This window comes from Notothenia coriiceps, unplaced genomic scaffold (assembly GCF_000735185.1).
Source record: "Notothenia coriiceps isolate Sejong01 unplaced genomic scaffold, NC01 NC01_scaffold00029541, whole genome shotgun sequence".
Taxonomy (NCBI): domain Eukaryota; kingdom Metazoa; phylum Chordata; class Actinopteri; order Perciformes; family Nototheniidae; genus Notothenia; species Notothenia coriiceps.
This window is the reverse complement of record NW_011362242.1, coordinates 177,563-235,478: the sequence shown is the minus strand read 5'-3', so window position 1 is coordinate 235,478 and position 57,916 is coordinate 177,563. Positions and strand designations below refer to the sequence as shown.

General features: G+C 39.0%; 6 protein-coding genes across 6 annotated transcripts in view; 1 reads left to right on the top strand and 5 right to left on the bottom strand.

Annotated features, from left to right (window-relative positions):
- Positions 1-14,616: 14,616 nt before the first annotated feature.
- tescb (tescalcin b) lies at positions 14,617-18,636 on the top strand. The gene is made up of 8 exons (XM_010786745.1): positions 14,617-14,867; positions 15,570-15,639; positions 15,853-15,933; positions 16,043-16,179; positions 16,271-16,332; positions 16,691-16,798; positions 16,874-16,921; positions 17,122-18,636. The coding sequence occupies exons 1-8, from the start codon at positions 14,804-14,806 to the stop codon at positions 17,197-17,199; spliced, it is 648 nt and encodes a 215-aa protein (XP_010785047.1). The 5' UTR covers positions 14,617-14,803; the 3' UTR covers positions 17,200-18,636.
- A 1,518-nt stretch (positions 18,637-20,154) lies between these two features.
- Positions 20,155-21,666, bottom strand: m17 (IL-6 subfamily cytokine M17). Its single transcript, XM_010786744.1, has 3 exons — positions 21,580-21,666; positions 21,017-21,165; positions 20,155-20,880 (listed from the first exon to the last, which is right to left on the bottom strand). The coding sequence occupies exons 1-3, from the start codon at positions 21,632-21,634 to the stop codon at positions 20,386-20,388; spliced, it is 699 nt and encodes a 232-aa protein (XP_010785046.1). The 5' UTR covers positions 21,635-21,666; the 3' UTR covers positions 20,155-20,385.
- Positions 21,667-24,305: 2,639 nt separating this feature from the next.
- taok3b (TAO kinase 3b) lies at positions 24,306-31,058 on the bottom strand. The gene is given in 9 exon segments (XM_010786765.1): positions 24,306-26,159; positions 27,312-27,494; positions 27,628-27,840; positions 28,112-28,351; positions 28,730-28,933; positions 29,072-29,200; positions 29,318-29,554; positions 30,347-30,634; positions 31,044-31,058. Coding segments are annotated over 9 exon segments (1,671 nt in total). The 3' UTR covers positions 24,306-25,997.
- A 2,278-nt stretch (positions 31,059-33,336) lies between these two features.
- LOC104958911 (heat shock protein beta-1-like) lies at positions 33,337-35,140 on the bottom strand. Its single transcript, XM_010786743.1, has 3 exons — positions 34,499-35,140; positions 34,285-34,348; positions 33,337-34,177 (listed from the first exon to the last, which is right to left on the bottom strand). Exons 1-3 carry the CDS (start codon positions 34,887-34,889, stop codon positions 34,018-34,020), a joined length of 615 nt encoding a protein of 204 aa, XP_010785045.1. The 5' UTR covers positions 34,890-35,140; the 3' UTR covers positions 33,337-34,017.
- Positions 35,141-39,203: 4,063 nt separating this feature from the next.
- Positions 39,204-46,062, bottom strand: LOC104958929 (sushi domain-containing protein 2). The gene is made up of 14 exons (XM_010786764.1): positions 46,056-46,062; positions 45,614-45,812; positions 45,227-45,378; positions 44,948-45,115; positions 44,693-44,864; positions 44,396-44,597; positions 43,558-43,643; positions 42,155-42,423; positions 41,935-42,069; positions 41,622-41,777; positions 41,258-41,506; positions 39,988-40,171; positions 39,595-39,689; positions 39,204-39,514 (listed from the first exon to the last, which is right to left on the bottom strand). Exons 1-14 carry the CDS (start codon positions 46,060-46,062, stop codon positions 39,318-39,320), a joined length of 2,271 nt encoding a protein of 756 aa, XP_010785066.1. The 3' UTR covers positions 39,204-39,317.
- Positions 46,063-55,151: 9,089 nt separating this feature from the next.
- The window catches only part of LOC104958910 (proline dehydrogenase 1, mitochondrial-like), a 92,952-nt gene continuing 90,187 nt past the window's right edge, over positions 55,152-57,916 (bottom strand). Inside the window, exons 9-13 of the mRNA XM_010786742.1 lie at positions 57,346-57,438; positions 57,036-57,182; positions 56,433-56,608; positions 56,263-56,361; positions 55,152-55,198 (exon numbers count right to left, since the gene is read on the bottom strand). Of these exons, the coding sequence (XP_010785044.1) occupies positions 55,186-55,198; positions 56,263-56,361; positions 56,433-56,608; positions 57,036-57,182; positions 57,346-57,438 (528 nt within the window). The 3' untranslated portion in view covers positions 55,152-55,185. The remainder of the gene's footprint in view (positions 55,199-56,262; positions 56,362-56,432; positions 56,609-57,035; positions 57,183-57,345; positions 57,439-57,916) is intronic.

The window sequence follows — 57,916 nt, the reverse complement described above, 5'->3', positions numbered from 1 at the left end:
AATATATATATATATATATATATATATATTTTAAATTGTATTTATCTCCCTGGGCCATGCTTTTGCAGGCTAATCTTTATTTAAAAGAATTCCCTACCTTGAAATAAATGACAAATGACTCATGACGGGACATTAATTATGCCACAAATAGACCTATTTTATTCAGCGGGGGTGTTAATCCAGTTTGAAACCCGACGTATATATAAACAACCTGCTGTGACTCATTCTGCACACAGAGATTTTTCTAGACGCACACTTGAAGGGACTTTCTGTGGGGTTTTCTTGGAAATCTAATAACAGAAACGGGTAGGAGAACATGCATGTCGCTACGGAGGAACTCCTTCTGTGTCACCTGTCTGACTGAGCAGCAAATACAGCAGAACAACATGTCTACTCATTAACCCGCCAGCCCTGATTTCCTTTTATTAACTTCCTTTTGATGTGACAGAGTATCACTTTGAAGCTGTTGCTCACAGATAACAGATATTAGGTTGCGGGATGCATCGAGCAGTTGTGTGATCTTTTGCAGCGAAATGTCATATAAATCGCTTGTGTGTTTTTTGAGGGCTTTATAGTGAAGAATATCAGAAACTACTCAGGTCATTACTCTCATATGGCAGCCATACCATTAAACATTACATTTTAGTAGACCAAAATTTAATTTGATTTCAGATAAGCTGGTACAAATATCTTACAATTCTGAATGGTAGAACATTTAATTACGTACAGTATCACTGCTATAATCCACAATATAATGAAATCAAACGAGCTAAAAGCTTCTTAAAGTGCAAAAGAAACTCCTCTTCGAGCATTTTATTAGCACATGAGTGCCCTCATGTAAATCACATTATATCTCCTCCCAACTTGAACCTGGGCAGAGGTCTAATCACACAGAATTATTGAAGAAACCGGTGTGAGTGTGTGGGAATGAAATGTGAGCAGGTTAAATCATGGTCTGGGTTTTAAATCCTTTAAGATTAAAAGCACATTTTGCGAGGACAAGACAGTCGAAACAATGTATAATTCAGTGATTTTTAATATATGCAGCCTCAAGATACATTTAAATGTGTATTTAAACCTTGGCTTTGGTCATTGGGGTACACACAGGCGAAAATAGAAAGAAAACAAGTACACACATCTATGGCAAACACTCCATGTTTCAGACCTTTTTGGAAAGTCTTTTTGGAAAGACAGTTCATAATAATTGCTCTGGAACCTCTGAACGTCCCTGCTGCCCAAATCTGATTGGCCATATGTAATAATTTATAAAAGAGGTCTGATTTGGAAACCACTTCAAGCTTGGAAATAATATGAATAAGCTTCCAGGCAGAGCTGCATATGTGGCTGACGTGGTTTGGATATTAGATGCCACATGTCAAGTGTTACTGCCCGACACTGTGATTGATTAGCCTACTGCTATCCTATTATGGATCTCCTGCTGGTGTCACAGACTGTGACTGAATAATAATGACCCTGATAAACAATTAAGGTCTGTATTTGCTGCAAAATAACAACAGATGTCCGACCGCAATGACAGCGAAGGTGAGCCTGGGTCCATCAACACAGGTGAACCTCTCAATACATTTCACCTGCTTAAACATGTTTTGCATTAACAGCTTGTATGTACATGTTGAGCTAAAGACAGATGGGCCCCATTGATATGTTGTAACATACACATTGCGTATTCAACTCAGACATCCTCCGGTAACAGATCTCTTCAAGCTTATGTGGCGAAGCCCAATAATGGCACACAGCCCTGACAGGAAGACTTATTGGATCTGATCATCCCTGTTGCAGCACACACTTCCTGTCAAGCATAATTGACAGGAGAGAATCAGTTTCACTGGAAGTACCACGAAATCTACATCCATCTTACCCTGTAGTTCAAAAGGGTTGTGGGTGAAATAACAGCCACAAGCCGGTTTGTGTTTAAAAAAACATTTAACAGCTCCTCACATCACACAAGTCTCAAAAGATGCCTTTAAATTGGTCTACATGCGTCACAATCCACTAACCTTGACTGCAAAGCAGCAGGTAAACATTAGAGCCTCGGCACAGCATGACACGGGCCGGTATCTCGACACAACAGGTCTTTTCTGAGTTCTAAGCGGGGACCCAGGGAGAGGCTGAGCCTCAGATAACATAATATAGCTTCTTGAGAGTCCATCGTTCCTGCTGAAGCACGCACACCAAGCCTTTAACACAGTGCAGGAGCAGAGTGAATAGAAGGATAAAGGAGACACAAAGAATATCCTACTGATACAGAGGGAACGCAGCGCAGAGCAGGAGGGATGAGGGATTCTTCTCAACTTTCAAATAACAGGGTCACCAATTCCCCGACTTAACCAATTCCAAGAGTTTGTTAAAGGCGAGCGGCATACAAAACAGCATTTGTGTCATACAGTACCTGCAAATAGATGGGCACAGATCCTGGATGGCACCAGGAAATAACAATTGTTGTGTCTTTCACTTGTAAGCATTGCCCTTTCACAAAGCATCTGAAATTCTACAGGTGTTACTATTTCAATGTGTCTAAACCCATTCATAAGTTAGTATATTACACACAGAAATGTCTGTTTTGAATATTAACCATTGCCAAACTACAAAGATGCTGTCCCTGTGGAATGCTCCCTGTCCTCAGTGCAACACAAAAGAAAAAAGGAAAAGCAAAAGGAAGACAGGAATGAATCCGCTTTAAATTCCCTAGATGGCCAACACTCTTTTGAAGCTCCTCCTGAATGCCTTCAGGAAGATGCAACAAAGGAAATGTTTAGCAGGAGAAATTCAGATTCATTGTGTCAAATCCGTCTAAACCAATACTTAACTAATACAGGGATGAATCATCAGTAGCATGTTTTTTTAATAATGTTATAAAGCATGGTTAAGGTTCGCCCAGTTACAAATGGTGTAGTTTTTGGTTAACAAGATCAGCCAATTAAAATAATAACCAAATTGCTCGGCATTGGTTTACAATAACCTTTTTTATTGTCTTCCAGAGGTCAGAAAACACATTTTCAATTGTGCTGCCTGCCTGTAGAAACACAGGGTAGTAGTGTATATGTACTGGCAGCTACTGCTGAGGCACAGTGCGTTTACCTACACAGCACTGACCTTGGTTCATGACGATGCATTTTTATGTAAGCTTCCAGAAGTGTGTTGTTTACTTGCAGAGGTCAAATACAAGAAAGTGCTGAGTGCTCGGATCATGAGGAACAAAAGTTCTTTTTTTTTTTTTTAAAGAAGCTCCTTAAAATGGGATACAATGCTTACAAAGACACATCCTTAACCTTCAGCAAATTTGTTGAATGAGAAGTTAGGTTTTAAGATGTGCCTTTTTTGTGTTTTAACTGTGTTCCCAGCTAGAAATGTTTGGTTCTAAAAACATTCTGAGAATGTTACAGTCATTGTTCTAGGAAGGTTTTCAGCGGGAAGTTTTTGTTTGGTTCCCAGAACGTTCTTCTGAAAGGTAGGATAACGTTCTCTAAAAACATTCTTAAAATGTTTGGTACACGGTGTAGAGCATACCAGCAGGCAGAGAGAGAGACACACAGTAGAAAGAAACACATACAAACACTAACAGGGGTTTCAGGGACGGGCAGTGATAGTCGGTCCGTTCTTCTATATGTCTGTCTTTGGTTTTCTAAGTGTTATTCGATCCATATGACAATAGAGATACGTATGTGCATAAACAACAAAAACACTTGGGGTATAATGTTCGAACAATGTTATCACCAAACATTTTAAGAATGTTTTTAGAGAACGTTATCCTACCTTTCAGAAGTACATTCTAGGAACCAAAATAAAACTTCTCGATGAAACCATTCCTAGAACAATGAATGGTAACATTCTCAGAATGTTTTTAGAACCAACAATGTCTAGCTGGGAACTCAGACATGCCTACGCAAACATGCAATATCATGAATTACGTGCTTGTTTTTTTCTAAAAAGGAAAATGTGGTGACATCAGATTTCTTTTAAACATCCTTTTCAAACAAATGCAACAACTTTGTTTTTTAAAGCGCACTACAAATAAATCTGACGTTGACCATGACCCTGTTAATAATTCGCATCACAGGAACATTTTATAAAAAAATAATAACCTCCTGAAAACATTATCCAAATGTTGCTTCCAAAATGTTCTTCTTTGGTTATCATGTAACATTGAGGGAATGTTTTATAAAGAATCTCTTTAATGTGTTACCCCAACAACGTCCAAAACACACCCTTAGAATGTTGGAGGCAAAACGTTTCACCTTTGTTAACATATCACATTAAAGGAACATTTTATAAAACACTTTGTCATCTTAGGCCTCAATAACATCCTGAAAACATTTTCAGAATGTTGCTTGGAGAATGTTCTTTATTTGTTATCATGTAACATTGAGGGAACGTTTTATAAAGAACATCTTTAATGTGTTACCCAACAACGTCCAAAACACATCCTTAGAATGTTGCAGGCAAAACGTTCCACCTTTGTTAACATATCACATTAAAGGAACATTTTATAAAACACTTTCTGTCATCTCAGGCCTCAATAACATTCTGAAAACAATTTCAGAATGTTGCTTTGAAAATGTTCTTCATTTGTTATCATGTAACATTGAGGGAACGTTTTATAAAGAACATCTTTAATGTGATACCCAACAACGTCCAAAACACATCCTTAGAATGTTGCAGGCAAAACGTTCCACCTTTGTTAACATATCACATTAAAGGAACGTTTTATAAAAAAACGTTCTTTCATCTCAGGCCTCAATAACATCCTCAAAACATCCTCTGAATGTTGCAGTTAAAACGTTATGTCTTAGTTAACCTTAAACCTTATAGGAACATTATTTGAAATAATAAACATCCTAAAAAGGTTATTTGAACATCAGATGAAAACATTTCTTTAAAACCTTATTAGAACCTATAGGTAACGTTAGCCAAAGTTGTGAGAACGTTCCCCGCTAGCTGGGTTAGCAGGACAATGATTATCTAAATTAAGGTAATGACCCTATGACACACTTTACCAACACCAAACCATTCTGTAATTATACACAGTACAATATTGGATTCTGTATTATAGTAAAAGAAAGGATAATGAAATGTAAGTCCTACAGTATATGAGTTCACTGCAAGAAAATGCTTTGTACTTTGAAAATCAGATTTAATAGCATGGCCAATGATTTGATAAGACAGCTTGGATAGAAAGGGAATTCAAACAGGTGCAACAGAGAGGTCAGGGGTCTCATCAACATCATTAGATCTGATCTGCTGGGGACCGCCAGCATATGTCACGGAAACGTTTTGCTAATGACCAAGCCCGAGAAAGAGTGGAATGGTAAAGGGATTTTAGTAAAACAACAATCATTTATCAGGTTTATCACTTTGGCATAAGAGCTTAAAGTGTTCAGACATGATCCCACAAGCCCAGAGCCCCTATTTGTTTTCAGTCCAGCCCTGGCTTAGAGGATGCCCAAGGTAAGATCTGAATAATGTAGGAGGGACTTAAGACTGACATTTTCAGTAAGTTAATTAACGATTCAGAGGTGCTTTAATGTTATGTTAATGTATGTTCAAGTTAAGTCAAATCTGAAGTCCTCAAGGACAAAAGTCATCATACTGTAGATACATTGCAAATCAATTGCAAGTCCTTCTGATCTCTGAAGTGCTGACAACTCGAATGACACAGCAATCAAATATTCCAAACTTCATATTGTACATTTCACACAACTTCATGAAACAACTCAAACAAAGCATTCTTTACATTAAAGCAAGGGAAACATGACCCAAACCACTTGAGAATGTGTATGTGCGTGAGGACAGGGGTTTTACATTTTCTGAAATCTGTTTTTCTATGGCTCCATAAAAAGAGCAGAAACAGAGATTTTGGATTCAATGGAAAAGATGAGAACTCTTGAAAAAAATACTAAAATGAAAGGAGAAGCACCAGAGTGACCTTGGGATAGTCAAGACCTTTAGTGAGTAGGCAGGAGTTTGAGCAAGCTCCAATGGTACCATTTATTTACAATCATTTACACTGTCACCATGGCATCGAACACTTTGCTGCAAGGCCTGCTGCTAAACCACACCGCACTGGCACAAATAGCAGCATTATATAGACCCCAACCTTACTGTAGGTGCTACTAAAAACAGGGGTGCTATGGTCATACCTGTTTATGTACAAAACTGAGTCAAACAATAATAAACATGACTTCAAAATACTTAACAAGCCTAATTACCTTAATTACCATGATTAATACATGAAAAACGTACAACAAAGCCATTAAACATAAATTACATACATTCACTCCCCCCTACTCGGTGTATACCCGGAACGATAACGCAGGGTTGTTTCCCCGGGGAATCTTCTAATTGCGCACCCTGGGAGTTGGCTGGCTTTGGAGACAGTTGTGCACAGGTTAATATGATAAGCTGTTAAATATATCTGTAACTTTACATTAACGGTAACAAACTGCATTTAGGACACTAGTGTGAGTTTACATATGTAGATTGAGCGACTGAAAAGATCGCTCCGAGCTCCGCCAATCAAACTACTTAATTCACTTTAATTAGTTACAGGTGGTGTGGCCAATTCAACAACAGGGCATGAAAAAAAAAAATTCCCTGCAACACTTGTTTGTTTCATTATTCTAAAAATGTGCATAGTGTTACAATAGTTAACTGTGGTGGACAACCTATGGTCATTCTCGCTGTTGGGTGCCGTTTTAGTGTCCTGTACATCGTCAAGTTGCTGTTAACTGAGCAATAATTTAACATTGTCAACATTGTTTGTCATATTAGTCTTAAGTTTTCTGTATTTATTAAAATGCCTTACTTGGCGCTTTAGACACTTTTTCTTGATTTTTTCCTGTTTAGTATAATAGGAAGTATGCTTTTTTACTAAAGATAGTACAAAGAACTGCTTCGCCAAAATTGAAGCTCTTTACCAAAATAATGGAGACCCCAGTTACAGACACAAACAAGAGTTTAGTTTGGGTTATGCATCTGATCAGGCAAATAGTTTGTTACAATGTTCACAAGGGTGGATTAGGTAAGGGCATCTTTTACTGGTTTACTGCATGACAAGTGGTTCAGAATATTTAATTAAATGCAAATGTGCTACTGATAAGATACCATTTGGAGCTCTGTGACCAAAATCTGTTGATCCTCTGACTTTTCATCTAGTATCCTTCACAGATCAAAGTTCTAAGTTATTCAGTTAAACATCTTAATATTGATTGATTGGCACAAACCTTTGAACCAACATTCATGGTTCCTGGATGATTCATATTAATGACTTTGGTCTTGCCCTTGGTAGCGCCATAATGAAGTAAGTATTTGTTGTGTGTAGTGAAATGTATTGACAACTGTTGGATGGATGGACCCTCTTTTTGGTACAGACATATTGACCAATTTGTTTTATCTAGCTTACAAATTGGCCTGGGGAGGTCACAACAGATCAGAATACATGATTATATTGAACATTTCTATATAAGATAAAAAACGTTGGTTTAATTTAAAATTAGCCATCAAATCACAGCAGAGCGAGGCCTGATGTGTCAATGTGATTCATAATTACAGGTTACTGTCCGCCGTCCAATCATCACAGATCTGCATCTGCTCAATATTCCTCCCCCTAAGGTGGTAACAGATGTTCTTGCTTTGTTAGCAAATCATATGCATGTCACATACTGTATAATTAGTTTTTTAGCTGTACCTTCAAATTGAAAATTGTGACATGTCTTTTTGCATACTTTCATGTAGTTAAGTGCTACATATTTTGCATTTAAGCTCTAAATACTTGCATAAAGTTAATGTTTTGAATTTCTAATAATGAATAAAGGGTCAGTTAAAGGTTAAAGCATAACTTATTCCTAAATGAACATCTAACCTGATAATATGTTGGCCTTTAGTTCCTGGAGTTCATAAACACTTCTCTAATAGACTTTCATTACGTGTAAGGTCAGAGATATGTTATACTGAATCATTGAGATCGACAACAGTATGGTTCTAAATGTAACAATATGAATACTGTTATCTCAACATTTGACCTTTGCACATTATTTATTCACCATGAAATCACTGCAAACACTCAAACGTATTCCACTCAATCAACATTATAGGGCAAAAGACATTAAGAAATGACTGAGTGGTATAGGTCAGGGCTGAGCATAACTTTTCAACACTGGCGATGAGCTTTAACAACAAGGCCAACATGCCCTTCTCCAACATTTATTTGAGATGAGGTCCATCTTGAGGGTATGCTTTAAGCAGTATGCCACAGTTGACCAGCACACTCATTCTTCTGGACGATTACCCAAGAGCTGCTTATACCACTCACAGCAGAAGAAGCCTAGCTAAGTTTTCTCTCTGGTCTACTGGAACCTCATGTGAACGCTGTAACAACATGATAGATACACTCGTACCTTAGCAACGTCAAGCAGGCATGGCAGGTCGGTTACGCTTAAAATGTTTTGGTGTGCATGGAGATGATGTGTGAGTGATTGCATTTAAAAAGAGAGGCTGGTGGTGTCTTTGTTCAGCCTGCCCCAAACCAAAAACTCCAAAAAGGAAGTGTAAGGAATAATTCAACAGTGTTTATCCGCTATAATGAATGATACTAACCTAATCATGCCTTGCAAATTAGACTCAGTAAAAACCAAGAATTACAACCAAGACCAAGAAGCCAATCTTTCACTGACCAGGGGGATTTAGTTTGTGATGTTACAAATAAAGCAGTCTTCTTCACCAACACATCCACCATGAAGTAAATTAAACCTTAAAGAATTGGTCCCAACTTGTGTTAAAGTTGGCTAAATGTTTGAAAAATGCATTCCCGCAAGCTAGTTTTCTGTTGCCAACTTTTCAATGGAATATAGATAAAGATGGCTTTGAAAAGTAACTAGATGTCGCTAGATGACCCTTATGCAATACGTTTGGTATCTTTGATGTTATAATATGTGTGTATAACTTTTTCTTAAACATGTAGACATGGGGAGAAACATGTTTGATTGAATCGGTGCACCTGATACTTGAGAACAATGGTATTGAATGGAAATGTGGGACACTTGACATTTAGTGACACTGGGAGATGTTATGCTTTTTTGCAGATACTGCTCTCCTTACAGCTTCAAATGTGACCTTCAATGTCAATTTGAGGGGTTTGAAGCTGAATGTGTTTCAGAAAAAAGCTGGATTGCTCAATTTAGAACAGGAGGGAGCAGCTGCCACGAGTAGAGGAGTTCAGGTGATATATTGTATTATTATGGTTCTTGAGATTGATCATCATGTAGGGGAATCTGCTGCAGGTGATGTGAGAGCTGAGCCATGAAGTAAAACTCTTAATTTAGCAGTAAGTCCTCATTCAAATCCTCACGAGCTCTGAAGCACGACAGAAAGATGAGATTGCAGATACAATGAGGTTTCTCTGCTGGTTTCTCTGTGATTCTGGAAAGCCTCCACATTGAACAAATGCTCCTTTTGCGTTGTAAGCAGCCAGCTCTAAGTGGTTCAGGCATCTCATGAAAGTGCCCGGCTCTGTTTGGAGTGTTCTCAGGCATGACCAACTGAGAAGACACCCCCGAACAAAACCAGGACACACCTGAGGGATTACATCTCCTATCTCGCCTGAGAGAGATTCCCCTGAGAGGAAACGACCATTTCTTCCATCACTTGAAACTAGATAGTAGATTTTTTTTTATAAATCCTTATTTAGTCCTTCTGATAATGCAATAATAACTTTTCCATTTCTAAAACTTCCCTGACCTCTCTGCATTCTAACTGTCTTTCACTGTAACTCAGTTTTGTCTTTGGCTATCTCTAAATTGCTTGTACTCTGAAATTGATTTATTTCTGTCTGGAGATCAGAGCATGCCCTGTCCCCACCTCGGCAATCCCTTTTTTATATTGACAAACCAAGGGCAAAAAGTGAGAAGGAGACACATTTCTGTTCATTTATGTGCCATCAGTTCAAAAGCAAACTGAAAGCTGTAAAACACACTTTCATGATTTATTGCAGAGGTATGAGATGTATTATGATTAGATTTAGTATAAGTATTGTCATACCTACTCATAGTTTGACACAGAATCTTGTGAAGTAGCCACAGAGACTGGATGTTTTTTACACTCAGTATTCTTCTAACGAGGTACGGTAATTATTTTTCACTCTCAATTTTCCCCGTCTGGATGTTTTAATTTTAGAACTGGGTCACCCCTAAAGTGTTGAAAGTAATTAATACCACCCAAACAAAAGTTGGCTCCTGAATCCTATTCCAGATACATGGCATTCCTGTAATTATGGGATGCCCATTCATTAATGTGTAATGCACCCTTTTGTGATAACTATTTTTTAAATAATGTTAAATATATTATATAGGGAGAAAATAACACTTCTGAGGCAACCTTTCTATAAGAACATGTTTTATTGCTTATTAATGTTTAGTATTTGTAAGCAATCAAAACTTCTCCAATCTGGAATATAATACTTTTTTCTGTTTAAATTAGGGACTTTTTGCCCAAAAATCTTTATTTAATGAGCGGTTGTCTTTGAAAGATAAAGGTTTAATCAATCTAATATTATCTGAGCTGTCACATCAAACAATCTTGCTGTTATTGTGAGATATACATGTAAAGGCATCTCTCTCAAAAAGATGTGGTGACAATTGAAATACAAATAGCAGTGTGTTGTTCTCCAGTTGTGGATAAAAACACTCGGAAGAAATTGGTTTTTCGTTCTGCATGTGGAAACTGATCAAAAGCTATCGCACAAACCTCATAAATAACCAAATTACACAAATGCAAATATTAAAATTGAATTCAATACAAAGGCTTCGCTCATTGAAATGTCTTTCATCAGTGGCTCAGAAGAGGAAGAATATTTCATTTTCATTAAACTACTGATAATTACTCTTCCTAAACATTGCTTAGCAGAACAAACAACAGATTCCATCAGAAAGTCAGCTTTACCATTTGAGTGTTTTTGTTTGAGCCTGCCAATTTCTTATGAATCTCATGCACTGATGTGTGTGTGTGTGTGTGTGTGTGTGTGTGTGTGTGTGTGTGTGTGTGTGTGTGTGTGTGTGTGTGTGTGTGTGTGTGTGTGTGTGTGTGTGTGTATGTGTGTGTGTGTTTGTGTGTGTGTGTGTGTGTGTGTCATTGATATCAAGATGTGTGTGAATGGGAAGAATGCATTGTGTAGCGTACGTCTGTTCAGTGAAAGGAGGAAGCAGACAGGTGAAAAGAGGGATGGAGAAAGAGCGAGACGTATCGCAGCACCCTCAGGACGTCTCCTCTTCCTGAGCAGCTGTTGTCTGAGAGCTGGAGGCAGCACTGCGGCTTCCTGTCAACTCCTTTTCCCACAGAAGCCCCCGTGCATGCAAAACAGGCTCAGGCTGCCATCTCTCCTTGGCCACGCTTTCCCGCCCCCTTTTTGTCTCCGTATAGCAGACACCTCCTTATTGTCTCCCCCTCTCTCCGGAGCGGAGTCTGTATTCAAATCAATTTCAAGCCAGCAGACGTTGGTCGCTCAGAAATAGTTACAACACGCTGCAAGTGAGACACTTCCATAGAAAAGAGCGCTTCAAGGACAGAGGCTGATAAAGAAGAGAACATGTATTGTTGCTCTCTTCCATCAGGGTTGATGATTGTGTTCAAGGTGATGCATCAATCCCCCTCCACAGAGAAAATACTTGAATGTGTTCTGATTTGTTTTACCTCTTCTGACCCTGAATATATACTTTAACTCTGCCTTGTCAGAGGCCAATGGCTTACAGATATGTAAAGCAACTGTTTTCAAGCTTATTTTTATTAATGGGTTGCTCATATTCCAAGTGACATAGTGTGAACAGAGCAACACTGAGAATATCATATATGCCATAGAGGCTGTAATCGTAGCATTCCTGTGTTTTTTAACTACTAAATCATGGTTATACTAAAACATTTAGTCAAACCCATTAATACTTTATTTATTGTGCAAAGCAAGGCTGGAATAACCAGTTGGACAAAAAATGCACGTTTCCTAGGGTCCAAGACTCTTAAAGGTTCCCAAACCATTCAACGTTAATCTTCTAAATGTCATATACATGTAGGAATTTGCACCTCAAAAGTACAATATCAACTTGCTTAGTAGTATCTTGAGTCTCTGTCTTCTACGGCTCTGTGTCCAAATGTAGCACTTTATTTGACTTGATATTGTGCTGCATACTACACTATACAGTAATCAGTTTGCTGAATCGCCCCTGGAAAACTAGCCAAAAAGTGTTGCAGCATAAAAGTAATGTTTGGTCTCTGGGTATGACGATGGACAATAGTGGCACATGAACAAATAATCACCATCCTGTCTAGTTAAAACGCAATATAGTGCGAGGACAAATGCTATGACACCATTTTTTTTTTATCACAGTTTCACAATATTGAGACTGGGATAATAAAGTATGCTCACCAGCAGATGGTCTTATATTGACAGTTTACTGATTTATCCGGTTGTATCTGTTAAAAGAATAGTTGATTAGAGTCATAACAAGGCTTTCAGATTCTCCGTAGACTGTTTATAAGGAGACCGCAAGGTGACACAACCTGTTAACAGCTGTAGCGCTGACAGCTCATTGTTCATGACTGGAGGATGCAACAGTTACTGACTCTGAAACCTGCCAGATTTGGAAACAGCTGTGAAGTAGGACAGGTTGTGATGGGCTTGTTACAATTTAATAATGATTATACACAATCATGGTGAAAGGGGATTGATGGTGTATCATTTGTTGATCCTGAATATTGAAAAAACCTGGGATTTAACATTATATTTAACACAACTTATTTTCATTGTGTAAACACACACACACACACACACACACACACAGTCCTGCTCTGATGCAAACTGAACTGACATCAGGGATAACAAACCTTTTCTCTAGTACTTTTTGTGCAGTTAATTGTATTTTTAGGGACATTTCATATCCATAAAAAGAAATGGGCTGACTCAAGCTATATAATTAGCACTATTAAAAACTAAAAATGTATTTTTCTTTCCTTTTTTCCCTTTTTCTTTATTTACTGTATGTAATGTCTTGTTGATTTGTATGTCTGCTACTTTGTTGTATGTAAAATGTATGATGTGCATGTATGATATTGAATCACTCGTGTTACATTACACATGATAAAATGCTGCCACCATGTGGTGAACTTTGGTAACACATTGATTTAATCAACATTATATTTAGCATATCACTTGTTACACTTTTAGATGCATGGAATACATTACATTACATTACATTTGTTAGACGCTTTTATCCAAAGCGACTTACATACATTCAGTACTGTGGACAATCACCACAGGAGGAATTTGGGGTGAAGTGTCTTGCCCAGGGACACAACGACATGCTGACTGCAGTGGGACCCGGACATGCTACCCCCTGATTCCAAGTCCAGTACACTAACCACTGAGCCACAGCCTCCCTAAAATGAAGATTTTCAAGCTCGGTGTGAATTTTTTACATTACATGTTACTTTTTAGACGCTTTTATTAAGCGACTTACATACTCAATACTGTGGGCAATCCCCACAGGAGCAATTTGGGGTGAAGTATCTTGCCGAGGGACACGACGACGTGCTGACTGCAGTGGGGTTTGAACCTGTGACCCCCTGATCCGAACACCAACGGACAACCCACTGCACCACACGCCTCCTATACAGTTGTATGAGCACGTTTGTTTCAAATGTGAAAATGTACTCACTTCTTCAAGCATTGTAATTCATGCAAACGTCCAAAGAGGACATAGCATTTCTGCACAAAATGACATACAAAATTCAACAAGATTAGTCCGTAGAATACATTTTGGATACACTTGTGTGATATTTTTTGTGACAGTAAGCGCTAAAGAGTAAGGTCTGAAATAATTACTACAAACTAATTTTGTATTTTGAAGGCCATCTATTATGCAGACTCAGTTGCATTGCTCTACCGAATGACTCTTAATTTTGTTTTGTTCCAGCAATGGTACGTTTTTTAAATGAATAATTGTTTTTTTACATGCAACATCTGTTAACTGTTCAGCTTTTAATCATGTTTCAAACAGCTGATTTTATTGAGTTATTTATGTGTATGACTGTGTATTTAATTGTGTTGTGTACTGTGAATAACATGTCAAAAGGCCTATAATTTGTTGTCTGTTTGAATTAATTTGGTAGCACACAAATTCCCCATCTGATGATATCTATCTCAGTTCTTGTTTATGGCTACACATCTAGGAATAGTCATTTACTGTAGCTTGAATGACATAATTTGCTTTAAAAGTGCAGAATCTAAAAAAGAAATGTTTGTGTGTTCAGTCTGTGTATTGATCACAGTTTTTTCAGCAAAATAAGAGTTAAAACAGGTTGGTGCACCTGTGGAACTGGCTAGGTTAAATACTGTAATGTAATACTTCAGAATATCAAAACACTTCCGTTTGAAACGTTATACTTCACATTTCAGACTTAAGCTTATATTATGATATCTAACCAACTGTGTACCGGTACAGTACCAACAAACACAGTCGCAACCGCTGTATAAATAAACAAGTGTGCATAGATTATTCAAAGTGCAGCCTGTTGTCCTCAATATGTCGTCATGAGGACTGTGGGTGCGGAAGTAGCATGCACCGTGTGCAGAGGATGCAACCTGCTGGTGACCGCGCGCACAGGGAAGTGAGATGCATGAAATTGAGACATGACACTCTGAGATCCGTTTAAATCCCAACAGTTTTGTTTATTTGCGACTTGCCTCCGGTGCATAGACTGTATCTGGTCCCGTTACTCCGGACTGAAGGAAAATATTCACCGAGGGATGGGTGCGTTTCAGTCCTCACCTAGTCAACCAGAGTACGTTGATCTGAAGGAAAAGACGGGCTGTGAGTATGAGCTGATCATCATTCTTGTTTTTGCATTTGCGGCTAAGCTGTTTTAATTGTAAGACCTTACACAGACACGTAGGATGTGTGGAAACATGAGTTCACTGCACCGGAAATGAGACCTAATGACATAATTTTCTTGGTTTAAATCGGTCTTATTTTGAAAGGGGAATTCATCGTCCAAGAAAAGCACGATCAATATGTGCCTTTATTGCGTAACTACATTCTTCCAGCAGCCTCTATGTGGCGCAGCATTACTAAATAATTTACTGCAAGTTAATGGAAGTGTAACTTTACCCAGGTAAGAAGAGGTGCTGTAAATAATAGATGAACCACTGTATTGAACGCTTTTACAAAACAAGGTTAAATTAATCAATTGCCTTTTTGTTAAATGCAACAAAAGCTATCGTATTTAACCTGTAGCCTTATTTGAAATTGGTGCGTGTGTTAGATACAGGTGGCTGATCACAGAAAATCAGTGTTTTGCATACAATATGAATATCCAAATCTGTGGCCTTGAAAGCATCCATTGATACGTGATGGAATGTAGAGCATATTCAGAGCTGTACTTATTTAAATGTCAAAAAGATGACTATCTAACCGGTTTGAATAACATGTCTGTTTTTCGCCATTGTTTTTAGAGGCATTTTACCTATACGTTATGCATACACAAGAACTAACTTCTCCTTTTCTATGTTTTAGTTTCAATTTCGCAGATCGGAGTCCTACATACAAGGTTTAAGCTGCTGGGCCACAATGGGGAAACTTTGAAGTAAGTGTTTTTTAGAACCTTTACTGACTATTGTGAATTCTTATGAGATAATTTCAGGTTGTGAAAAACAAATTGCCCTGGCAGTTGATCAGCTTTCTTTGAAGTGGAAACCTGCCTAACAAGCCTTTTGTCTGTGTAAACATTGTGCAACCTGTGTCCATGATTAAATATTACTGTATGCTGCCACTCCTTAAAATCCTTGTCCAATCTCAGGAGGGATCATTTCAATAGCATCCCAGATCTGGCATGCAATCCCATCCGCTCGCAGATAATAGAGGCCTTCTTCGACAGAAGGTACAGTGATGATGATTTGAATGTTGCCTGAACTTATGATGTGAGATAAGATTCAATAACATTACGTGGGAACTGCACAATCTGCGGGCTGATCTCTATATTCCTCTAGAAACTTTCGGCGGAATGGCGAGGGCCCTGTGGATGAGATCCACTTTGAGGAGTTTCTGATGGTCATGTCCCATTTCAAGGCCCCATCGCCACGCATGATAGAGGAGCGTGAGAGCGTCAGGAGGGAGAAACTGAGATGTGTGTCTTCAATCACATTACCACATGGTTGACATTATCGGTGGCTGACATGCAGCAGTTGAACCAATACCTGTGTTTTTTTTCTCTGCAGTTATATTCAACATGCATGACACAGACGACGATGGGACGATAACCCTCGAGGAGTACAGACATGTAAGCTTCCGGTCACTGCTACTCATGCACTTTAGCTGTCACATAACCAGGGAAAATCACAACAATCCTTACTCATATTCTGAGGAGATTATCATGACATGTCAGTTTAATGTTGTTAGGGTATCTTTTGAACAGTTTTGGATAATTTATGGTCAAGAGACGTAGTCTGACACAGACTTGATGATTTGAGTGTCTCCAGTCTAACACTAGTCAGCGGCCTTTCCTGCAACAATTGCTAGTTAATTAAGGCAAAAGGGAGGAATTTCCTTTCCTTAAACCTTTTCAGATGACGTGTTTGATACCTGTAGCCATTGTAGTAATATTATTTGATTTCAACTTGTTGCTCACATCTGTCCAGGTGATCGACGAGCTACTATCTCTCACTGAGGACCTGGGGAAGGACACAGCCAAAGGCATTGCTGATGCTGCCATGAGGGAAGTTGCCAGTACTTCAATGGCTCACATGGTATGTGAGATTCAGTTTAGATTCAATTAAACTTTGATTCATTGTTTGTCTGTAACCTTTCTTTCTCACACGCAGGAACCTGATGAATTCTTCGAGGGAATCACATTTGAGCATTTTCTTAAGGTTGGTACACGGATCACACACTATTATAATACATATGTTTGCTAAATCTACCTTCATAGTAAATTAGCATACTTTAAATGTGCGTTTCAATATGTGATTATTATAAAATATATTGCAAAATCAAATAAAAAGTCAGCCACTTTTAAGGAAAGTAAGAAATAACGTAATATTAAACAACATAAAACTCTTTCTTTTTCTAGCTGCTGAAAGGCTTTGAGATTGAGTTAAAAATGAATGTTCACTTTTCAATGATGGACACCCCAACGTTTTGTAAGTGAGGTTGGTACACTGCACTATGCAGAGACTTCGGGAACACTCTGGAAGCTCTTTATAATGATTTCACTATTTGTTACTAGTTTTTAGTTTATTGCTTGCATGGAAAAAAATGCCTTAATTATGTTTGAATAATTATGTAGATTCAATTAATATAACGATATAGTAGAAATAGTCAATTTGATTGTAAGCAATAATATGAGATAATAAGTCTACTAACTCTGCATGAAAGTAGTTGGACTAAGCAATAATCGAATATCAATGTCCGACTCTATGCATGCAAATATTGATGCTCAAAAGACTTGAAAGAGTTAATGCCATAAATTAATAATATTAATAATCAGGGATATAGAAATGTACGTATATGTAAAATATATTTATATTTGTCTTATAATAGCAATACAACATTGAAATGCCTTTCACAAGTATGGTCCTCAGTGCATGCTCTGCACACTACATTTGCACAATAAAAACCCCATGAACCGTATTCCAGTTCATGGTGCGCCTTCCGGGTAAAAAGGAAATGGGAGTGTTGGCATGCGAGATAAAGTGCCTGCTGGCAGTATCTGATCGAAGAATGAACAAGGATTTCATGATTCACCTCAAAAAGATCATTTTCACTTTTTAAGACCACACATATGATGAAAAGTCATAGAGATATTTTAATATCAGGAGTTTGAATAACTTTATATGAGAATTTAACATTTCAAGCCAAACTTAAGCGCACAATGCTTGATTCAACAGCTACCACCAGTTACCTTTAACTCCATTGCTTTGGGGTGATTGTTATACACAAAGTCATCTCATTCACAACTTTTTGAGAATAATAAATATGAAAGCATTGTAATAACCCTAAAAGGGCATTATAAATGGGAAGCTGGTTTTGAGAGTGTAAACGTTACGCAATGACCACAACAACCCCAGTGTGTGATTCTGGCTGCAGTCAAGCTCAAACTGTGACTATCAATAAAATAAGCTTTCACTTGTACCTGTTTTATATGTTGTGGTTAATAGGTATTGAGTCTTGTCGTGTGCTTGTTGTTTACTAATACTGCATGTTTGAACATGTTTTCATATTTCTGGTGAATGCTAAATTATTGACCGTCTTGAATGTTCAAAGATAGCCATCAGCACTTCTGATGCTCAATGTATTCAGTCGCGGCTGTATACTGCCCCCCACAGGTCAAAACATGTAAAGCATGTTAAAGAATGAACCTGCACCTGATTCAATACATGTTTGTGTAATTTCTCCAGTAGGTACATTACCTCATGAATAATGTTTATGTGGAGCTTTCATCGGATACATGTTTATTCATTGTTTTGACGATGATTATCATTTGAATTATTAGCTGTAATTTCCAGTCCTTGTCACTGATTCCTTTACTTTGTAAACCATCCATATTTTTGCAATAAAATACAACACATGTGTTTCAGAATTCTAACTTTCTACTTGTATCTTTTTTTCTGTAGAGTCGCATTGTATTCCAATCTGTACGGCCATTTCTCTTTGGTTCTGTGCAGAATTTATTGCTAGATATGTTACAGGATATATCATAAAACAACAGGTTTAAAACTAAACGGAGCTCTAATTTCTGTTATTGAAGTTAAATCTAAACGGCTAAGACAATGGATAGTTGAGATTAAAATGAAGCAAGTGCATAGCAGCATTTTCTTCTTTTCACAACTTTTAAAATGGATAACAATGTTGGTCTTCCCAGAGGATAAAACACTTTAATTGTCCTTTAATTCTAATGCCTCAAATGGTTCAAAGTGTTCACTTAATCAATGAATTTGCTTTATGGATTGGCATACACATATGTGCAGTCATTCACAGTTAAGAGGTGATGTCTCCCAGTGATTTTTGTAATCCAAAGACCATTTCTCTAGCGCCAGCATGAGGTTGAAGTTTATTATATGTACTGTATTTCTCATCAAATATGGATAGCCATAAAATTGAGTAAAGACATAGCATTTTTTTCTGGACCTTGGAAACAGTATAGTTTGATTAAATGTCGTTTTGCAGTTCTTCAAAAGTCAACACATTTCCATAGTGATGTGCTGATGACAGGTGGATCGATGGTTACAGGAACTACAACAGGTCCTGGTTAAGTTATGTTATGCGTTGCATGTGCTCCCTCTTGGTGGTGTTGAAGTTGTGCGGGTTATTTGGGGTTTCTTCAAGTCAAGTGCATTAGAGAGTGTTTTACAGGAGATCTTGTGACTACTCCAAGGCCTTTCCACCAAAACTGTATCTGCTGGAGTATACTTCAGCTCTCTCCAGTCTTGTACAGCATTACGTGGGTGGTGAAAATGAATGAATAATGTAGACTGAAGAAACACTTGTCCTAAGGTACCCTCTCTGTTTGGGCTTTAAATAAAGCAGAGTTATTACAGGGAACTTGATTCATGACCTAGAGTGAATCCCCATCTACTTCCAGCTTCCTCATAGCTTGTGATGAGAGGAAAGTTTAGTTAAGCATTACTTAATTTCAACAAAAATACTTGGTATGTTATTTATATATGCAATATATTTTTGACATTGTCTGATTTGTATCTATTTATATAAAAGGGTTTTTTAGCAGGTTATCAACTTCTCCTGTTTTCCCCTTCTCACACTTGGGTCTCCATCTATATAAGGATACAAGTACGCACACACACCGACACCTTGTGACTGGCCAGACAGCCCGCCAGTTTCATGAAATCTTTCCGATCAAATACTGCCTTGTGTTAAACCCATGCGTCATTCTTGATATCACACAGTCAGCGTCTCAGCTGCTTCCTGATTTAGTTTTAACTCCCTTGATACACTTGATGTCCGATTATATTGTTCCTCAGATTGAGTCCAGCAAACAGAAGACCTATGTTGTGAATGAAAATCTGTTTTTCAAGACACCATGTTGCTGAAATGGTATATTGTTTATACAACCACACTGAGAAAACATAGAAAAGTTCAGCAGCAAAGCATCATTTAATAATTCTGTATACAGCAAAACAGCAAAGTAGAACCTAACATAACATATTAGACAACTTAAATATACATATATTGCAGAGACATAACTTTACTCTATTTTAACAGCATGTATCTCATCAGAAACAAACAAATAAATAATAAATACCATAAATAGGCTTCATTACATTGATGCAGCCACCTTCATCCTCCCTTTTAAAGTCTTTTTTTTAACCCAGTGTTGTTAAACGGACTTTCTAAGGCCAGCCTTAGGCCATCCTCGGAAGAGTGTGTTGGTGTGTGTCCTCGTTCTGCACACTTGGCTTTTTAGACTCCTCAGTTCTCTGGAAACATTTGACAGGAGCTCCTTGAAGGTCTTCAGCACCACGCAGCCGTAGACCTTCTGCTGGAAGACGTTCTGAGGTGGTGGTAGTGTTGTGGGCCCCCCCTCTGGTAAAGGCACGTTTGGGAAGAGGCTCTGATAGAAGTTGTTTATGAGATATGCCAGGTTCCTGCTGCCAGCTGTGAATCGACTCAGGTCGCTCAGCAGTGGGCTCGTGGGTAACTGTAAGTCTGTCTGCTGCTCGTACACCCATTTAAAATGTGGGAAGAACTCTTGGAGATGCGTGTAGATGCTCGCTATCTTCTCTGAGGGCTCAAGGCCGGAGATGTTGGGGTCGGGGACGTTGTTTACAGACACCTTGCAGAAAAGCTCTGACATTTCTCCTTGAGAGGCTTTCTGCAAAAAAAGAAATATATAATCAAGCCACACATCTTTAAAGAGGAACATGAACATCTATGTTTTCTAAGAAGGGTGTGGTACAAGCAGATGAGGATTTAAGACATAAAAAAAGCACTTATATGCGTGCACTCACATATGTTTTGATTAGGTCGACAGATTCCTTCTGTAAGAGTCTGCTCAGCTTCAAACTCTTCTGCACAGAATCCCCACACTGCTGGTTTCTGCTTGCTGCCACAGTTCTTGATGAATCAAAAGCCATAACCAGCAGGAGAGAGAGTAAAGCTGTGGAGAAAGGAACTGGTCAGTTAAGGTTAACCTACATCCCAGCGGTGAGGGGAACTTTGTTTTAAAGCCACAAGTGAAGGAGGGAGTGATACAACTAAACTGTTGCTATTAAGTCTGCTATATTATCAGTTCAGGCCTTTACTATAGCAACATACACTGTTGTTATAGTAAAGCATGTTTAAATGTCAACAATTGTCAGTCTCCTTAAGTATTGTCCAGATTCTCCAGACAGTTTAAAAAGTAACATTTTAAACTGTCTGTGTTTAAAGAAACTGGGAAGCAGTCAAATTGAATCTAAATATTTCACTCAGTTTCACAACATCTGTAAGAATATAACCATAATAGTGTGCCAAGTGGAAGTATAAAATGCTTTTTCTGTTTAAATTTGAATAAGAAAGTAGTACAACTTACTTGTTACTGCTTCCATAAACCGTTGAAAATGCATACTCTTTACATGACCATTCATTCTCCTCCCAGTATCACAGGCACATTGTAAGGACTTGGAATGATCACACTCCTTTAAAACTTTTTTTAAAAGACAGAAAACCACACATTTGTCACAGGAGGAAATGACGTGCACTTTGTGAGGCAACCAAATGTCTCGGAATCTCCTCCTTTTTCTTAGATGTGCATTTTCTTTTCTCCTTTATCTCACTAACAAGTGGACAATGCCCCAACATCAGATCAGAACACCTTTATTAGTCCCACAGAGGGGTAAACATGCCTGGGCATGTTTACCCAGCAGGGACCGTGTCTAATTATTTTTGAGTGACCATGGGTAAAACAGGTGATTTATCATATCACTACTTTTTTTTAAATTATAAAATATTCTTAAAAATCTACAAAGTACCTGCTGACAATAAAACCTTATAAGGCATGCATGAAATTGATTTAAGGATTGAGGTCAGCCAACCCTTTGACACAGTTCATAGATATACATTTTCCCAGTGGTTATGTTTTCTAATGCACTTCTTAAATTATAAGAGCAAATGTACTTCAAGGAACTTTTTAAGTTCCTTAAATTGAGTGAAAGCAAACACTGTGCCCATTTAAGGGATTTATGAGTTTCTCTTCATGGATTTACTGGCTTAAAAATATGACAAAATAATAAATCAATGGAAACACTTGTGCTGACAAACAAGTGCATTTTAAGTTATTTTTAAATAATTGGTCTAAAGTGAATTAGGTGTCATACCAACAATCTGTGGTAAAATAGTCTGGGACTTTCCATATTAGCATTTTTGCAGAATTTCATCATTATAGCTGCTAACAACTGCACTTCAGATTATGTGTAATTTCATGCGTGCTTTTTCAGAGGAAGCTGGCAGTCAGAGGAAGTGCATTTCTCAATCAGAAACTTTTACAAGTGCGTAAAGGGGAGGGTCTGCTCAGCTCAAGTAGGTAATATGTCAGACTCATAACTCCGCAAGCTTCTGCTCATGTTATACGTATGTGACTGGGAGGAAAATATGAAAATATAGCGTGTTTTCACGTCTTGTCTAATCTTATCTTCGTCACTTCACTTCCTGTTTGGAGACACCCGATGATGTGTTAAACTCGCTGCGTGTATCACAGGGTTAATGAGAGGTCAGGCCACGAAACAGATCACTGAGAGCTGATCTACATATTGTTGTAGGCATCCACACTAGGTGCTGCATTGCCGTCAAACCACTGACTACTGGAGAAAAGACAGGGGAACTCGACGCACCACAACACCGTCAGCACTACTGCAGGTAAAGGCTAACCACTCTGCTGCCATCCTCGGGGCTTTCCATTTGCCCCGGGGGATAAAAGAGGGGTTTGTGGTGTGGCGGGCAAGGGCTGCAGAGAATTCAAGAAAACTACAGTTGAATTCCTGCCAGCATATACAGTACAGCCATGCCCAAAAAAGCCCCAGATCGACACCCTAAATCAAGTATGTTTACCCTGAAACGTAAGGAAGTGTCACGATCTTGGTGTTATGTCACGGTTTTAGTTTTGTGTGTCTGGTAATGGGTTTTGTTTTGCTGTTCTTTTCTGCCTGTTTCATTGTTAGTCTCTCCTGTCGCCCTCCATGTTGGTCACGGTCAGTTTTGTGTGTTTGTGCTACCTGTGTTTTCCATGCCATGTTTTTATGTTTATCAGCTTTTAAAATAAAGCTCGCCTTTTTGTTTCTAGACCTTTTACCTTTTTTTTTTTTTGTAGTCTGCATTTGGGTCCTACCTTTTTCCACGATTCTTAACAGGAAGCTTAGAAGAAACTGGACGCTCCTGCAGTGTAACTTCCCTCTCACCTCCTGTTCAAGGTTCTTGTTTTCATAATTTATCTTTGGCCTGCATGTGTGTTTGTAGTTTCACATCTTATTAAAATATACAGCATTTGATATGTGAAGTAGGTCACAGCATTCACATCACACCAAAGAAAAGTAAGAAGTCCTAGACCACATAAGTAAGCACTTCAAGGAAATAAAACCAAACGATAAAAGCATTGTCATAAGATGCAGGATGTCGATTGAGACTCCTTTGTTTCAACAGAATCTCTTTTATTTTATCTTTGAACTGCACAGGAAATGGTGAATACGGTTGTTTAGGAAAGTCCCCTTTATTCTAACTAAATACATCTCTCTAGTAACTCATAATTCACACAAATTGTAAGGTTCATAACCGTTCTGAAGCTCTCAAGCAAAGCTTATTCAAGCACCCCAATAGCACTTTTTGTTATGGAACCATTTGTCCGCAAGGCTCCAGTTATGTGACCAGACAAAAGGCCTTACTGCATATGAGAAACTTTTTCATCAAATTTCAGAAAGTTTGTGAAAATGTAAAAGGCTGAAAAATCTAGAGGAGCCATTCAACTTCAGAACACACTCTGGTCAAACATAACAAATTCAGATTTTTAGGTTTCAACGTGTAAAACAAGAGCATTTACGTCATATTGCCATCAGAAATTGACTGTCATTATGTTCCTCTTTTTAAAATACTTTGTTACTTCAGGGGACATCTTCCACCTTTCAGCCCTGTGAGGAACATGACCGAACATTAATACATGTTGTGGCTCTGAAATGAAAAGAGAAAATAACAGGTGAAGAAATACCTGCCAAACATAACAGGGTTGCATTCAAGACCACCACATTAAACAATGTTTCAAAAACTGACCCGTGATAAAATAGTATTTATTTTCTCATACATATACTTCATTTTTAGAGGGTTTCACTGCATGGGGTACTCTTAATATGTCATGAGTGTTTGAAAAACTTAGTAGTGTTTTGACTCAGAGGGGTTTTCAAAATGCTTTACATTTTGTAAAAATCAATCGTCTCTCCAAGACAAAAAACTACAAGGCTAAAGGTGGTATTAGAAATTAAGCACCAAACAATTATCTTTCCATTCAGTACAAATGGAAACATTGTGCAACCTGTTCAATGACCATAGTGAACATGGCAAAAAATATGTAAATCTGATCATTAGACACTATTTACTCAAATGCAATCTGGACCCACATGTTGTGTTTGCTTTTGTAGAACCGTCGCTCCATGAAAGATTGTGGTGCTGATATTATAAGAAGTCTGTGGTTCCATCCACCAGCATTTATACAATCTGAGAGTCTAGTGATTTGACAATATATTGAGCTATTGTATGACCATATCTCTATATTATAAAACAAAAACGAAGCAAAAGTCTTTATCGTTAAGCTCTGTTATCAGTAATAGACCAGTATCTCTGTATGTTCTAGCTATATTCTCATGTACAAATATTCATATCAAAAGTTATACAGCACAATTCTCACCATTTTCCTTTACAAGAACTCTGATTAGTGAACATTAAATGATTCACATATTTAGATGAAACCAAAACAAAATGGTGCCGGCCTCAGTAAATAAAATATAGATATAACAAACACGGAAACTAAAATCTGCTTCAGGCACAACTTAAATAAAGGCATTTGTGAAATTATCATATCAAATATGGCGCTTATGTTCAGTATCCATAGGCTTAAAACAAAAACAAAAAAATGCTTTTATTTACAAACAGCTAAAATCTCTGACAGATTCATGCTTCACTTCACAACCTGAATTTGTCCTTAAAGTGCATGCAATAATAAGCAGTTTTACCAAGTGGGATCTTGTATTGTGATAAGGGTTGATCAAGCTGATGCCAATTGATTCTACATATCAAATAAATGAAAAAAAGATAAGAGCTGTTGCCTAGTAAAGTGAGAGACCACAGTATACTGTATGCATAAGCACAATATGGAAGTATGAACAAAAACATTTACAAATGAATAAACTCTGACTTTATCCAGTGACCCCATACAGTAATATTCACATTCAGAGCATAAAATAAAAAAAGAAACAAAATATAATAAAATCAATAAAAAAAGAAAAAGCAGCTTAACACCACGGGGGAGTCCGCAGCTCACATTCCACAATGTCCCTCCACGTAGCACACATTAAGCATCATACGAACATGATGGGTTTCTGGTTTCTACTTAAACATATCAAAGTGCCAATTTTACTAAAATTTCCTGAATTATTCAATTCATACCAAAAAAGAAGGAAATGGCATGGAGGAAAGAGTCTGTTATTTTTAACACATACGTTTTTGAGATACATTGACTAGGTTTGCTTTTTATTGACATGTTGTTGTAGATTATTTTTGTTTTATTTCCCCCTTCAAGTTTCACAAAAGAAGTTCTCATTGCACGTAACACCTCCGTTCAAAGATGCAATATCTAAGAGAGAAGAAAAGCAATAGAGAAAGTTATCCAGCTTTGCCACTGTGGACGTGACAAACGGTCAAGTGGATGCGAAAAGGGCACGGATATGTTGTCCTCTAAAGATAAATCCACTTTCATCTGGAGTCTTCTTTGGGGAAGTCCAGAGATCCCAGGCTTCCAAAGCCGAGACATCTACTTTCTGTGTCAAAAGTGTGATTTTCTCTGTCCTGACGCTCAAACAAGTGCTTGATCCTTTCAGTGCGCTCCTTCTGAAGCGCGACCAGTTCCTCTTCAATCTGTCATCAAAAAACATGACTAGAGTTATTTCAATATATAATCTCCAACTTTAATCTTGTCTGCCCTGGTAGAGACGGGGCTTTGGTTACTCCATGATTTGTTTACAGTGAAACATCACTAAAGTTGGATTGACAGATACATTTTAGTGTTGATATTCCTAAAAGATTAGTGGTGGCTCTGATAACTGATATGTCATTCAGCATGGACATTTAAACTATTGCAACAATTTCAATTGTTTTTCAAGCAAACCCTTTGCCAGCCATTACCTGGTCCAGCTTCACAAATGTGAGGAATTGATGCTTATCTTTTCAATAGAGTATGAGATAGTACACAAGATTTCTCTTTTGCCCTATTTTTAAAACAAAACGGGACATTTGAAGACGATTTCTTGGGATTTAGGTCGCAGGCATTTTTTAAAAACATTTTCAGAAATGTTTTAAACTGATAAATCAATGAATTAAGAAAATGTGTCACATTTAATATTGATAAAGATAAGTTCTAAGTAGAAGTCCCTTCATCATGAAATGTTCTCCAATGAGCCGATATTAAATGTGAGAGTACTGTACTGTACTGTAATGTACTGTTGGGCCATGCTCTCTTAGTTGATGAACCCTTTTCCTTGCTTTTCTCTACGATCCCTTTCAAACATCAGCTTTGCACACAAGATATTTATTGTGCCTATCAATTTGAATATACTGATGCTAAGCAGGTTCAATGTTTATCATTATAGTTTAGCTTGGTGACATGCTAACATTAGCTCTAAACACAAAGTTCAGATAAGGCAAAGTATTGGACAAACCAAAGTGTGACCTGATAATGACCCCCTCCTTTATCCTAAGGGAGACTACACGTCATAAAATCCTTCCAATAGTTGATAAAGAGATTTATATTTTTTAAAGACCAGATGGCTAGCATTTGACAAGCATTTGACTTGATATCATATGTATACAGCACCTAAGTCAATTGGCCTCCTAACAATGAGAAAGTGATGCCAATGTCAACTAAACAAGTATTTTGAAAAGAAGCCTTTAACCTTTTAGATGACCCCATTGATGTTCCTCAGGCACCACCTCCATGTATCTATGTCCTCTTACATTGAGGAGGCTGCATTCATTTAAAGTATTTAGGGATGGCTTGGATCTTAAACCTACCTTCTGTTCAAGGTGCGCTCTGCGTATGGAGACCTTCTGCTCAAGTTTCTGCTGCTCTCGCTCATGTTGGGTCTCCATCTGTGACTTGGTTTTCCTCTGGTAGGCGTCCAGGAGCTCCATCTCTTGCTTCAGCTGCTGCTTCAGAGCTTGGCACTCCGCTTCCTGCTCCGCGTCTAATCGCATCTAGAGACCCAGCGAGACAGAGGTAGTTACAAAGACATTAACAACAAGCATAGGTAGAGCCTCATTTATCAAACTACAGGCCAAGTTGGGATGAAGATGTAAGAGGTCAATGCAGGTAACGCTGTAATCGTACCGCGTGTGACGCCATCATCTCGTTGATGCTCTGCTCGTACTGCTCAGCCAGGATGGCCAGCTTGCGTGTCTGCTCCTCTTTCAGGCTCTTCAGGATGCTCTTGTGGTCGCCTTTGGGGGAGACCTCCAGCTGATGGTTCCTAAGAGCTTTGTACTGCTTGTTCTGCACCTTGCACGTATCCTGAAACTGTCTCTTGATCTGCATCTCCAGCATCTGCACAGGTAAGAAAGAGGAATTCATGTATTTGTCTTTCTGTTACATACAGACTGTAAAATGCAATCAAAAGTTATCTAATTATGACACAACAGAAGCCAGTTCGACTTCAACAAGGATGCAAAATAGATGATTTACACATCAAAAGTGTCATCATTCTTTACTGTCAAGACCCTTGTATAAAAGCACACTTTTAAACCCCTTGAAATGTACTTCCTGGAAACCAACTGGCTAAATAAGCTCATATTAGCTAAGAGAGAGTTGCAGGCACCTTGAGGTTTCTGGGCTGCTGCCGCTGCTCCAGAGTGTGTTTCCTGTGTAGTTCTCTCTGCCGCCGGCCGTTGTACTCCTCCTGGTTCTCCAGCTCGGTCTGGTGCTGCAGCCTCATGAGTTCAGTGCGTAACTTCTGCAGCATCTGCAGCTGCCGCCGCTCCATGTCCTGCGTGGACTCGTCCTGCCGGATCATCAGGGCATGCTCCATGTCCTTCTGGGTCCCCTTCTTGTTCAGCTCCTGGGGACAACAAGTGTGGTTTTTAACCTGTATGCAAATTCAGCTTTCCATACATTCTGTAACCTGGTTGGTTTATTTAAGGATATTAAAACAAAAAAAAGGAATGAGAAATGTAGTTTTGCAGTAAAAAATAAATGTCTGAAATTAAAAAGCTCTTGATTTTTTTTAAAGCTGGTCAGAGTAGCAGTTTGAAGAGGTCATTCAAGGTTTATTAGTTATTCATTGATTTATCAAACAAAAATTATTAAATTAACTGCAGCAATATTTCTTAAGTATATTGAAAGTCATTATAAGAAACCTTTTTTTCTTTGGGATCTGGTTTGGTGATCACTGGCACTGAATACCTGCACATAATGTGATGTCAGGAGGTAACATTACCTCTCTCAGTTGCTCCTGTTCAAATTCGTGCTTCCTGACCAGACTCCGGCGTTTGAGGGCCCTGCAGCTGCGTTCGTAGACCAGCCTCTGCTGGTCCAGCAGGAGAGACTCCTCCTCAGCCTGAGAGCGCTGTATTGTTTCTTTGTGCCTGGACAGACGCTCATACTTCTCATCCTTGGGTGTACAAGGGTCTTCGCTCATCTCCTATAAATATGGAGACAAAATGTCAAACAGAAAAGTTGTGTTAATGATCTGAAGATAACTCATAGAGTGCATTTCATAATGAACAGATAAACAAAATGAGATCTTAAACTTTGCGTTGTGTTTGTTGGTGATATTTACTTCTTTGATCTTGTCTTTGCAAAACCTGTACTCTTTCTTCTGATTCTCTAAGAAATTAGCCAGCTCTTTCTTTTGCTGAGCAACAATCTGTTGCTGGATCCTCCTCTCTTCTGCTGCAACAGACTTAATCTGTGAAGAGATAATCAAATAAACACCCTTTATTGACTTTACAGGCACAAGTTTGCCATGAAGTGACATCACTGAGTAGTTTCCACCTCATTCATACACCAGCTGTCAGGGCTGTACCTCTTTGTCTGTTTGAGCAGCATGTCGTTTGGCCAGTCTTTCCAGCTCAATGTAAGTGTTGTTCGCATGTGTCTCTAATTCTTTCTGCAGCCGGAGCCTATGCTCATCCATCTCGGCCTTTAGCCTATTCTCCAGGGCGATCAGCTGCTTCTGGTGCTGCCGCCGTGTGCGCTTATACCCAGACATCTGCTCCCGCAGCTCAAAGTCCTGCTCATGCTCCTGGATCTACCTGATGACCTGGACAGAGGAACACAGGAAGCAGGAAGTAAAAGAAAACGGAGCAGGCAGAGCGAAACAACTGCCAAGGTGGAGACAGAAGGAGGGAGGGAGGGGGGGGGAAGACAGACAGCTGGTAAGTCAAAGGGTTACGGCCTAAAACAGAACAGTGCAAACAACAAGTCTGCAAACAAAAAAAAGTAATCTGTTTGCAGATTACGTCCACAGTAACCCAAGAACTTAAAAAGGGTTGAATCAGAAGTCTGACAATCCTTTAGGGTTGATGGTGTCAATGCCTTTCAGCATCAGATTTAAACAAAACAAGCGGTGAACTGCTTTTTGATCCAATTCATACTCTTGATAAGAATCAACTTGCAATACTAGAAAGCAACATCAATTAATCCATCAGTCACTTAAGCAGCATTGATGGCAATGATGTCATTGTTATGCTGAAGACCAATCTGTACAATTACTGTTTAAGATATGACACAAGATGTGGAGATGCAACATTTACAATGTGACACAATCTCATTGGTAAGAGACATCATAGAATACATATACATGCAATGCACACGCATCAAAGCAGAAGCAGAGAGAGGGGAAGCTGAGAATGGAAAAAATGACATCCATTAACAGGATCTGGTTGCCATGACTACAGATGTACAGCTGAGAACACAGACACCCCCCCTTCCCTCCCCTCCCCACCCCCCGTCGCCTGCACGCACACATGCACTAACACACACACACGCGCATTTTTGTATGCAAACGGAGAGAGGGAGAGAGGGAGGGAGGGAGAGAGAGAGAGCTGCGTACCAAAGATGCTGATTTGATGGTGGCAATGTGTTCACAGATCTTGCAGTCGAGAGACCGGCTCTTGTGAGAAGTAGGCCGCAGCTCTGGCCTGGTGTCCCTGTGCACAGCCTCATCCCTCACGCAAGCATGGTCCTGCAGGGGGGGAGGAAAAGGAGGAGATAGTGGGGCTGGGTGCTTCCCAGGCCCTCCGCACTCGCTGTTTCTGCTAGAGCTGCTATTATTGCCGAATCTCCCTGAATGCAGCACACATCCAGCTTTAAATGCATCCTTCCCCTGCTTGTTCCCCCGCTACTGTCTGCAAGTTCTTCCTACGAGAGAGAAGGGCATAGCCAAACAATTGCAGGCACCACCGAGGAGGCAGCTACTGGATGTAGTCGGTTTTTTTCTGGCGTCCCCCTCTTCTCAGAGAGGAGGAACCAAATGGCTCCGGTGGATAAGGGTGAATTATGCAATGCCTACCATTGATAATCGGAGAAAGATAGCACAGGGATGTATGTTACTGCCACTCTTCTTATCCGTTTCAAAATGCAAGAAATGTTTGGAAGGAAAAATAGTTTTCCTGTGTTCCAATGATCGCATGTGGTGCCATGTCTAAAAATATTTGATTCAGATAAGGCACATCCAAACATGGTTTTCCCTCGAATATGTCGCTTGATGATCCGTTTGTATTCCACTCGAATTTCTGTCCTACATTTACAGCGCACTTGGTCATGGTAGGTGGTTCTGGTGCCTTCTATTCATCTCTTCCCTCTGTCCCTCTGCTACACTCCCCCTTCCTTTAAAGAGACACCGCAATACTACAGGCACCTCTCAACCAGCCTCAAGTTTTTTCACGTCAGGCTCTAACACCGGATTATTTTTGAGAAATTCAAATGGTTAGAACAAAACCCACATATATTGAAAGCATACATTTTGTCAGTACTTGAAAAAAACGGAATTATATTATTTATTTTTGCAATATTGTTTATTTTCTCTAAAATTCACTGCTTTTCTTCATATTTTCAAAAAACTACAGATTTATAATACCTGTAATTATTTTAGATTTGTTTCCCCTTTCTCTTTAATTAGTGAAACATTTAAAAATCAGACCCATCACTTTGCTCTAAAATATTGACATCATCACTGGCAAAATAAATAATGGGATCTCTGTATAAACTGATACTGTCATATCCCCCTACTTATTATTACATTTACCATTCCAGATTTATTCCGGCAACGTTTGCACACTGCACCATTGCACCACTGTATTACTGTGAACACGTTGTGTTGTTCTTCTACATATGTATTTATATTTATACATCCTAGTTAAATGTTGATGTCATCCTTTGTCTTTGCTTAAGCTGTATGACTATTTATGTGAATGAACATTGATGAGAGCAACGAATAACAGGGGTCAGATTCTCTGGCCTGGATAATGAAGCTAATATTGAATCTGATATCGACAACAAAAATGTTGGCTTTAGACTAATAACATTTTGTTTGGAGACATTATAAAGCAAAGACACTTACTTATAGTTTTACACTTTCGACAATATTATTAGCTCTGTCGTTACTTTTTGTGGCCGCTAGAGGACACCAACATTTAAATGCAGTATGTCGCTCTCCATGGTGCTGAATGTGTGGTCATACATCAACTGTCACTGATGCTGCCACAACTAGCATTAACATTACTGCTTCTATGCTAAAACAGAGTGCACCTTAGGAAACATGCAGTACTTCCGGTAACCACCTCACATTCCCACCAATCTCCTAGAAACAGCCTGGAGCTCTTTAGCAACAAGCTAACAACCACCACCTGCAGAACCCCCCAGCAACCACATAGAAGCTGGACCTGGAAAAACCTCGAAGCCCTGCCAGACTATAAAATCCTTACAGAAAGAGTGAATATTGGGGTAGTTAAACACTGAACTCACCCAGCTGAATGGGTTAATGTTCAACCCTAATTTACAGTAATGTTGACTTAATGCTTTTGTAATTTTAACTCATATAAGTTATTTACTTTGTTGTTTAGTAAAATATGGTAAAAGTAACAATGAAAATAACATTTGTAAAACAATTTTTATTATATTTAGTCATGACTTTTATGTGTTTACATGTATATTAAACCGACCAATGATTGGATAATAAACCCACAGGCCAAGAAAGCATTTGTGTATGCGATTCAAATTTAATCATTTCTAATTTTATTATATAATTTGTTTTCCAACAATTATTTGCCAAAATTGCGTTATTCCACTAAATGGTGCCTCGTTGTACCTCTACAAAAACTCTTACTTTAACGTGTCATACCAAGTTCCACCAGTAGATCTCGCTATCTATTATTAATTGGCCTTCTTTAGATCAGCTGAGCACCTGACTCTTGACCCTTTTATTGCACTATAAGAAATGAAGCTGATGTTATGTTCATTTCGTTGCAAACCTTTCATCCAGCTCAAAGTCTGCAGTAAAGTTTCGTGTTAGATTGTATGTGACCACAGCAAATTTAAAATGTTTTTGGTGCAATATATTTCAGAAAGCTAATTTAAAAGAAAAACGATCTTTCAAGATTCAAAGGCTTTATTTTTCATATGCACAGAAGCTACAGTGTAGTTATGGCAACGAACATCTCATGTCCCGAGCTACTCCAACAATGCAATATAGTATATATAGAATAAGACAATAAAATGAAGTAGAACAATTTCAATTTAGAGTAGAATAAAATAGAGCAAATGTAGTTTGGTGTTATAAACCTAAACCAGCTTATTAGGAAGTTTAACATGAATAAATACAATGATCTTGAATGCCATAACAAAACTGTCGCTCAAAGAGGAGCTAGACAGTGTCCAAATAGTGCACTCAACAGGACTTTAGGGCCCTCTTGTGGACTACTTACAATTATTTCAGGAAAGCCTTGAGAAAGTGAAATGGGCAATAATCAATACAGATTAAACCTGTTTCTATTAATCATGTAATGTGATGAAAAATACATCAGTAATGAAGGACACTGAAGGAGGAATGTACATATGTTTTTATTTATATGGCAGAAGCTGTTTAATACATTTGTGGAAGATAATATATCAGCTTCATTATGCTGGTATTCATTACATCAATGTACAACATAAAGGACAAACACATAATGAATATATAGTACAGCTTTTACATGGTTGCTCTTTGCCAAAGCAAAACGAATAACTACATGTATTATTGATTATATTGTCATGTTACACAGAACTATACACACACGCTGCTGAGATATAAATACTCAATTTCTACTGTCCATTATTGGCCAGTATTTTCAGCCATAATCTCAACAGTTGCTTACATCATAAAACTACAGCTGGTAATATTTGTAATCAATTAAGATATTAGAAGTGCATAACAAATGATGCTATGTTGTTAGGAAGAAAAGGTCATACTAATCATTTTTATAAGCATTGACAAGCATATACAGTATAACTCCTTACATTTCAGAGTCGATTCTGTGTTATATTGATGAGTCTGCATTACATTTTTGAAAGTAATTGTAATGGTGACAATGCAATACAGTATCAGACTCCTATAGCAATAAAACAAGCTTGTTATTAAATAATGGACACATTTGGTGTTGTGTATGCCTGTGCACAGTGCACCTAAAGTGTCTACACACAACAGTTCCTGCTACATCTCATGGTGGTTTCAAATTCCAGCTTACTTCACTTTTCACCATCCTGCGTGTGTTTGATCTGAACAGGTATGACAATCTCATTGGCTGGATTGCTGACGGATGTCCCGGGGGCCGGGGCCTCTACGGACAGGACTCCATCACCTGACAGAGAAGAAGTGATGTGCTGCAAGTCCACCCCCTGTGGCAACCTTTTAAGAAACAAAGAGTGAGTGTATGTTTAACACTTTTCACAAATTGTTTGCATTACCAAGACTGTTAATACAATAGGCCTACACAGCACACCTATACAACGTACTTGTATTTCCGGGTGAAGCACCTTGAAACAGATCCATGATCATCCTGCTTTTCTTCATGGTTTCCTTGTAATGACAAATAATTGATTATAGGAAACAATTGAATCCAGGTCCATGTATGTAGTGGATGAAAAACCTTCTTTTGATGCTTTCACTTAAGTTTAAACACATCATATAAATAGCCTGTGGGAAGTCATAGAATCATGAGCAAAGTACCTGATATTTGCAAATATCCCTCCTTGGTTGTGATTGTAATCTCCTCTGGTGAGAAGTGATTGACGTCCAGGTTAATCTTCCAGCTGTCCTGCCCTGTCCGGATCTCTGTCACCCCACTTGTCAGCTGTTGTGGAGCCTTTGGGTTCAACGCTGCAGGGTGCTGACCACTGAATGGAGGCAGAAGGGGATTTTGTGCATACCCCGGCCAGGAGAAAGAAGCTAGTCTCTTCTTTGACCAGTCGATCCAGTCTATATCGCTGGGGTCCAGGAAAGGTGGGAGGCCAAAATCCTGCGCAAAGATTCGGCTCGGCTGCGTCCAGTTTGGGAAGGGTTCCCAATTTACATCTCTGCGGAAAATGGGACGGGTTAATGCTTTAGCTGGTTCCCCCATGTCCAAGAAATAAGCTCAGAATGAAGGGAAAGGATGTTGAAAGTGCAAAAATCTGTAGTTCTACCCTAACAAACAAGTCCAGATTGATGACCTGGGCACTATACAATAGGCTGCTGTGTTTTCATTCTCAACAGAAAGTGAGGAGCAGGACTGAAGGAAAGGCTGCTCTAGCATCTGTAATGCTCTACTCACACACATTTATACCCGACTGATTCATTCTAGCACTTGTCCAGCATTAAGTGTGATCTAATTTATGAGAATGACTTGGTATGTCATGGGCCGGGGCGTTACTCTGCCGTTGCCCCGTGACCAGGAACGGATAATGCTAACTATTTTGTATTTATATCTCTGGAGAGTCAGTGTCAAGTTGTTGGAGAATGACTGTGGAAGCAGTGAGCAGCCAGTTTATTCAGCGGTGGAATCTGCAGTCTTGTCACATACTGGTGCTCTTTGTCCAAAGAAATCACGGCCTTGTGTTATGTGAGCACGAACATTCAGAGTCACACGGTAAACAACTTCCAGCTAGACAACACAAGATTGGAGAAAAACACACAGTGTCATGTGGTGAGCATTTAGGGCAAATTACAATGTTGAAGAATTGTTTACATACAGGACAAAGTGATGGACTGAGGCAGTGACGCAGTCGAGTGCTGGTGAGGAATCTAACAAGTAGAGCTATGGCTTCATGGGTCAAATAAATAAAGCCTTTTGCCAACAGAGTGGATCCACATTTAATAATGAGGCAATTTCTGGAGCCTTTCCATCTTCACCATTAAAAGCATTAGTCCAACTATATATTAAGCAAACATGGTAGAAATACAATGTCACCGAGTAGCTCTAGTAACTAAACTCATAGTGATTGGAGTGACACTATGATGACGAAACTATTGTTAGCAACACCATCTTGGATTGTGTCATTTATTTAAATTGCCAACACGTAAATTAGCTACAACATACCTAGATACAACACATAAGTACATTTGCTCAAGTACCATAAGGACTATTTTGATTTAATTTACTTGAGTTTTTCAATTTTATTGATTTGATTTATCCACTTCACTTCGGATGCAAATATGTTTTTTTACATGTATATAACAGTCATTGTTACTAGCTGCTTTTTATATATAAAAAAACACATATATGCTAATATTATATAAGGCAGTACTTTACCATCTATTGTATTTTAAAGTATTTCAAATCTCTTAAACTGTCTCCACATTGACAAACCACAAAATTAAAATGCTGGTACGCATGATAGAAACAGGATAATACAGTATTCTTTCATAATAACATGCTTTTATTCTGCATACTGGTTACTTTTAGCTGATTATACTTCTGCTCTCTACTTTTTGATACTGATAGTTTTTAAAATTCTGGATTCAGGTTGTTGACTTGTGATGGAGTACTTCTCTTTTACTTAGGTAGAGTGTGAGGGAAACTTCTGTAGCAATTGGAAACAGGACTCAGAGAGACACGAGGAGAGCTGGAGCTTTGATGGCAAACACTTACGGTTTATTTGGAGCTTTGGCCGGAGAATTCACAAGACATGTCACGGGCCACGAGTTGACCACGCGGTTGAGATGCCACAATCAATTCTGAAGAACTCTACCCCAGACCTGTGTATTTAGCTAGTTCAGAGAGAATAATCAACATTGTGCATAACAAGATAACACCTCGATCAGCTGACGCCAACAGGCAGGAACAGGGAGACAGAACACTGAGAGCACAGCAGCCAAGGTTACAGTGCATGTGCTCAGTCAGGACAGTATGAACTGATAAACTGGGTCAAAGTTATGGGCCTTGGAAAATATTTCCCCGACATAGAGGATCTGAGTACTTTATCCATCTCTGGTTAATGATGCAATCTCATCTTGGTTTATTAGCAGTGGGCAATATATTTGTATTTTTACTTAGAGACAAATATGAGTTGTGGTTTACTGCAGTGACAACACGCTTGTAAACGCACGTAAAATACTGTATGTGTTACCTTTACAAGTACTTTTGCCAAGAAATGTCACGCCACAGATTGTGTAAAACCTGTGTTTAAAGATGAAGTTACTAAATGCGATTTAAATGGTTATATTTCACACAATTTAGAAAGAAATTCCTAAATAAAACATATAGTGCTAGATGAAGATACACATTACATTGTGTTGGAAATACGTTATTATCCCTGAATTTGTACATAGCAAACTGTATAACAATATTCATCGGCATTCAATAACAGTACACAAACATTAAGTGCACAGCGAGGAGTTTGGCAGTAAATATAAATGTGATCCAAAAGATGAACAAATCTTTTTTTCAGAAGTCAAAACACTCAACGCTTTTTGACATCAACAATAATGGAGTGTTTGGAGAGTAGCAGGTTTGTTTGACCTTTGACGAGAGTTAAATCAACTATATTTAGCTCTATGAACATTAGTGCAGTAGGTCATTGATCATCCAACCTGACGACTGACTGTGAAATACATGAACCCACTAACCTTCAATAACAAATGTGTTCACATTACAAAAAACGAAAGGCATAGTTTTAAAACCCAGCATGCTTTGTGGTTATGGTGGGTGTGTGGTCAAAGGTGAAGGCAGGTTAAGATATAGTAGAAGATAAAGTATGTAGCTACTCTTTAACCGTGCATTGACCCTTGATCCAGTTGATGGTGTAATTCAGTTTGGCATCATTGCTCTGTTTTGCAATGTTTATCACTAAATTAAGGTATTATTTACATTGTTACATTGCATTTAGCTGACGCTTTTATCCAAACAACTTACAATAAGTGCATTCGACCAAGAAGATATACAATCTTAAAGAAAACAGAATCATATAAGTACATCAGGTTTCATAGAGCTAAAACATTTCAAGTGCTACTCAACTGGCTTTAGATAAGCCAGTGCTTTGTTAGTATATAAGAGCTTTGTTAGTATATAAGTGCTTTGTTAGTATATAAGAGCTTTGTTAGTATATAAGTGCTTTGTTAGTATATAAGTGCTTTGTTAGTCATTTTATTGCTCGAAGTGGAGTCTAAAGAGATGAGTTTTCAGTCTGCGCCGGAAGACTAAGCTTTCTGCTGTCCTGATTTCAATGGGGAGCTCATTCCACCATTTTGGAGCCAGGATCGCAAACCCACATGTTTTTACTGATGGGAAATCGGGTGCCCCTCGCAGTGTGGGTGCAGCGAGCCGTTTGGCCGATGCAGAGTGGAGTGCGTTCTTATCTTCTGTCAGCATGGATTTATGTATGCACTAATTTTCAAATTAAACTACTTTTACTAGATGAGGAGTTGTGATTAGAAAGCCTCAGTTGTTCCAGCTTCTTCTGTCTCTGCATCTCTTCTGAAATTAAGAATAAAAACAGTGACATCAGAGAAAATGTATTTTTATTCTGTAGCAGAAAACTACCCAAAAAACCGTTATGTTACAGATCTTCAAAACGTCGACTGAAGATATGCCTCACCTTTTCTGTTTCTGTTTCCTGGAGAGAAGAACGATGGTGGTAATCATTAGAATCAGTGCTGCAGCTCCAATGACTGAACCGGCCACAATTCCTGGAATATTATCTGAAAATAATATGTTTTTTTAAACCAGAGACTCCAGCACAATAAGTCTTACCATAAGTTTGTTTGATTTGATTATTTTTCTTTCCTTTTTTGGTACCTTAGCTGATACTTAACTCCATAGATTCAGGAAGGAAAGAAGAGTAGCCTACATGCAACAAGGATTTAGATTTGTTCAGCATAGCATTTGAGAGCATGTACTGTATTTGTTTGAAAAGAGAGAAACCAGGCAGGGAAAAGTTAATCAGTTACCTTTGTGATCATGCTACAATTGACCTGCTCCCCCTTATGCAGATATCTTAGTTCATTTATATTGAGAATGAAGGCATTGTTCCAGATATATCAACGTCGGTCGATTGGTTAAACGCTTAAAAACCTGGGGCAGACAGACAATCAGTGTGACCAGATCAAATCCAAATCACTTTGTCTATTTTCTGACTTTTTAGCTACTCAACACTTGTAGTGTATAATGAATACCTGTTGTAATGTTTGACATTCTTATCAACCAGTCAGAAAGCAGACAGTTTTCATTTCTATGTGGAAAAGTAATTGTCACATTGGACCCACAGCTAAGGGCAATGCCCATAGAAGCAAGGTGATTGAATAAATACTTTGCTCATTTCCCAAGGCATTTCAGAATTGTAGGCATAAGACAAGCCTTGACTGTGTGAAAGGCCTCCTCATAGTGACATTGAGAGTCAATACAAATAGCTCAGATACATAATCATTTGTTCCAAAATGTTTTGAAAGTGATTTAATTGTTTGTGTAATCCAACACTTTAGAGCTGATTTGTTTGATTAAAGAATGCACTCACACACATGCATGGCACGCACTGCTGATTTGTGAAGATAAAATCATTGGAAATGAGAGATTTTATAATTTATTCATACTGGGAACCACGCAGTTTGTGTCTCCTCCAGACCACACGCCGTCCCACTGGCATACGCGCAACGATGGTCCTGTGAGAGTGAAGCCTTCGTTGCAGGAAAGGTTCACCTTAGCCCCCTGTAGATATGTGGTCCCCTCCTTCTTTCCATTACTTGGTGGTGAAAACCATCCACAGGATATCACTGCAAAGCACAACAATCTCATACAGTGAAACCAAGTCTCAGCAACCACTCATTCATCACATATATGTTTATACACTCACCTGGCTTTAGATCTTCTTCAAGAGAAATGTGACTTTGGTAAGATATTTTTGAAGCGTTTCCCATTCTGGGACTACGACCCACCAGGATATCGTACCTACAGGACATAGGTAGTGATCATAAAATTAAAATATAGTGGGAAATAAAATCATAAGAAGTGGATATATCATTACTTTAAATGTCTTTTGGAGAGATTTCTTGCCAGGCCAATTTCCATCTTATTCAAACTAATACCTTTAGTTTATCACAAGGACATCATCAGGGTTATTTTTTAAGACTTCATTTGAGAAAGCTAATATAGTTTTACTGAGATGGCTAACATTAGTTTTTCTAACAAAAAGGATTTTTTTTTAATGATTAATAATATTGAGATAAAGAAAACTTTTGTCTCGTACCTGCAGAACTGAGAGCCCGGTCCAGAGCATATCTCAGACGTCTGATTAGCTAATGGGTCATTAGGATTCTCCAGGACAGAAAACACTGGAAGAAAACTTGCATCATGTCTGGGAGCATACAAAAATGTGTCAAAAAGATATTTTGAATCATATGTGAACAATGCAGACTGGTTGGAGATGGCCCCTGTAAGACAAAACAGAAAGAAACTGTTAAACGATTTTTAACGTTTAAATCTGCAACATTACATAGTTTGCAGGAACAGACAAAGGAGAACATTAAAATACCTCCATGAAAGCATGACAAGAAGTGTACATGACCCAAAAAAAGAATGGAATGGCGAAAAATACCTTGCACTTTGGGTAGCTATGTTTAATTATTCCTTACTAATGTCCATGATAACTTCGACTGTGAGTTATGAATACATGTATAGCTCCAGGTTTTCTTTTTTAACTTCACTCATGTTTAGCGATTCCTGTTTTATTTTTGATTCTCAGCTCTCACTTCCTGCCCTAGTTTGTTTTCGCGCCAGTTTTGATTGCTGGCCCCGCCCTGATTAGCTTCACCTGTTTCTCATTAGCCCTGCAATCAACAGGCCTCTGCTCTGGTCCCACTTCCCAATTTCCCATCACTTCGTCTCTACTTATACCGGTCGTATATAGTTGGATCTGTTTGCCTGTGACCTGTTTCCTCCTACCTGCCTTCCGGACTTCATGTCTGTAAGCCATTTTAAATATCCATTGAACTGTTGCTGTTTCATCTGTGTTTAGTTATTTCTCCTGCTACCTGTACTCCGAATCTTAACACATGAACTAAATTAGTATTACCCACCGATCTAATCAATCATTAGCTTCACTCTCCCATTTCACTAAACAAAAGCGTTGCTATTCCTTATGTGGAAATATAATATAATCTAAATGTAATACATACCAACAACTGTAATCTATGTTTAAAATATCATGCTAATTTCGTATTGAATTAGGTTTTTTGTTGGGTATACAACATATGAATTTCATTCATATGTCACATGGTGAAATATTTGTTAATAGTTTATATTGCATGGTTTTTATGTATGTTTTGTATATTCTTTTGGATTGGTGCATTGTGTAATTTTTAACTGGTTTTACTTCATGTATCATGCTTTTATTTTGAAATGTTTTAGACTGTGTTTTTAACCCCTTTACTCATGGAAGAAGGTAAGCAACCTAATGAAAACTCCACATGCATTTTGAACAACCGGCATATCAATCTGAGTTGTGAATAATGTCTTACAGCCTGCCCCAAAGCTGAACACCTCCTCTGGATTTGTGAGATTCTGCACGAGTTCCCCGTTGGTGAGAGCGAGGTCATCTTTGGGGTCACCGTTCATTTTTCCCAGCAGTCCCATGGTGGTGTCTATGAACTCTTCAGGCAGGAGTACGGTGGTGGTCATGGTTCCCTCTCTCAGGCGCACTTCCACTCCAGCTCCACTGCTGAAAATCACGGTCACATTGGAAGAGGTAGGAGAAAACACATACACACCTAGAAGAGAGATGGGGTCAGGAAAACGTTTTGTAGTCTAGCTGTCAAATGAAATGAACAAAGGGATACCATTTATAGATTTAATCATGGATAAAAAGATCAATCAGGCTCTCACCGTGTAGGTCCATCCAGCTCTGCTCAGAAAAGGAGAGAGTTTTTTGATTCTGCAGCACCTCAAGGCCATTATGACCGCTGACCAGCCGCACCTCAATAATATCAGAGGGTGTTTCTTGCATGGCTACAGACGTCAACTGTGTTGCTTTTACAGTTCCTAATAGTAAGAGAATCAGAGCAATGACATACGAAAAATGTTTTAATATGTAATTTGCATTGTGTACTTTATAGAAATGAGTACTATATAATTTATATAACACTGAAGAGATGTAAAGACATGCATTTAAAAAATCTAAATGCCTAAAGGAACTCACCATTTACAGGCTCAGTTCTGCCTTGAATTGTCAGCCCTTTCGCAAAAGAAGTCACCAAAGTGTATTCCCCAAAGCCATTGAAGGAGTAGCTGACACCATCGAATGTTATGAAGTGGGGATCTCCAAACACCACAGCTGCCATTACACACACAAAAGTAAGAATTGCATTTCAAATAGTCGCTTAAAAACTCATTAATATTGTGCTAAATGATTTACTTACCTGAGCCGGGGGACTTGTACCGTCTGCAGTCGCTGGAGGGCCGGTGTTTGAAGTAGAAGTGGCAGTTGTCAGACCACAGGCAGCAGTAGTAGAAACTCAGGACGTCATACACCCAGTGGGACTGTCCTGGGATTCGAGGGGGTTTCTTGAATGGAGGTGAGCCCCAGTCGTGTGCTCGGTCTGGAGTACTTCCCCCAATCGAGTCTGCGGTCAACACCTGAGCACCGGTGCTGTCATAGCAACACTGTTGTCCCGCTGCATACATTGGGCTGTTGATAAATATCCAAAAACAAATTCAGTTAGATGTTGAACTCTAATGCAGCAAGTAAGGAGCTACACTAGAGGCTCTGTGAGACTACACTCAATGCTAACGTGAGGATTCAAGATTTAAAGGCTTTTTGCAATATATGCTCTACATTAGCTACATTGTAGTTTGTGCAATGAAAATCTTAAGTCAGGCTCCTCCAACAGGGCAACATACAATATGCTTAGAATAAGATGAAAATACATAACAACGCGCAATAGACAAAATGGTTTAAGTTGCATGAAAAAAAGATATATACATATAAAATATAATAAGAATGTATATACAGTGGGCTTGAATAAATACACTGTTAACATGCTGGTGTAAACCATGTTAACCATCGTCATTTAGCTTATTAGCATGCTATCCATGCAGGATTTAATCATAAACTTAAATATTGATAAAGTGTAAGAATATATGTACTGTATGAATGTATGTAAAATGACATAGCAACCCATCTAATATTTTTTGAGATATTACAGTCTTGACATTGCTTAAAAGTATTTAGCCACTTATAATTATCAGCAAGTAAATCAATGAGTGAGGCTTGATCAATAAGTTAAATGATATACAGCAGGGCAACTGGACGAGTTGAACGCATCAGTACTTATATAACATTTAAATTAGTGGTAAAACCTCTACAATAGTGTTTTTGCAACGGCTTCCTCATCTGTGTACATTTGTTTCTGTTTCTCTCCTTCCTTCTAGACACCCACTAACCAAAGCCATTAAAACTCTTTGAAGCTTTATTGCCATTCTGTCCACCAGATGCCCTCGGAGTTTCCTCAGCCCGGTCACATGACTCCCACGACCTGCTGTCTCATTTCACAATCACCCTGTACGAATAAGCCTCCTATTTCCCCTGTCAGTGACCCTTAATCTGCCTGCCCCCTTTCCCGTGTCCTTTAGTTTGCACAATCAAGATACAGTAAGCCGGTTATTTACAAGTGCTTTATTTTGGGTGAGGTAGCATGGGCGAGGTAAGGTGTGGGCAAGTCTTTGAGGTTATAGATTTGAGTATGTTTCGGATTAATTGCAAATGCATTTATAATATTTAAAATAAAAAGTTGACATCTGACCGTGAGAGTGTAGGACTCACCTGGCCTGTATAGCCCTCACACAGTGAACACATCCTGGGTGGTAGGTGCACACACTCCCCTTCTCTATGTCACAGCCATAGTCTGTCTGCGGAGAGAGATACAGCCTTTATAACCGGTGTTCATACAAATACTGCAGTCCAGAAGCATATCATTATAGTACAATTTATAATAAAAATGATATTAATGTGACCATGGCAACCACTCAGATGGTCCATTCGCTTGTGTGATGATTCACACGGAATCCTCATCAATACACTCACCAGTCATTGAAGGTCAGTAATGGCTTTGCCTAACCATAGATGTAAAATGTTTAAGATAAAAGGCAACAGATTGATGGTGGAATGTTTTCTGCTTGTACATAGACCCCTGCCTGTCTTTGTAATGATAAACACACAAAGCAATTACACACTTTTATCTTGGTAATGCCTTACAACTCCCACACTGTGATGACATCTCTTTTCCATTTACTCGTGACGTTTTACTTTGCAAATGTGATTGATGTTTATCTGTGCAAAATGATTATCAAAGTAATTAACCTGTAAAATAATGGTGTGTCTGTGTAGGGTTAGGGGTTACTGACCCTTTTAACAAGGCTGTCAAGTGATGGCACTATCCAAATCTATACGCGATACCTCACATGATACAATGCAACTTTATTGTCAGTGTACACATGTTACTGTATGTTAAAACTAAGTGGTTCATTTTCATGAACTTTCTAAGAATGCAGAGTTAATATCAGTGTGGACAGACTCACAAAAAAGTCAAAAAGTGCAGCAAGTTTAGATTTGGCTGCAATCATTTGAGATAGCTTTGTGAATGAGGTTTTAACAAACTTACATGAAACCTCCCTGTGTCTGCTCTCGCTTGAGCCAGGGTGCAGGGGCAATCTATGATCTCACTCAGGAAGTTGGGCAGCTCGTTCTCCAGCTGGTCCCATGCTACACATTTATCCAGGGCCCAAACTGTCGAGTTCTGCCTGAACTTCTCCTCCAGATGCCAGGCCAGAGCGTGATCCTCCGTCCATGCGGCCTGCACATTCCTAAATTAAACGCATGACGAACAAACTACAGCTGACAACTATATTAAGATGTTTAGTGACAGTACATCTTGAAGGGTATTTGCACCACATACCACATGCCATCAGGGTAGATGCTGGGGCTGATGCGTAGAGAGCCAAGCTCCCAACTTGAAAAGCCGTTCTCTGCTGGTTTAGGCAAGAAACTAAAGGAACCACTGTTGGGCTGATCCTTTGCAAGCGAGTACAGATACGCCCACTCACCAAGCCAGCTGTCTGTGTATGGTTCTCCTACAGAGAAACATTTCACAGATCAGGGTTTTTCACCATTAATCTCCAAAGTGTAAATGTAGTGTAGGAATAGGCTTACTCACCTGTCTCCCTGTACCCCCAGAGCTCTATGTTGACCCTCTCTGCTCTGACCAAAGACGTATTCCAAGTCATCTCAAGGTTGCCACGGACATCAGTTGTACCATAGTACTGCCATTTTGTTGAGTTGACCAGAATCGCCTTAAACTTAGCATCTAACTTTCCAGTATGTACTGTACCAACACATTTGAATGAAACAAATAATTGTGTTAATGTCAAAAGCAATTGGAAAACTGAATCATTTGTTAGTCATCTTAAAAGCGCTATGCAGATAGATACAGTACCTGAGAGCCAGGCTCCAGTTCTATTAAACGTAGTGCCATTATCAGAGGAGATGCTCAAAGGAACCCACCCTGTTTCGTACAAAAGTGGGGAAATGCAATGGCCTCTACTGGTTTCATCCACATACCCCTCCGTTTTGATATTGTCATGGAACCTGCCATTATAAAAGAAAAACCAGCAAGTTGTTTTTAATGAAGTCATGTTTCTTTTTACTGTAATACCAGAGAAAACAGAGTTAAAATCCCAGAAAAAGCTCAAATGGAAAACTTGTATTCTTATATATATATCAATAATATAAGTATAAACGTTTTTTATTCAGCTTTTATCAAATGTATCACTAGAACAGGTTTAGCACCAAGTCAACAGGGAAGTGTAGAAGAAAGTCTTACCTGCATACAATCTCTGAGCTATTATTAAAAGTTGCGTTAAGGACAATAAAATCTGTCCCACCCAAAATGGAACCGGAGTATGGAAGGATCTCCACACAGTATTCTCTATAATCTGTACAGCAGTTCCCTAGAGAGGTGCATGTTGAATGGCATGAACACAAATCTAGTGTTTTGCCACAGTTTCCTTCACAAGTCTGTCCTGTTTTTATAAGGAGAAAGAGGAGTTAAGTCTGGAGTGTGTGTTTCAGAAACAATTTAAAGTTATAGAAACATATTTCCAAATGTAAGAGATGAAGTGCAGTCTTTAGTTACTTACCTAATGTCCTGCAGATACATGAAACCAGAAGGACACATATAACTACAGTGAATCTGTCCATCATGGCTGAGAGAAACTGCGGCTCTCTTGGCTGGCTTTTTCTGAATTTGTTCCAGGATTATGTACTCGGCATGTTTCTAAACCTTGGCCCTTTTTTATCACAGGCATTTAAAAACCTCTGTTTAATCATTAACTTGCTGTCATTACGTTTACAATTCTGACTGACTATCACCAATATGTCTACCTTTGACCATTTGTCCATTTGTCCGTGCCAATCAGTTAGTCACATCTATTAGTAATGGATTTTAGATTGTAAAGCTGGCGGAAACTCATTTAGGCTCTTAAAACGAATTACGATCATATTTAGATAAAGATATAACAATTAGGGAGATACACACATATAAAACCTGCTTTCATACATCAAATATAAGCCAACAATGATGTGAAATACATGACTTACAGTATTTAATTCTTATTTCAAGATAACGCAATCCTCAATCAATTTGTATTACCATTAGTTCAAATAGGGTCTTCTTGAGTTTAAACTTGTCGGCGATATAACAAACTAGACATAATAATAATAAATGGGATTTATATAGCGCTTTTCTAGACCCAAAGACGCTTTACATTATGAGTAAGGTCGACAAACAAAACAGGAACAAAAACACAAACAAAAACGAAAACAAAACAAAAACAGAAAAGCAGTCAGGAGGATGTTGGTTCAGAGGGGGGAGGGGCGGGTTTAAGGATAAGCAGAGTTGAAGAGGTGGGTTTTGAGACGGGACTGGAACAGGGGAGGGAATCAGACTCACGAGGTCCTTATGGGGGAGGGAGTTCCAGAGCTTCGGGGCCTGCCCACAAAGAAGGCTCTGTCCCCGAAGCCTCACGGAGTGGCCTTTGGGGATGAGAGCTAAACCGGCTTGAGGTGTGATCTGAGGGACCGGGGTGGTTGGTAGAGGAGGATGAGCGAGGTCAGNATCATTTCAAAGTGACACAGAGACATTGGATTAACCTTCAGCAGCGTTTGTATGCTTTGCTGTTTTCTGATCAAAGGTTGTGTTCAATGGCATTACAACACATACAAACGCTGCTGAAGGTTAATCCAATGTCTCTGTGTCACTTTGAAATGATTACTGATAATCCATCATAACAATTTTGTCAAAAACTGAGTTTTCATATAGAGTGTATGAGAGCTACAACACAGCTTCCGGTTTTGGGTTTGCTGGCTGCGCATCACTCTCATTCACCAATGGGTAATGTTTAGATGGATTTAGGAACTTCCCTATCGATTCTATTGGCTCTAAAGGTTCAAAAGTGGTGTCAATCACCAAAATCGACCGATGGGTTCCAGAGATATGGCAAATACACCCAAAATGTTTTACTTTGTTCAATCTGAATTTACTTTAAATAAAAAGATTCTATATTGATTCTGACTTTTCTACATCCAACTCACAGATGTATCATTGCTTTGACAAAAAAGATTAATAATTTACCCCTTTTAGAAGCGAAGATTAGTCAATTGTTCTGGGAATGTCACTTTCGAGCCTGAGACCTGAAAAACAGGCTTGGGGCTTAACAGGTTAAATACATTTTTAAAATAAATCCGTAAACGAAAGCATAGGTCACATACAATTAAAACAGATTTTTTTAATGCACCTATTTTTCTTACAATTCCCAATGTTAGCGTTTCATAATTTCATTTTCGATTACTTAATCATCGTTTGTGTTATCATTTATGTGTCCAAAGCCTTGACTTTGGGGGGAGGATAGTTATGAAGGCTCAAAATGACCCTGTTTATATTGCTTAAAAAAAAAGTGAATGCCTCCTTTTTGGACAGACTCTTTAGTGTCTTTGTTTGATATCACTTTCACAAATTAAAATGACCTCAAGTAGCTGTAGCACCTGGCTGTAACACCACACAGACATACACACACACACACACACACACACACACACACACACACACACACACACACACACACACACACACACACACACACACACACACACACACACAATCTACATGATGGTAAAAGCAGCACATCCTCTCTGTGTGATGTGATAGCTCATGTGCACAGAGGAGATTAATATGGCGATTGCGTTGAAAGACCAGGCATGAGAATTTTTTTAATCGCACTGATATATCAAAATCGGTCCGCACATAAATCTTCCTACTTTGACTTGAACAATACCACGTCTTATTTTGCAGGGCAGTATGATCACCTGCATAATAAAAACCACGCAGTATTTGCATTCCTGAGATGTGACAGGGTGAACCGTTTGGGGATTTAGATTTTTGAGTTAAAGATAAGTGATATGGAGATAGGGAAGGACTTGTAAGGGAGCAGATGGGAGGCTGTTAAAGAAACATACATGAAAGACCAAAAAGGAAATTAAAGAGAGAATTGGAGACAAAGAGACAGATGTAATGTCTTATACAGAATGGGATTTGGCCATTGTTATTCATAGAATTGCATGCTGGATTAGGAGAATGTCTCATAACATTCTCATGGCTTGAAATTGCCACTTAATTCAATGACAGTGCAATGCGATCTGGCATGATTACGAGAAGAAAAAAAACTGCATTGGCACAGCGTGGCAAGCTGCCGGATGGTATAAAGACATCTTTAGTTATTTGTAAGGACTGAATCTCACACAACAAGGAACATTTTTATTAAACTGAAGTTTTGCATTTTTGTCTCACCACCTTTGAGTGTTTTGCTGTATTTTGGTCGTTTGGAGGGGAAAAACTGATGCAACAAACTTAGGCCGGATTCAAACCCATGTTCCGGGTTCACGGTTTCTACTTCAGCCCAGTGAGCCGCCAGCACACCATAATTTCTATCTTCACACAGTTCCCCTCGAAATAAAAAAATTGCTTTTATAAACTGCTCTGAAAAACAGGGTCGTACCAGAATCCTCTGAAAGTTAAATCTTACTTAATGCATATTTAATGGTTGTACAATCCCAACAGCTACTGATATCAGTGTCGCTGCGAACTTGCATCCTGCAGCACAGACTAAGTCAATATTAATGTGCACATTAGTAGATATGCATATTGCATTTCATACATTACAATCTTCACTCAAGTTGCAATGTTGGCTCTCAAGAATATCTAAACTCCATCATTAAAAAAGGCGATGACTTTTAGTGTATATTTATTGTTTGGATAAAATGGTTTGAAATTGCATTTCTGAACGCAAACACTGTAAACCTGCCTAGCAGTAATACATCTTAGGATCAAACGACGTGATTTTGCTTCTTTTGATAGGAAGGATCAGTGGGTGAGTCAATCCATGGAGTTATAAGACTGAGTCTCTGAAGCTCAAACACAGCCAGATAATCTTTGCTGACCGCCAGCTCTGGCAAAGCATCTGATCCCCCCCCAGGGCAGCGATGGCTGGTGTCCTATCAGGAACACTCCTGGTCCAGAGGCATTTTCCAGAGATAACAGGGCCGCAGGAGAGAGGAGACATTAAGTAGATGAAAGGTCTGGGAGGAGCTGAACAAAGATAGAACTCAATAATATTGAATTTGTTCAGCAAACTGGATCTCAGAGGAAGCTAGTTACACATGCAGAAAATTAAGAAGCTGTACCAAAATCACATTAATCATTCGACACCGTAACAGAGATTCGTGTAGAAAATTAATATCTGGAGCATTGCTGGTATACATGCAGCTCCTGTACTGACCTCTTGTCAAACGCTGTGCAAAACATTGCCCAGTGACGTCAAAACCCACGTGGATTCTGCAAAACCTGCTTTGATCTCCTCTCCCAAGAGCACGAGATAAAAAGAACAAAAGTGAAAAAAGTCCTGTAGCGTTAGCACTTGGCAGAAACACAAGACACAGGAAAAACACTACTTATTCATTAGTTTACCCAATCAAACAGAGCAGAGCATTGAGTGTAAAGGACTCAAAATGTACAAGAGCGGAATTTCAATCCAACCCATGCCTGACTGCAGCAAATACAGTAAATAAACCCTCGGCTCTGCAATGAACACAGAGAACCATTCATGCATAAATACATAAATGCATAAATTGTCCTGCGATGGATTAAATAGAAACTTCCTAATCTGCATATAAATAAATGTTAAACCTTATCTCAGGTCATTCAAAGCTGATACATTCCTTTCCTGTTGGAGTAAAATCGTACACTGCTGCATCTGCTTGGCATGTGTCTACAGCGCTGTCGGGATTCCCCATCCTATTTGGCTGCGGTAATTGAAACTGTGCAGGTGTGAGGCCCAGTGCACAGGGATTTCATTAGCAAAGAGCGAGATTCTTACCTGACACTTTCTCAGAGTTCTTTGAGAGCTACGCAGAGCTGTTCTGACAAGCCAACTCCTGTTTTGACATGAACAGGGATTCATTTATTGCTATGGCATGTGAGTCCGTAGAGAGCGTCTTGTTTTATTTTAGACCTTGAGTCCAACTGGTCTGCCAAGCCAAGGCCAGTGTGGCAGTGATCCATCTTAAATGTTTTTGAACATTGTCAGATTCATGCTATAGCTTTTTACCCGAGTCTCCAAAAATCTTAAAGGACACCTATTATGCAAAATCCACTTGTTTGTGTCTTTTATACATAACCATGTGTCCCCTCTGTGTTAAGAGAATCTGAGAGTTTCAGGAAAAAAGATTCTCTCTCTTTTTGTCCTGATCCATTTATATAACAACCTGTCTGAAAATGAGCTGATCAGATTTTGGACACTTTATGATGTCACAACGATTTTTGGGCTTGTGTAACCATAAGCCAATAACCAACCCCCCCCCTCCACACCTTATCACCTGAATCTCCTCCTAGAGCACCATTGTGTTCTTTTTAACCAAATATCTCGTGGGGAGTGGCTCCTTATTTTCACAGAATCAGCACTTTTGAAACAGGGCTGAAACAGAAGGGATTATGGGATGCTACAATGCATGATCTGTTTGGTATTTCGAGAAAAAAAAAATATTTATTAACAGTTTCAGATTCATGCTACTGTATAGCTGTTTACCCACATCTCCAAAATCTTAAGTGATGCATAAAAAAAGTTTTGTTCTATCTAAATATTCTACAAAGAAATACATCTCGGTATGAGGAAGTTGGAAGCTGCACTCGGGAAACTCAGAGCTAACTGATGCAGTCAAACTGAGATAGACAGATGTTTGAGAGATCTCCCTGCTGATAGATTTATGCAGATGAGTGTGTGGAATTGTCTAGTATGGATATCACTTTGCTTTGAGCTGACTGTCCGCTCACTGGAAGGAAGCAGGCAGGCATGAGTGGAATATCAAGTGTCGCACAGATGGCAATCACCGCTGTTACTGGGTGTACAATGCACCTTACAGAATTAAAAACAGGGTATTGATTAAAAATAACCCTTTAAAAATGTAAAAATTAGATAAGGGTTTCATTAATTGGAGTTACTGTTTAACTGATTAGTTTATTTTAAGTATTGGTATAATACATGCATGAATAATTCTTCTACCAACAATGTTGAACCAGAACGTTTTTCACTTCACAAATGATTATTTGTCAGCGGTATGCCAGCAAATTATCCAATTATCTTGATTTTCAATTAAAACTCATCATCAATAGAATATGCACAGTGTGGCATCAGTATGCAATAGATGTTATGTGTTGTGGTTGTGGATATTTGGTTTGTATTAGGGAGCTTGATAAGATATGAAACTGTTGTGTGAAGAGGGAGTTGTCTAGAGACTTCCTATTGTATGCTTACCAAGAATATGATTCATTGTAGAAGCCCCCCTCTAAGACTTATTATCTTATTAGGGGGGAATGTTGAGTTTCTACGTTCAACACAGAGATGGGATTCCTCTTCAGACATTAGCTGTCATCTGTGACCAAAGACTAACAATTTAAGCCTATGAATAGTTCGGTAAGACATTATTAACACGCTGCTCCCTCTCCAATAAAAAAATATCCGGGTGTTGTGTCCGATCCTTAATGAGTCTGAGTCGACTGGCGCAGACGTAATGGGTCATGAAAAGCTTATTTCACTCTGTGTCAACTAGGGAAGCAGATTTTGATTCATCCTTAATCTGCATATCCAATTTACATTTCAAAAGGAAGCAATCCTTTTAATTTCCATGAAATTGGGTGTCTATTAGATATACACGGAAAACACGATTCAATCCAATAGGATTCAGACTCGGAGGACATCACATGTGGGAAATCACCATGCAGATTATCAATGTGTCGACCTCTTCATCTTTCGAACATAAAGCAACATTCCAAATCGTGATAATCAATAGATTATCAGACACATTCACATTTCAATACCTTAATATTAGCTTTTTGTATTGCTTCATACCCAGGGCTTTCTGAAGTGAAAATCATGTTTTATTAAGTCAAGATTTGTATCATCTTTTCCTTATCAACCATTCTCCACTTTGCGCATTTCTTTCATGGTTTTGAGAATTTCCTCAGTGGTTTGCTTACAGAATTTGTGGTAGCTGAAATGTTTAATACAGCAATATGTCATCGCCTTTTACTGGCCTGGGACTGGAGTAACAATTATGCAACTGCTCATACTACTCAGATGGATTATCCTCTGATGTTTCCTGGGCAAGCCAGAAGTATTTCCTGCCAGGATCTATGAATGTAGGTCACTTTAAGGGTCAGCCATGTTGAAGTGAATACATTTTTTTGGACTATACATATTATTTTTACATATAAGAGCTTGATAAGAAAATGTATACACCATTTATGTCTTTTTGCTGCATATGAGACTCGTGCAAGCAAACAATTATCTTAGCTTAGCATAGGGGGGACTCAGCTAGCTCGTCCCTCCCAAACAAAGGTCTTGGCTTTATATAAAATGAATTCAATTAAATTGCATTGTTGTGTTTGCATGATGTGTACGATTTATTAATCATATAAATTGAATAATTACGAGCAAAACAAGGTTCACTTTACGCCAACAACCAACATAGATGGTAGCTGACAACTAAAGATGTCATTGCTCACGACATTCTCTTCAAAAAAACAGCATGAATGGAATAGATATTATACACGACTGCCATACAGGATTCCCATGAACATATGTGTCTCCCAATTTCAGGTGTTTCTGGCTGGCTGGCTCAGTTGTCTTGTACTAAATTGAATAGTTGAATCTCAGAGGGGAAGAGTCTAAAAAAAGACACTGCAAACTGACAGATGCTGGTGCAAGCTGGACATGCAGGCTGATGCCAAGGAACACAAACAAGTAAACAAGCAGCTGCCTGAAGGGTGTGGGGTTTCCTGCCTTGTCCATGCTCCAACGGACTGATTCGGGCAAAAAAAAAACATTTCACTCTGGTTTCATGATGTATAAATGACAGGGGGGCTTCTGAATCTGGCAGAGCTGGTGTTATGGCTGCCGGGATTGGCACCCTCTATATAATTTGGCCAAGATGGTCACAATATCACTGAAATCCCACTGGTATTAGTTATTACCTTGTTGTTTGACCAAACAAAAGCAATTTACTCTGAGTTTATCAGGTGAAAAATGAAAGGAGTGCTCCTAAATGTGGCTGAGCTGGGGTTATGGCTGCCGGATTTGGCACCTTCCCTGTAACTTTAGCCAGGTGGTCACAATCTCACACAACTCACACATGGTGTTAGTTATTCTACCATGGGTTAAGCAAACAAAAGCATTTTACTCTGGATTCATGGTGTATAATATAGCTTGGGGTCTCCTAAATCTGGCAGAGCTGGTGTTATGGCTGATGTGATCTCACTAAAATCGTTAGTTATTCTCTTTGACTTGAAGAATATGCTACTGTCTTAGCCATATGGAATTACATTACATGTTACTTGTTAGACGCTTTTATCCAAAGCGACTTACATACTCAATACTGTGGGCAATCCTCACAGGAGCAATCTGGGGTGAAGTGTCTTGCCCAGGGACACAACGACATGCTGACTGCAGTGGGAGTTGAACCTGTGCTCCCCTGATCCGAACACCAACGCACTAGTCCATTGCGCCACAAGCCGCCTACGTGAATAACCAATACTTTAAAAAAAGTGCATGACAGTTGCAACCTTGGATCAAAATCTGCCTTCCTTCTATTAACCTCACAAATAAAGACAGTATGTATTAATAACAAGGTCTGTCCATTGGCTGTAGTNAGTAGACAACACATATATAATCATCCATCTTTGTAATATTAGAGTGCATCACATCAATTGTTTTTCATTATGCGCATTTTTTTAATAGAAGTATACTGCGTAAATGCAAAAAATAATCTTCTCATCGCAAAACTAAATCTCTCAGTATATGCAAACTTCTTCTTGGTGTACCTAAACCAGCCAGTATACACACTTACTCTCTGCCTCTTATGAAGCACCGTTGCCAGTGGAATGTCTATCTGACATCCTGCAGGCTAGTCATGTTGTGGTCAGGTGACTCAGGTACACAGCGGTTTGTATACAATCTTGGTCCAGCCCCAGCCACTCTGCGTTTCAGTGGTCGCGTCCACAGCCTCTCTGCGCTCTCTCTGCGATCCCTTCTATATCTCTCCTCGCGCTTCTCCTTGCCGCGGCGCCCGACAGATTACGGGCATGAACCTTCTATGCGAACGTACTTTAGGACCCGGGCCTACGCCTGCTTTTTCAATAAAAAAGGGAGGCCGTGTCTTAGATCTGTGTTAATATATCCACTTCTGTGTTCCTTTTCTTATGTTGGTTTATATCAATGGTGTTATTTTATTTTCACATTAATGGCTGCTGCAACGTAACGTTGGGTGGGAGGCCTTTAAACTGAATTAAGTGTCTAACTCTGTAAACTGGAATAATGCTTGCTCTCAGTAGATTAGACACATCTATTTTTTTTCATTTGGAAATTACATGTATCTGAGACATATTGCTCTCACTAGCCAGAGGAAAGGTCTTGGGTTAGCCTTCTTTTTCTAAATGAAATGGCCCAGAGGCTTCACTCGACATTAGTTTGAGTTTGAATTAGAGTAGAGATACCTAGGCTTATGTATTTTGGTTTCCTCTCACTTGCACATTGAAGGCCTGAGTGGTGTGGCTGCCTTGTGTGTCGTGTGTGCCTGTGGTGTGTGTGTGTGTGTGTGTGTGTGTGTGTGGTGTGTGTGTGTGTGTGCCTGCGTGCGTGCGTGCGTTGCGTGGTGCGTGCGTGTGGTGGTAGTTTACTTTTAGTAACTGAGCTGAGTTCGACATACTAGCGGGAAGCTAATCTGGTCACACAATGCCGAGCAGCCGTCCAAAGTAAACGCTTGTTCTCGGCCGGAGAAAGGGGCCCATCCTCATTCATATATTCTGAAAACAAAAAGAAGAAGCATGTACAAATGAAAAGGCCTGTATACAAACAGGCAGCCTTGAAGTGTGGCAATTCCACCATTGCATGGCAATATTCATTCTGTAAATCCTATAAATGTCTTTGAAAGTTGACAAAGACATTTGTTGGCTTAATTCACACATCCTTGGGTATTACCGTAATTTTTGGGACTTATAAGCCGCCGCCTTTTTCCCATTTTGTTCGACGCCTGCCGGGGTTTATATAACGGTGCGGCTAATCTATGGATTTTTACTGCTAACGGCCACTAGGGGACCTCCTAAATCTATGGATTTTACAGGTTACAGTCCACCACCTTTAACTCTATGGGCTCTATGGCCGGTCCGCGCCCCCCACCTTTAAACGGCGGGCTCAAGCAGGAAAAGCTGGAGGCCGGAAAAGAGTGAGACAGGTAGCGCGCAAAAGTAAAAGTGGAACCGAGAGTGGTACGAGAGACAGAACGAGGGCAAGACAGACAGACATTACGAGAGCGAGACACTTTGTCCCCGTACCACTGGTTGAAAACCACTGCTGCAGATCACTGCCGGTACGTGCGCTGGGAGCGCACCGTTTAAGTTTGAAAGTTGAAAAGTTTGTGTGTCTGAAACGCTATGTGATACAGTACAGTTTACACAGCACAGCACATGTTCTGTAGCTACTATTGCACTAAATGGTAACACTTGAATACGTTATGCAAATATGCAACTTGTTTGTTGAAATGTTAATAAATGGGAGCTTCCTCAAACAGCCATCTCTTTCCCGACAATCCCCTCTGTGCACGAACCCTTACATATGGTAATTAAACATTAAAACACCTGCGGCTTATAGTCCAGTGCGGCTTATATATGTACACATCATTCAATTTAGCTGCTGCGGCTTATATTCAGGTGCGCCTTATAGTCCGAAAATTACGGTAGTTTAAACCAATTGGATTAATCTTTAATGAATGAAAGGCCTAAGGTTTGTGTGTGTGATCAAACTAAATCTACACTTAGTACATGCCAGGTTCTTTTTTCACTTTCTCATGCATGTCTTAGGCAAAACGTACTTTTCAAGGGTGTATTTCACCGTGTCCTCATTGTGAGTTGCCACCATGACATTTGCTTTCCTGGTGTGATCGATCTCCTCCAGCACATACTCCAAACACCTGGATAAACAACAGGGCAGATGGTTAGGCTTTTAGACATTTTCGAGCTGAATCTGAAATTCAAAACTCACTTGTGATACATCCTGTTGGTGGCCTCATAGTCGGGGTTTATCGGGTCTTCGTAGCCGATCTCTTGGGCCCGGTCTCTCTCTTGGTACATGTAGGCTCCACGGACCAGTTTGGCACCAAAGTACCAGCCCTCCCGTCGAGAAAGCTCAACATCCACTGTTACATTGTCATAGGCGTCCTGAAAGTATTAAAAACATATAATTACTTGACTATCCCGCCATCCTTAGAAGGCTAGTGACACAAAAACTATATTTAAATAGAAAAGGTGTATATTAAAAACTGTACACAGGAACAATACATAAAAGAAACAGAAACAGACTGGAATGTGACAACTCCCCTGCTTGACTCCTTCTCTTTAGCTATACAAACAATACTAAAGTGACTCACTGACCCAATTTTTTGAAATTATTTTTCTATGCCTGTCTGTGTTTTTTTCTTTCCTGTTTGTATTCCATAAAATGTAAAAATTCAATAAAAAAAAATGTACTAACAGAAATGACACTAAAGATGATTTTGGTTCCACAGTTGAGAAAAAAAAAATGTTTTTGTAAATATTATTACAAAATATAGTAATGCTTGGATGTTGTTAGAAGCGGTGGTCTCACCTTGAGGTAACACTGGTAAGTGTTAAAAATGATGGGCTTCTCTCTGTTGAATTTCCTCTGCATTTCCAGCGCCAAACGACTAATAGCAGGTTGGAAGTACGTCTGCTCCGCGTCCACCATCAGCCTGACCCCGTTCTCCATGGCATGCTGGTGCACAGAGAGTATTTACCGTTACCATGAAACTCATCATTAATGTGCAAGGCAAGACAAGTAAAGTCCCAATTCAGTTCTAATTTAATTGATTTCCTTGAACCAGGTTTACATTTTTGTGTTGCCATGTATAATTATTTATATGTTTTTATATCTTTACCTTTGCTAGAACATCCACTCTCTGCAGCATTCTCTTCATCTGCCTCTCCTCCTCAGCTGTAAACTTTTTCATTAAAGGTTCCAGATGGCCTGTCTGCATAACAAACACAAAACTAGGGATGAGAATTTGAAGGCAAATGTATATTCAAATATCCGACCACCCAAAAAACGGTTAACCGATTAACCGAAATGTACATATCCTAAAAAAAACAACATTTTTACAAAAAATAAATAAATAAATACATGTTCAAATAAGTATAGAAACCAAGTCGAATTTGTCAAATGTATTGAACTGGTGATCACAGGTTGAACAGTTGACAGCTATAGGCCTACAGCTTTCATGCTTAAAACATAACTTGGTTTTCTGATGGATTTGGACATAAACGCGAGTGAAGTATAACCTGACGCGCGAGAGAGAGATCAGCACCTGCAGCTCTGCCCGCTGTGAGGGACCGGTGAGCGGAGCAAAACAAACCTTTAGACCTAACACACTTAGCTATGGCACTGTCGAATACATTGAATTATTCCATTTGATAATATGTAATCAACTTAGGCACCCCACCCAAAAAAAA

Bases quoted from the DNA above. Each gene is read 5' to 3' on its own strand.
- m17 (XM_010786744.1), bottom strand. From the start codon at position 21,634: ATGAATGGTCATGTAAAGAGTATGCATTTTCAACGGTTTATGGAAGCA. The intron at 21,166-21,579 runs GTAAGTTGTACT...CTTTCTCCACAG, and splicing joins GTTTATGGAAGCAGTAACAA to CTTTACTCTCTCTCCTGCTG. The intron at 20,881-21,016 runs GTGAGTGCACGC...CTTTTTTTGCAG, and splicing joins TCGACCTAATCAAAACATAT to AAAGCCTCTCAAGGAGAAAT.
- LOC104958929 (XM_010786764.1), bottom strand. The intron at 41,778-41,934 runs GTGAGTTCCTTT...TCTTACTATTAG, and splicing joins CAGAACTGAGCCTGTAAATG to GAACTGTAAAAGCAACACAG. The intron at 39,515-39,594 runs GTGAGTGTATAA...TGTGCTTTGCAG, and splicing joins TGAAGAAGATCTAAAGCCAG to TGATATCCTGTGGATGGTTT.
- LOC104958911 (XM_010786743.1), bottom strand. From the start codon at position 34,889: ATGGGGGAACCAGCTAAAGCATTAACCCGTCCCATTTTCCGCAGAGAT. The intron at 34,349-34,498 runs GTACTTTGCTCA...TGTCATTACAAG, and splicing joins GGGATATTTGCAAATATCAG to GAAACCATGAAGAAAAGCAG. The intron at 34,178-34,284 runs GTACGTTGTATA...GTTTCTTAAAAG, and splicing joins TGCTTCACCCGGAAATACAA to GTTGCCACAGGGGGTGGACT.
- tescb (XM_010786745.1), top strand. From the start codon at position 14,804: ATGGGTGCGTTTCAGTCCTCACCTAGTCAACCAGAGTACGTTGATCTG. The intron at 14,868-15,569 runs GTGAGTATGAGC...TCTATGTTTTAG, and splicing joins TCTGAAGGAAAAGACGGGCT to TTTCAATTTCGCAGATCGGA. The intron at 16,180-16,270 runs GTGTGTCTTCAA...TTTTCTCTGCAG, and splicing joins CAGGAGGGAGAAACTGAGAT to TTATATTCAACATGCATGAC.